Source organism: Aegilops tauschii, chromosome 1, assembly GCF_002575655.3.
Source record: "Aegilops tauschii subsp. strangulata cultivar AL8/78 chromosome 1, Aet v6.0, whole genome shotgun sequence".
Taxonomy (NCBI): domain Eukaryota; kingdom Viridiplantae; phylum Streptophyta; class Magnoliopsida; order Poales; family Poaceae; genus Aegilops; species Aegilops tauschii.
The window spans coordinates 325,191,110-325,263,198 of record NC_053035.3 but is presented as its reverse complement, the minus strand read 5'-3'; the positions used below and the strand labels follow the sequence as shown (position 1 = coordinate 325,263,198).

Sequence of the window (72,089 nt, the reverse complement as noted above, 5' to 3'; positions counted from 1 at the left end):
CCACCCGTCCTCTGGGAGGGGAGTCCTTAACGGGAGTAACCCCTTAGGTGAGTGTATGGATCCGAACTCCGATAGAGTCCGTTGTATATCCTGTCCTGTTGGTCACCTGTTTATAATAAAGAAAAGTAAAGAAAATGGATAAAAAACGTTACGGGAATGCTTGCAGGGTTGTCCGTATTGTGCTTCCGCCGATGCCCATGGTATCTTGAGCGCGTAGTGATGTACGCGTGGTGTAAATCCTACCAGCATAGTGGGTGGGTGGCGGAAGCCGAACTGCTATTTCCGCTCCGGTAGTGGTCGAACGTCGGAGGGAAACTGCTTCTGGCCCCTGGTGTTCGGCTGGCGAGCTGCGCCGTCGTCTTTATCGCTTGGTGGCCTTCTCCCCTTGTGTTCGGCGTTAAGCTTGCCTGTCTGCTTAAAGACCCAACCGTTTCTGTTGGTATGATTAGCTGGCTTATCAGGGTGGCCGTGAATCTGACAAGGTCGGTCCAATATCCTGTCAAGGGCGGATGGTCCATCCTGTTTGGCCTTAAATGGCTTCTTCCGTTGACCGCTGTGTCGCGTAATCTTTCGTTATTGCTGCGACTGTTGTGCTTGTTTAGTCATGGCTTGCTGTTGCGTCTCGGATTTCGGAAGTGCCCGGGTCGCTGGCGTTGTTGTTTTTAGAGCGAACCAATTGTCTTCTCCCGCACAAAAGCGAGTCATTAGAGCGGTAAGGGCTGTCATGGATTTAGGTCCTTCCTGGCCGAGGTGACGTGCTAGCCATTCATCCCGGATGCTATGTTTGAAGGCCGCAAGGGCTTCCGCATCCGGACAGACGACAATTTGGTTCTTTTTGACTAGGAACCTAGTCCAGAGTTCCCTGGCTGACTCGCCGGGCTGTTGGACAATATGACTTAAGTCATCGGCATCTGGTGGCTGGACGTATGTTCCTTGGAAGTTGTCACGAAAGGCGTCTTCCAAATCTTGCCAGCTGCCAATAGAATTTTCTGGCAGACTGTTTAGCCAGTACCGTGCTGGCCCCTTAAGCTTGAGCGGCAGGTATTTAGTGGCATGAAGGTCATCTCCGCGAGCCAGGTGGATATGGAGGAGGTAATCCTCAATCCATACTGCGGGATCTGTTGTTCCATTGTATGATTCGATGTTGATGGGTTTAAACCCGTCTGGAAATTCGTGCTCCATTACCTCGTCGGTGAAGCAAAGAGGGTGCGCGGCTCCTCTATGTTGGGCCACACTGTGAAGCACCTCCGTTGGATGCCATTGACGGCTTCGGGTGTGGTTGGTTCTGTTATGTCTGGCTGATTGGCTATCATCGCCGGTCGGGGCATATCCCTGCGATCTGTACGTCGACCTTGTCTGTCCTGCTCCGCCCACTAAGCTTTGGCGGATATCGCGATTGTTTTTCCGAACCGTCTTGTTCTTACAGCCGGATTGGTTGGTATTCTGTTCTGCTTGGGCTGCTACTTTATTCGGACCAAACTGTGGTCGACCTGCCGTATTGTTCGATGGTGGAACGGGCTCCAGCGTCTTGCCATCGTGTGGAGGGAGCCATCTACACTTGGGGTGGCTTTCGTCTGGGCCGCTAAGGCCGTATTCTTCGGCGGCCAGGACCTCGGTCCATCTATCATTGAGCAAATCTGTAACATCCCAAATTTTCAATTTGGAATGTTATACATTAGATCATCATGCATATCATATTTTATTGCATTTTGATTTGCGATCCTAGAAATTTCACGCAACTCAAGGACCCACGGAGAGAGTTGGGGATTTCGTTATTTTCATATTTGGGTTTTCTCAAATTTTGAAAATAGGATCATTTGTTTTAATTATTTTTCTCTCCGAAAATATTTCATATCAAAATATATGAGAGGGCATAAAATGACTTCTCCACAAATAATGAAATATTGGAGGAAAAATATTAAAAACAAATATTTGATTTTATTTGGATTTTATTTGATTTTTTCGAATTAGGAAAATATGCATTTTTCAAAATTGCATTTTAGGCCCAAATAAATGTTCATCTTGTCCGGCTTATTTTTAGAGGACGGGGAAAATTTATTTCGGGATTTTTGGAGTCCGTTTAGTATTTCTTTTCTTACTTTTTCTGCACGTCTGATTTATTTATTTATTTTTAAAGTCAACCGCCTTACGCGCCGTGTTCGACCCGGACACCTCAGCCCGGCCGGCCTTTAAAGCCGCGGCCCGAGCCCCGCCTCAGCCCAAGTCGCCGCCGCCCCGAAACCCTAGCCGCCGCCGCCGCCCGCGTCGCCCCGCCGCCCGACCCGCCACCCGCCGGAGCCCCGCCGGAGCCCCGCCGCCTCTCGCCCGACGCCGCCATCCGCCGGAGCCGCTCGCCGCCACCGTCGTCACGTGAACCGAGGTAGCCGCCGGTTTTTCTCGAAAAACCATTCGGTTTTATTTCGAAACCGACATGCGTTTTTTAATATTAGATCGGTTTATTTTTTTCCGGTTTAGTTAAATAGCGAACGCCCGTTCGTTCGTTCGTTTTAACGTACGGTTTTCGTTTTTTTACAGATAGCGAACGTTCAATCGTTAGCCTATTCGTCAGTTTTTTCTTTTTCTCGGATCTTCCGCGATTATTCGTGATCACGATTTCCGATTTGTTTTTTGGTTTAGTATAACTTTTCGCTCGTTTATCGGAATCAGGAGATTCAAGCGCCTAGAGTTTCGTCTCGAAATTCTCTTTCTGTTTAACCAACTCAAACAAGTTTTTGCTACTGTAAAATTTGACTTAGATCCAGATTAGTAAACCAAGCTTGTTTCTTTCGTCGTTTGACCTTCGTTGCTTCGTTTGAATTGATTCTTTTTGCAAACCGGAGTTCTTAAGTTGAACTTTCTGGTTAGATCTATTATTTTGAGTTTTATTTCATACACCCTTGCTTGATTGCTTATGTATGTATTGTTTGTTTGCGATAGAGTACCCGGAGTGCGAAGCGTGCTACTACGAGTCTCTAGGTTTCATGGACCATCAGCAAGGCAAGTAACACTTTGATCATACTTTTCATCACCCAGTTTTATTGCATTAGATCAATCCTCAAACAGTTGCATGATTAGTATCTGATTAATATGTGGGTTTTGGGAAGTAGATGAGGTAGTACCTATTGTCCTGTTTACTATCAAACCTTTGGGAGTTACTTCTACGTTTGCTTATATTGCTATGCTATGCTCGTAGACGTGGATTGGGTTTGAGTGAATTCTTCATGACAGATGTGAGATTATTAATTTATGGTTCAACTTAAGGTGGCTACTTTAATTTACATCTGGGTGGATTGAGGCACCTGGAGAAACCAGTGTTGCCTGTATTTTTGGATATCCCGGAGTACCCGTGTGATCATCCTATGGACCGCCACCCAGACTCAAAGGGATCATGAGATTATTCATGCTAGAAACTTCCGTGTGCAGCCACAAGCTATTATGGGCTCTAGCATAGTTGAGTAGGTTACATGACCTCTTGAAGAGGTGGGCTAGCAGATGTAGGGGAAAGTAGGTGTAACTGTCCACCCGGAGTAAAGAGTAGTGTTTCTGAAAGACTGTGTCTCGGTCATCCGTTTCTCAAACACCATGTAGTGCGAGAAATCAAGCGGAGGCGATCGAGTCTTGTGGGGAAAAGTGCACAAACCTCTGCAGAGTGTACAAACTAATCATGATTAGCCGTGTCCCCGGTTATGGACATCTTGAGTATCTAGTTCTTGGATTATCATGTGAATCTCATCATCATGTTACTTAATTTAATTTGATTGGGTTAATCACGTTCTTAATTGGGATTGAGTTGGAGGTACCTTCTCAATGTTTAACAACCACCATGATAGTTAAATAAAATTTATTCCTTTGTGGTAGGGGAAAATTGGCTTTTCGCAAAACTGTAACCATAGAGCCTTCCACCAGCCAAATATGCATGTAGTGATAGCATTATTCAGTTCATTACTCTCTATGTGTTACTTTGCCAGCATATTCCATGTGCTGGCCCGTTTTCGGGCTGCAACGTATCATGTTGCAGACTTTTCAGACGATGAGTAAGGAGCCTTAGGTCATGGTCTTATACTCAGTGATGCCGTTGGAGTTGATGGACTCACTTTATCTTCCAAGCCTTCCGCTGTTATCGTATTTTAGATGGCCTTAAGCCATATTTATTGTATTGAGTTCTCTTGAACTATTCGATGTAATAAGTGTGTGATTGCTACTCTGTTATAAATCCTTCAAAGTACTGTGTGTGTCAGCATTACCGATCCAGGGATGACACTGATGCACAAAGATTAGACTGTTTGAGGTCTGGTTGCTACAGAGATGGTATCAGAGCACACGCTGACTGTAGGACACGACCACTAAGCTAAAGCCCTAGATCACTACTCTCTTCTCATTTCTGACCCCTCTCCTTTCTTCCACTCTTTTAGGATGGCGGATGCAAGGAACAAGTTCGCGCAACCAGATGAGGATACACCTTTTGGACGACACTTGAAGGAAGTTACTAAGTTCCTGAACATCGGAATACCAAGCTTCACCGGAACCTACAACGCCACACTACCAGAAGAGGAGCGCTGGATGATTCAAGTTCAAGTTCCAGGAAGGACGTTCACGCCAATCACTGAGCCCATAGAGTTTTCCTTTGATGCACCAACCTGGAGTCTAGGAAAGAGCATGGCAGCCCACATCACCATGGGACGCATTGGAGAAGTGTACCACAATGATCTCAAGGATACTATCTATCAGATTTGTGGGCGCCGAGACGAGCAATGGGAGATGATCAGTACCAGGAAGGATAGATCTATTGCAGCTTTCATCCAGGAGTTAAACTAGCACATCCGTCGCCAGGAGAACCAGATGTGCGCAGACATGATAGAACTGAAGAAGGCAAAGACTAGGATCATGGAACTGGAGGAAGAACTCAAGGCTACACGCGAGGATTATATGGAGGAAATCGTCGCACTAGTGGAGAAGAATGACGACCTGACAAAGAAGCTAGGAGTTTTCATGGGAGACCCAGCACCAGGAGGAGATGATGACGATTCTACTTGCCCGGAGAATTACATCATCATTGACGACACCGACTCGGACCCCAGTGAGGATGATTTGGAGGATGAAGCCAGAGCAGATATCATGGAGTCTTCGACTGAGCAATTTTTCTAGTAGACCACCAAATTAGTAGTAGTATTCCACCATGTATATATTATAGTCCAAGCACTTTGTAACGATAGTTAGATCGATTGTATGCCTTATTTGAATTGATTGGAGTGATATGATTGTGTTTGTCTCATGTGCATATGGGTAGTGTTTTCCCTCTAGACCTCATTCTATTCTATTTTCTCATCTTTTCTAAACCATCAAATGCCTCCGAGACGCGACACCGGATTTGTTTTCCCACCGGAGATCACTCAGTTGATTCAGCAGCAGAATGCCCTGATGCAAGTGATAGTTCAAAACCAAGGCAACAACAACAACAACCCACCACCACCACCACATGTTGATCACTTAGCCCGATTTCTTAGGCTGAATCCGCCGGTGTTTTCCAGTAGCACCGAGCCGATTGTGGCAGATGATTGGCTCCGCAAGGTTGGAAGGGAGCTGACCACTGCAGGATGCACAGATGCGGAGAGAGTGCGTTTTGCCGCACATCAGCTTGATGGACCCGCAGCATCATGGTGGGAGAATTACACAGCCACTCACCCCATTGACACTGTCACATGGGACCAGTTTCAGCCAGCTTTCCGTACTGCCCATGTTTCAGCAGGAGCTATGGCCATGAAGAAGCGTGAGTTTCGCAACTTACGCCAAGGGGGACGTACTGTTGGCCAGTACGTGGAGGATTTTAGTAAGTTAGCACGTTATGCCCCAGATGACGTTGCTACGGATGGAGCTAAGCAGGAGAAGTTTCTGGAAGGACTGAATGATGAGCTGAGCATGCAGTTGATGGTGGCAACTTTTAACAACTACCAGGAGTTGGTAGATAGAGCTCTCATGATTGAAGGGAAGCAGCAGCAGATTGAGAATCGTAAGAGGAAGTATGGACAAGGAAAGTACAGTACAGGAGCTCACCAGAAGCCTCGTTTTACCCCGAACTCGGGAGGACACCTTCAGCATAACCATGGAGGTCACAATCACAATGGAGGAAGTTCGCACAATCATAGTGGCCCCAAGAATGGCAATGGGAACGGAGGAAGCAACGGACAGAACCGTACCAACCCATCAACCCCAGCCAAGAGGGATCTAAGCCACGTTACCTGTTTCAAGTGCCAGAAGACTGGACATTATGCCACTGATTGTCCAGAAGCAAAGAATGGAAATGGCAATGGAAGCTCGGGGAAGAAGCCGAACCCTTTCAACAGGGGACAGGTGAACCACGTTAATGTGGAGGAGGTTGAAGCACAGCCTGGTGCAGTAATAGGTAAGTTCTTGGTTAAGTCATTTACTGCAATCGTTCTTTTTGATACTGGTGCATCACATTCATACATATCAATGGGATTTGTGGATAAGTTTAAGTTGCCCACCAAAGTTCTTAGAACACCTATGTTAGTAACCTCGCCAGGAGCAGAGTATATGGCAAGCCAAGGATGTTTTCAGTTGCCATTGGCCATAGGTAGGCATGTTTTCCCCTCAGAGCTAATAGTTTTGGAGTCACAAGGTTTGGATGTGATTTTGGGAATGGATTGGCTATCGATGTATGGAGGAAACATCGATTGCGCCAGTAAGACGATTTTGCTTACTACCCCAGAAGGAAGAAGGATTAAGTATGTATCCCGACATGTGCCGAAGAGGACTCAAGTGAATTCCTTATCAGGAGTTGTACAGGAGGAAGTACCAGTGGTGAAGGAATTCCCTGACGTATTTCCAGAGGAGTTGCCAGGCATGCCACCGGATAGAGACATCGAGTTTTTGATTGAGCTTTTGCCAGGCACTGGGCCAATATCTAAGAGACCGTACAGGATGCCCGCTAAGGATTTGGAAGAAATTAAGAAGCAGATTAAGGAGTTACTGGATAAAGGATATATTCACCCAAGTTCGTCACCTTGAGGATCACCCGTACTTCTAGTGGAGAAGAAAGATGGATCTTGAGGATGGTTGTTGATTATCGTGGATTGAATGAAGTAACAATCAAGAACAAGTACCCACTGCCGATGATCAATGATCTGTTTGACCGACTACAAGGAGCTAAAGTATTTTCCAAGATTGATTTGCGATCAGGATACCACCAGTTGAAGATTCGAGAGCAAGATATACCCAAGACAGCTTTTACCACAAGGTATGGGCTATATGAGTACACCGTTATGTCATTTGGCCTGACTAACGCACCTGCCTATTTCATGAACATGATGAACAAAGTGTTTATGGAGTTTTTGGATAAGTTCGCCGTAGTGTTCATTGATGATATTCTGGTCTATTCGGAGAATGAAGAAGAGCAAAAGGAGCATTTGCGTTTGGTACTTGGAAAGCTCAGAGAACATCAGTTATATGCCAAGTTCAGCAAGTGCGAGTTTTGGTTAAAGGAAGTTGGATTCCTTGGACATGTTATATCCGAAGAAGGAATAGCAGTAGATCCCACCAAGGTTAACATTGTGACAAATTGGGAAGCACCCACGACAGTTGGAGAAATCCGGAGTTTTCTTGGACTCGCAGGATATTACCAGAGATTCATCGAGAATTTCTTGAAGATTGCAAAGCCTATGATGGAGTTTTTGAAGAAGGACACCAAATTCATTTGGACCGAGGAATGTGAGGCTAGTTTCCAGGAATTGAAGAAACGTTTGGTTACAGCGCCAGTGTTGATTCTGCCAGATCAACGCAAGGATTATGAAGTATATTGCGACGCTTCTCGTCGAGGACTTGGAGCAGTGCTAATGCAGGAGGGAAGAGTTGTTTCATATGCCTCACGACAGCTTAAACCCCATGAGTTGAATTATGCTACACATGATTTGGAGTTAGCAGCCGTAGTGCTTGCGTTGAAGACATGGAGACATTTTCTCATCGGAAACCATTGTGAGGTGTACACGGATCACCAGAGTTTGAAGTACATTTTCACGCAGAAGGAGTTGAATCTCAGGCAAAGGAGATGGTTGGAGATCATTAAGGATTATGATATGAGATTGCATTATCACCCAGGGAAGGCTAACGTAGTAGCCGATGCGTTGAGCCGCAAGAGCCATGTCAACACGCTCATGACCGGAGAGTTACCCAAGAAGTTAGCAGAGGATCTTCGTGAACTATGTTTGGAAATAGTTCCAAGAGGTTTTGTAGCAGCATTGGAGATTCAGTCTACTTTGATGGATAAGATCAGAGAAGCTCGGAAAACAGACAAGGAAATTGCTGAGATAAAGGAAAGGATGAGTAAAGGAAAAGCCAAGTGATTTCGTGAGGATGAACACGATACCTTACGGTTTGAGGACCGCGTTTATGTGCCCAATGATCCGGAGATCAGGACGTTGATTCTGCAAGAGGCCCATGATTCACCATATTCGATTCACCCAGGAAATACCAAGATGTATTTGGATTTGAAGGATACTTTCTGGTGGACCGGAATGAAGAAGGATATTGTGGAGTATGTAGCAGTTTGTGATGTATGTCAGAGAGTAAAGGCAGGGCATCAGAAGCCAGCAGGATTGCTACAACCATTGCCGATACCCGAATGGAAGTGGGATAAGCTAGGCATGGATTTTATCCCAGGATTGCCCAGGACTCGTTCAGGCTATGACTCGATATGGGTTGTAGTCGACCGTTTGACGAAAGTAGCTCATTTCATCCCAGTAAAGACCACTTATACAAGTGCTAAGTTGGCAAAGATATACATGACCAGGATCGTATGTCTGCATGGAGTTCCGAGGACCATTGTATCAGATAGAGGAACCCAGTTTACTTCAAAGTTTTGGAATCAGTTGCACGAGACTTTGGGTACCAGGCTAGAGTTCAGTACAGCCTTTCATCCACAAACAGACGGACAGACCGAGAGAGTCAATCAGATTTTGGAGGACATGCTGAGAGCTTGTGCGCTAGATTATGGATCTAGTTGGGACGACAATTTGCCATATGCAGAGTTCTCTTACAACAACAGTTATCAATCCAGTTTGAAGATGGCCCCTTTCGAAGCTCTGTACGGAAGGAGGTGCAGGACACCGTTATTGTGGGACGAAGTTGGAGACCGCCGGTTGTTTGGACCAGATTTGATTAAAGAGTCTGAACAGAAAGTGAAGTTGATTCGCGATAGGCTCAAGGTAGCCCAGTCCAGGCAGAAGAGTTATGCAAATTCTAAACGCAAGGAGACAGTTTACAAAGTCGGAGACAGAGTTTATCTTCGAGTATCACCACTTCGAGGAGTAAAGCGCTTTGGAGTTAAGGGAAAGTTAGCGCCACGTTTTGTAGGACCATACAAAGTTTTGGAGCGTATGGGGGAAGTTGCTTACAAGTTGGAATTGCCCGAAGGATTGTCGGGAGTTCACGATGTGTTCCATGTTTCTCAGCTGAAGAAGTGCCACGTAGAGATGGCTGAGATACCACTGAGAGATACAGTCCCATTGGAAGCGATTCAGCTGGATAGTGACTTGACCTATGAGGAGAAACCAATTAAGATTCTTGAGTATGCCAGCCGAGTCACCCGCAGCAAGGTTACCAAGTTTTGCAAAGTTCAGTGGAGTCACCATACCGAGGATGAAGCCACCTGGGAGCGAGAGGAAGATCTACGGAAGGACCACTCTCACCTATTTTCGAGCCAACCCGAATCTCGAGGGCGAGATTCATCTTAAGGGGGGTAGGTTTGTAACATCCCAAATTTTCAATTTGGAATGTTATACATTAGATCATCATGCATATCATATTTTATTGCATTTTGATTTGCGATCCTAGAAATTTCACGCAACTCAAGGACCCACGGAGAGAGTTGGGGATTTCGTTATTTTCATATTTGGGTTTTCTCAAATTTTGAAAATAGGATCATTTGTTTTAATTATTTTTCTCTCCAAAAATATTTCATATCAAAATATATGAGAGGGGATAAAATGACTTCTCCACAAATAATGAAATATTGCAGGAAAAATATTAAAAACTAATATTTGATTTTATTTGGATTTTATTTGATTTTTTCGAATTAGGAAAAATACGCATTTTTCAAAATTGCATTTTAGACCCAAATAAATGTTCATCTTGTCCGGCTTATTTTTAGAGGACGGGGAAAAATTATTTCGGGATTTTTGGAGTCCATTTAGTATTTCTTTTCTTACTTTTTCTGCACGTCTGATTTTTTTTAAAGTCAACCGCCTTACGGGCCGTGTCCGACCCGGACACCTCAGCCCGGCCGGCCTTTAAAGCCGCGGCCCGAGCCCCGCCTCAGCCCAAGTCGCCGCCGCCCCGAAACCCTAGCCGCCGCCGCCGCCCGCGTCGCCCCGCCGCCCGACCCGCCACCCGCCGGAGCCCCGCCGCCGCCCGCTGGAGCCGCTCGCCGCCGCCGCCGTCACGCGAACCGAGGTAGCCGCCGGTTTTTCTCGAAAAACCGTTCGGTTTTATTTCGAAACCGAGATGCGTTTTTTTATATTAGATCGTTTTATTTTTTCTGGTTTAGTTAAATAGCGAACGCCCGTTCGTTCGTTCGTTTTAACGAACGGTTTTCTTTTTTTTTTACAAACAGCGAACGTTCGATCGTTAGCCTGTTCGTCAGTTTTTTCTTTTTCTCGGATTTTCCGCGATTATTCCTGATCGCGATTTCCGATCTGTTTTTCGTTTTAGTATAACTTTTCGCTCGTTTATCGGAATCAGGCGATTCAAGCGCCTAGAGTTTCGTCTCAAAATTCTCTTTCTGTTTAACCAACTCAAACAAGTTTTTGCTACTGTAAAATTTGACTTAGATCCAGATTAGTAAACCAAGCTTGTTTCTTTCGTCGTTTGACCTTCGTTGCTTCGTTTGAATTGATTCTTTTTGCAAACCGGAGTTCTTAAGTTGAACTTTCTGGTTAGATCTATTATTTTGAGTTTTATTTCATACACCCTTGCTTGATTGCTTATGTATGTATTGTTTGTTTGCGATAGAGTACCCGGAGTGCGAAGCGTGCTACTACGAGTCTCTAGGTTTCATGGACCATCAGCAAGGCAAGTAACACTTTGATCATACTTTTCATCACCCAGTTTTATTGCATTAGATCAATCCTCAAACAGTTGCATGATTAGTATCTGATTAATATGTGGGTTTTGGGAAGTAGATGAGGTAGTACCTATTGTCCTGTTTACTATCAAACCTTTGGGAGTTACTTCTACGTTTGCTTATATTGCTATGCTATGCTCGTAGACGTGGATTGGGTTTGAGTGAATTCTTCATGACAGATGTGAGATTATTAATTTATGGTTCAACTTAAGGTGGCTACTTTAATTTACATCTGGGTGGATTGAGGCACCTGGAGAAACCAGTGTTGCCTGTATTTTTGGATATCCCGGAGTACCCGTGTGATCATCCTATGGACCGCCACCCAGACTCAAAGGGATCATGAGATTATTCATGCTAGAAACTTCCGTGTGCAGCCACAAGCTATTATGGGCTCTAGCATAGTTGAGTAGGTTACATGACCTCTTGAAGAGGTGGGCTAGCAGATGTAGGGGAAAGTAGGTGTAACTGTCCACCCGGAGTAAAGAGTAGTGTTTCTGAAAGACTGTGTCTCGGTCATCCGTTTCTCAAACACCATGTAGTGCGAGAAATCAAGCGGAGGCGATCGAGTCTTGTGGGGAAAAGTGCACAAACCTCTGCAGAGTGTACAAACTAATCATGATTAGCCGTGTCCCCGGTTATGGACATCTTGAGTATCTAGTTCTTGGATTATCATGTGAATCTCATCATCATGTTACTTAATTTAATTTGATTGGGTTAATCACGTTCTTAATTGGGATTGAGTTGGAGGTACCTTCTCAATGTTTAACAACCACCATGATAGTTAAATAAAATTTATTCCTTTGTGGTAGGGGAAAATTGGCTTTTCGCAAAACTGTAACCATAGAGCCTTCCACCAGCCAAATATGCATGTAGTGATAGCATTATTCAGTTCATTACTCTCTATGTGTTACTTTGCCAGCATATTCCATGTGCTGGCCCGTTTTCGGGCTGCAACGTATCATGTTGCAGACTTTTCAGACGATGAGTAAGGAGCCTTAGGTCATGGTCTTATACTCAGTGATGCCGTTGGAGTTGATGGACTCACTTTATCTTCCAAGCCTTCCGCTGTTATCGTATTTTAGATGGCCTTAAGCCATATTTATTGTATTGAGTTCTCTTGAACTATTCGATGTAATAAGTGTGTGATTGCTACTCAGTTATAAATCCTTCAAAGTACTGTGCGTGTCAGCATTACCGATCCAGGGATGACACTGATGCATAGAGACTAGACTGTTTGAGGTCCGGTCGCTACAAAATCCTGGCTTGCTTGAAGCTGCATCTGCTTCTTCCTTAGGCTCCTTGCAGTGGCTATAAGCCGGCGTTTAAAGCGCTCCTGCTCGATAGGTTCCTCAGGCACGATAAAATGCTCGTTGCCGAGGATCTCCTCTTCCTCGGAGAGGGGGAGATAATTGTTATCCTCCGAGTCTTCATATGTGGCCTGTTCATCAGAGCTGTCTTGCCTGCTTTCCTGTTCGGTTTCTACCCCAACAGGGTCTTCGTTGTCCAGAACGTTGTCTTTAGTAGTGTTTTCTCTTGGGCGATGTCGCCTGGGGCGGCACTGTGGGCGCCGGTGATCGGACTGTGTGCCAGAAGGCTTATTCTTGACTGGATTCTCCTTTCTATTGTTGAGATTGTCGTCAGGTGTGTCTATCGTACACACGTCATACCAGGAAGTGGCCATCCCGTGTCTGGCAGGTAGAAAGCTCCGGCCCTGCCCCTCATCGTCGTCCATACCGTCGATGTCTTTGAAGCGGGGGTCAGGCGTGTTGGTTGAGTCTTCAACGGTGGCTACGGAGTGTGTCGTGGAATTGTCACGTCAGATGTCCTGGTGTGAGGACTTAGTCGTGAGGCCAACGCATCTATGCGGTAGCTTGAAGGGGTTGAGCGGAATCGAGAGACACAACACGCAAGACAAAGATTTAGACAGCTTCGGGCCCCGGGAAACATCATCCGGTAACAACCCTACATGCTGTTTGTGGCTAGGTCTCATTATCATCATGAGAGAGTCGCCGCATAAGCCGGCTCCCCCTTTGAGTCTAGCCCTAGAGATTGTTTCTTGTTGCTTGTCCCTCTTTGGGGAGCCCTGCCCCTCCTTATATAAGTTGAAGGGGCGGGTTACATGACTAGTCCTAGTAGGATTAGGATTACTCGATTACAAGTGGAGTCCTAGTCTTGTTTCCTTTGTAAGGGAATATTCCTTACGCTTTCCTCTTAAACCGGCCCACCAGAGTATAAGCCGGCCTGCTGGGCCTTGTGCCTTGTCGCCCATCTGATCCGCCCGCCGGGTCTCCAGTGAGTCACAAGTCTAGGCGGGTTACATATAAACCGCCATGTCTGGGCGGATCGCCAGTGAGTCGCTTAGCTCCAGCCGGGTCTCTAGTGAGTCGCCAAGTCCGGCCGGGTCATAATTCCGGCCGGGTGGGGAATGAAACTCCTCATCGTCCGCCTCTAGCTCGAACCGAACATAGTTCGGCTGTGAGTTTTCCTCCAAGGACAAGTTCTTCAAAGAATTTAGTATGTCCCCTAAAGGAAGATGTCTGCGGCACTAAATTCGAAAATCGATAACCGATCTAGCTCGGTGTCCGCAGGCGCATCTGGTATGGAACGTGTGGCCGGAGACGAGTCCGGAGTTCCATTGACGCAAGCATTGCAGGATGTCGAGTCCGTGTGCGGCTCCAACGCCGCGGACTTTGTGGCCTCGGAAGGCACAATTTGCTTCGGTTCTGAAGCCGTTGCGGCAACAGGATCCATCTCCCGGACGCAATCCGATAACAGATTTGGGTCATGTTCATCGGAGCACGGGGAAGCAATTGCCGCGGTCTCGAATCCATTGAAGATCATGTCTCCACGGATATCCGCGACATAGTTCAAGCTTCCAAACCTGACTTGGTGGCCAGGGGCGTAGCTATCGATCTGCTCCAGACGGCCAAGCGGGTTGGCCCGCAGTACGAAGCCGCCGAATACGAAGATCTGACTGGGGAGGAAGGTTTCTTCCTGGACCACGTTGTTACTAACGATTGAAGGGGCCATCAAACCTTTCGTCGATGACACGGTGGAACTCTCAATGAAAGCACCAATGTCGGTGTCAAAACCGGTGGATCTCGGGTAGGGGGTCCCGAACTATGCGTCTAGGATCGATGGTAACAGGAAACGGGGGACACAATGTTTACCTAGGTTCGGGCCCTCTCTATGGAGGTAATACCCTACTTCCTGCTTGATTTATCTTGATGAATATGAGTATTACAAGAGTTGATCTACCGCGAGATCGTAATGGCTAAACCCTAGAAGTCTAGCCTATGAGTATATGGTAATGAATCTGTTGTATCCGGACTATGCTCTCCAGTTTATATAGACACCGGAGAGATCTAGGGTTACATGAGGTCGGTTACATAAGAGGGAATCTTCATAGTCGGTCACCTAGCTTGCCTTCCACGCCAAGTAGAGTCCAATCCGGACACGGGTACAGTCTTCGACCTTCATGTCTTCACAGCGCATCAGTCCGGCCCATGGATAACAGGCTGGACGCCCGAGGACCCCTTAGTCCAGGACTCCCTCAGGGCCCCCGACGTGAGCGTGTGTATGCCCAACCGCTGGCAGAGCGCGCGCGGAGGGACGCAAGTAGAGCGCTCCGCGGTCGCCTCAAGGAAAAGCTGTCCACAAGCCGAGCGCGCCGACGGACGCGAGCCGAGCGCGCCAACGGACGCGACAGAACGCGTCGTGGCGCCTAACGGCGAGCAGAGCTTGCCGAGGGACGCGAGCAGAGGATGACACAGTGATGCGTGGCAAATAAGACGAATTGTGCGAGCGATGTCGGAGACATCAAGCACGAATCAAATTAGAGTTGCGTGTGCGATACGTGGCAGACAGTTGATCCATTAGAGCTGTTTGTGATGGAATAAGCCGTGTATGTTGCGGGCAAACGCTTGCTGGTGTATAACCTTAAATTTAACCAAAAAAGTGTTAATGCATGTTACAAAAAATTTATAGCTGGAAACTATGTTCAAATACGACTCCAACGATATAATCTATGGCAACATGCATTCGTATTTTATTAGTTAAATCCTACTTATAAACCAGGACGGGGGTATAGTAGGTAATTAAATCGCAAACGTTTTTTATTAATTGTATGTGTACGTGTCCTCTCGTCCTCCTCTCGCACGTCTTGTCACCCCGCTGCCGCAGACGGCTTACAGCGCAAGCTTGCGCAGCGCGCGGGGGTGTTCTTTTGGCCAAACGGTGGCGCCAATGAATCGTCGGTGAGCCCGTTCCCACGCAACCTCGCAGGTTCCCACGCAAGCTTCCCGCCCGACTCGGTGAAATCCCCCAAAATCCCAATGCTTACCGGCCTGCTATAAAAACCCTCACGGCCGGCGAGTCCTGCGTCGCATTTTCCCCTCCCTCACTGTGGCTTATCTCGTCTGCTTCTCCCACAATCACCAATGGCACCGGTCCATCGTCGTCGCTCAGCCACTCCGCCGTCATCAGAGGACAGCTCCAGCTGGGAGGCTACACCGTGGCGGCGGCGCAGTCCCCGACGTAGTGTAGTGCGCGTGGCGTCCCTGTTGGGTGTGCGCGGAACACCCACCACACGCTCCACCGCCGCTGCCCGTCGGCAGCCGTTGCCGGCCGCCGTTGCCGCCACACCACCGTCGAAAGCCAGGGCCATCTCCCGCTCCGCCACCGCGGCCCGAAGGCGGGAGGTGGCCGTCATGGCCGCCACCCCACTGCCGGCCACTGTGGCCATCACCCGCTCCACCACCACAACCCAAAGGCGGGAGGTGGTGGTCGTGACCGCCACCCCATCGTCGGTCGCCGTGGCCGCCAGGCCACCGTCAACCGCCGGGATCATCACCCGCTCCGCCACCGCCGCCCGAAGGAGGGGCGCGGAGGTGGAGGCCCGCACGTGCGTTAGCGACCTTGCGCGCTGCATCGAGTTCCTGCGGGAGGAGGAGGAGCGCCTCGTCGAGCATGCAAAGAGCTTTACCACAGCCGTGGCCGCAGCACACGCCGATGCAGAGGCGAGGAATCAGGAGATCTATGAGCAGTCCGGCCGCTTCGAGAGGGATCGTCTGGAGCGGCGGTGGGCGTTCGAGCTGGCGAGCGTCGCTGAACGTGCAGTAGCGGCAGGCACCATATTGCATTTGTCCAGTTCATCGGTAGGCTCCTCCTTCTCCTCTGCCTCTTACTGAGCGCGCTCGGCAGAGGAGAGGCTGCCAGAAGTAGCACAAAGGCCCTCCGTGGTAGTAGTAGTATTTAGGGGCTATTTTGTTCAGTTCATCTGACTATAGATGTGTGGTCGAATTGTACAACGTACTTAAAATTAGCTAGTATATATATAGTTGAACTAGCTATTTCAGTATGTGGTTGGCAACAATTGGGGAGAAGTTTGGTCGGTTCAGCTGTCGATCGAGTTGAACTGTATGTATAAATTAAGAACGACTGCTTAATCTATGAATGAAATCTATGCTTAATTACTAGATTTTAGTTGCAAAAATTACATAGTGCTAATGATTTCTAGCTGCATATTTTGACAAATCGCAGTGTTACAAGGATTGACAAATGGCAATGTTACTAGATCAACAAATGTAAATCTTTCCAGTTTGACAAATGGCAACATACCCAATATGACATATGCAAATCTTACCAAATTGTTTGTATGTGGTTGCACACGGTTCATCCAGAACAACTGTTTGCGTTGAAGGGATGCGAAAATCCTGCGCTGCTCTCACTTTGCATACGGGTGTTCTATCTGAATCGTTTGCGATCAAGAGCTGCAGAAATCCTGCTCGGCATATTTTCTCTTGGCTTCCTGGGGAAGCTGTCGGTTTGCATACGGGTGTTCTAACTAAAACGTTTGCGATGAGTGTTTTATATTTAAAAAGTGAATTAAACTGCGGCTTGGGCGCCATTAATGGAGAGGACGCGAGCAAGGCGGACGGCCATGGAAATCAAAGGGTTCGCTTCCCAGTGAGCCTGCGCAGCATACAGCTCGCACGCTTGCCGGTGAGCCTGCGCACTCGAGGACAGCTTGCACGCCTCTCGGTCAGCCTGTGCACCAGACAGCGCTCGCACGCCTCCCGTTCAGACAAGGTCAAGCAGTTTCCGCACGGCACCTCCTACAGCCATTAAAACGAAGACACGTGGCATCACATGAATGGTTAACAGAATTTTGGATTTACTAGAATTTAAAACCAGGCATATCAATGTTTTGCCGGCAATCAACGGTGCCCTGGTGTTTGAAATGCATTCCCATTTCTTGCATGGGACCTAAGCATGCACCCAAGGCACATATTTGATTTTTCAACCAATTTATATGCACTGGAGCAAGTGCATGTAGTTCAAATTTGAATTATGCACATAAATGCATTAAAAACTCAGTTAATGCATAAAAATGTTCAAACAAACCCCGAAAAATCACAAAAAATCACACAACATTCTTGTTGTTCTATGTTGACACGAGAAAAAAAATTGAAAGCAATAAAAGGCAATGGATATCATTTCGTCCCCAAAGGTGGGACGTTCCCCTCCGAAAACCATCATGCTTTTTGTGAGAAGCTCCGGTTTGTGAGACACATATACCCAAACCTGCCCCAAATGAGACAAAATTTGTACCACGGCATGTTGATGCCACTCCATGATAGCATGCCAAGTTTCATGAATTTCAGACGAGTTTTGGATTTACTAGAATTTAGAAACCAGGCATCTCAATGTTTTGCTGGCAATCAACGGTGCCCTGGTGTTCGAAATTCATTCCCATTTCTTGCATGGGACCTAAGCATGCACCCGAGGACACAAATTTGATTTTTCAACCAATTTATATGCACTGGAGCATGTGCATGTAGTTCAAATTTGAATTATGCACATAAATGCATTGAAAACTCAGTTAATGCATAAAAATGTCCAAACGAACCCCGAAAAATCACAAAGATTCACACAACACTTCTGTTGTTCTATGTTGACACGAGAAAAAAAAATTGAAAGCAATAAGAGGCAATGGATATAGTTTCGTCCCCAAAGGTGGGACGTTCCCTACCGAAAACCATCATGCTTGTTGCGAGAAGCTCCGGTTTGTGAGAAGCATATACCCAAACCTGCCCCAAATGGGACAAAATTTGTACCACGGCATGTTGATGCCGCTCCATGATAGCATGCCAAGTTTCATGAATTTCAGACGAGTTTTTGATTTACTAGAATTTAAAAACCAGGCATCTCAATGTTTTGCCGGCAATCAACGGTGCCCTGGTGTTTCAAATTCATTCCCATTTCTTGCATGGGACCTAAGCATGCACACAAGGACACAGATTTGATTTTTCAACCAATTTATATGCACTGGAGCATGTGCATGTAGTTCAAATTTGAATTATGCACATAAATGCATTGAAAACTCAGTTAATGCATAAAAATATCCAAACGAACCCCGAAAAATCACAAAAATTCGCACAACACTCCTGTTGTTCTACGTTGACACTCGAATTTTTTTGAAAGAAATAAGAGGCAATGGATATCGTTTCGTCCCCAAAGGTGGCACGTTCCCTACCGAAAACCATCACGCTTGTTGTGAGAAGCTTATACCCAAACCTGCCCCAAATGGGACAAAATTTGTACCACGGCATGTTGATGCCGCTACATGATAGCATGCCAAGTTTCATGAATTTTAGACGAGTTTTGGATTTACTTGAATCTAAAAACCAGGCATCTCAATGTTTGCGGCCGAGTGACGGTGGCAGGGTGTTTGAAATTCATTCCCATTTCTTGCATGGGACCTAAGCATGCAACCAAGGGCAAATATTTGATTTTTCAATAAGTTTATATGCACTGGAGCATGTGCATGTAGTTCAAATTTGAATTATGCGCATAAAATGCCTGGAAAACCCCGTTAATATATAAAAATGTACAAACGAATCCTGAATCATTCCAATTTTTTGACGACACACCTATAGTTGCATGTTCACTGCAGATAAAAGTTCTAACAATTCAAACACCATCCTTTGTAGCTGTGACCCCATTACGTAATTCAAATGATCAAGACGATAAATCAAGTAGATCTCACACAGTTTATCATCACCAACCGTGTATGCAACACAAAATATTTTGGAGCACCGTCGCTGTATAGTATGCCCATGGCTTACGAGAGAAGGTGTGTCGGCTACAGTCCACAGCCGGCGTGTCAAGCACACTAGCTCACTCCCCAAATATCATTTCACTGTTCATTCGTCGCCGGTGAAAGATGGGGACGTGGACCCACGTCGTGAGGGCAACTTCGGCGGCCCACTCCGGCGAGAGCGCGGCCGCAGCCGCCAGGCGCATGCTAACAAGCTTCATGAGGGTGACCGCAGTCTGTGTCCGGACGGCCAAGGCAGCCCAAACAGCCGCTGTTGCTTCTCAGGCGGCGGCAGCAGCATCTGCCTCGGGGATAGCAACTGGCGAGAGCGGCACAGCAGCTGTCCGTTCCATAGCGGCGGGCTTAGCCCTGCTGGAGGCCATCCACTACCATGTCGAGGCCGTCCATGCCCAGCTCGTGGCGGTCACTACACAAATCGAGCGAAGCTTCTCCGACAACGGTCAGCAACCCACGGCCGAAGAGCTGGCAATCGCCGAGAGAGTTCGAGCAGCCGTCCGTTCCTGCGCGGCATACCTTGCCACAACAGAGCCCGCCAGAGCCCAGATGGCGTCCGCCCACACCCAGCTCATGGCGGCCTTTTCCAAAGAGATGGCGGACGCGGATGGCGAGATGCTTGCCGAGTATGGTGCGATGAATGCCATGGAGCCCCTTCCCCAGGAGACCGTCGGGCGCGAGCTGGACATGAAGGCGGCGGTGGAGATTGACGAGCACCAGCCGTAGTACTACTCTTTGTTTTGTTTAATTAAGAGCGTCGGTCTTTAATTTGTTAGAGTAATGTTTAGGTCAGCTAGCTCCGTTTAATTGCTGAACTTGCTCGATTAAGAAGTTAGTCTCCTTTGTGTACCCAAATTATGCAATGACGTGGATGACCACTATAACCAGGGAAATTCGAACCAAAATTTTTGACGTTCAAACTCAACACACACGGGTTAAGCTATCTGAATCGTTTGTGATGTTCACATATCGTACACAGTTCTAAATAAGGGACCGTGTCCGATGACACTTTGCGCGCCAGTTTTTTGGCTGAAGCGATTCCAAATTTTCGGCTTCCGCGGAAATGTCTACCTCCCCGCCCCTTCCCCCTTACCAAAAGCCACATTTCCCCTCTTTCCGCCTTCCTTTCCAAGTTGAAACCTTCACTCCTTGCTTACAGCGCCGCCGCCTCCTCGCCGGCGACCCTCCTTCACGCTCCTCAGCCTCGCCTATCCAGGCAGGTAATCCACACCCGACCCCCATCCTCCTCCTCCTTCCACATCCCACATTCCCCTACCGCCGGCACGAGCACGACACCTTCCACCCAAATCACTGACCCCTCCACCAAATAAGCGCCGGCCTAAGCCATGGTGCACGCAGTACAGCCAGGACCTCAAGGAGCATTTGGCAGCGGAGAAGCAAATCGCGGCCGCACGCGCGGATGAGGTCACGATGGCTGCCATTCGTGCCGACCCCCAGATCTTGAAGGAGCACCTTGCCATTTACTAGCTACGCCGGTTATGCATGCTCGGTTTACCCGTTGCGTGTGCTGCTCCTGCCTTTCCTTCACAAATTCTAGTGAATTGTGCTATCTACTTTTACCATGCAATATGTTGCTCTAGTGTATATGTTCTATATGTCATGCAGTGTGGTGCTCACTTATTAACTGTTTTGTTAATTAGTTGTCGTCTTTAGTTAACTGTTTGGTTCAATTCTGCAAATGTGATGTTCAATTCTTCAGGCTGCAATTTTGTATTGTCTTCCATGTGAGAAATAAATCAAATTTATCTTTACAAAACTGTGGGTGCATTCTGTTATTGTATACCATGTGAGGAATAAATTGAATTTGGCTGTAGTAAATACATGAGAAACAAATACAATTGCTACAATTGGCTGTAGTTAACTGTTTGGTTAACTGTCTGATCTTCTATTAGGAGTATGTTATATTGTGCAATGTGGTGCTTAGTTAATGTTTGTTCATTTGTTGTGGTGTTTAGTTAACTGCTTGGTTCAATGTTATATTGTGCAATGTGGTGCTCAGTTAATGTTTGGTTCATTTGTTGTGGTGTTTAGTTAACTGCTTGGTTCAATTCTGCAATGCGATGTCCAATTGTCGTGGGTAGAATTTTGTATTGTTGTGCATGTGAGGAATAAATTGAATTTGGCTACACTTAATACATGAGAAACATATACAAGTGCTATATTTCCTAGTGCTTAATCATGCTTGGTTTGGATAAATGGGTTTTCCCTGTGGCTTGAATTAATCTCATGAATCTGCAATGTGATTATTTTTCATCAACATATTTTACTGATAGCATGCGAACCCTTACTTAACCTGATGACTAACTACCTTATATGTGTTGCAGGGAAACAATGGGAAGCACTGAGGTTTACAATCGAGGTTAGAACGTGCATGGTCCGTTGTCTAATAGCACATTATTGTGCAATTGCAGGAACCATTATAATATTTAGGTTTTTAACAATTTGGTCTTGCACATGTAGGTCCTGCTGTCAGAGCTTTTGACCCACTGTTCGATCCTTTTTGCATATGGGGAAATGAGTTGTCCATGAATATCAATCAAGTCAAGAAACTCAGAAAGATTGTTAGGATAAAGAAATTAGTGACAAAAAACAACAAGATCTTTGTCTGCACAATGAAGAAGACATCAGTTCACTACAGGATGGTACTAACTATTATACCTTGCCTTTTTTATTCCTTTGCCCCATTTCCAATATAGAGAAGATATTTATGCACATCCTTGTTTTCAGGCCTTTCCAAAGTAGTTCACTGATGATTACCTCTGAAACTACCTGTATGGTCAGGAGGCGAGGAAGGTATTCATACAACACCCACGGTTCAATATTGAAGTGTTCCTGAAGAGGACGAAGGATGGACGGTCAGTCATCCACAGGCACTGGCCTAAAGTTACAAAGACCTTCAACATCAATGAAGGCTCAATATTCGCCTTCCGCTTCAGCAGTTTTCCAGATGAGATACATCTGTCTATGTACCGTCTATGATGCTAATTTCGAAAGGTTATAGATGTTGCATGCGAAACTTGGTCCGGGTGTAGTTGTGTAATGGGGGTAGCTGAGTGTTGAAGCTATATGATGTTGTACTCTGATGTATTTTAATTATAAAAATGAAATATATTGTGTGCTTAATATGAACTGTCAATTAGATTAATAAATGGATTATGAATAATCGGACAATTAGCCTGCTAGTGGCGAATTAGCCTGCTAATTGGGTTTTGCTATTGCAAACGGTTGTCAAAAAAATACCGTGGGCGGTGACCTCAGGCAACGCACACAGTTTCTAGGAATAAACCGTGTTGGATCAATGAACAATCACACACGACTTTCTCTTGAAAACTGTTTGCGTTAGGCCACCTTGCGCAAACATTTACCACATGAAAATTGTGTGTGATGGACAGCCTTTGCCACACAGTTTCTTCCACGGACCGTGTGTGATATATTCAATAACGCAAGCGATTTAACGGGAAAAATTGTGTGTGATGTACCTGTGAACGGAAACATTTTCCTTCGAGCGACTGTGTGGGATGTACATACGAACGGAAACGTTTAGCGGGGACTGACTGTGTGGGATGTACTTGCGACCGGAAACAATTTCGCCGTATAATTGTATTTTTTTTAGCTCTACTGTACGTATTTCTGTATTTGAGCGCTCACCGGTCGCGCACGACCTCATTTTGCCAAACGTGTGTGCCAGGAGGGCATATCCCCGACGGTTTCTGGGTCATGTGGGAAGGACCCCCCTATCGCCCACACTCACTTGGCGACGGTTCCAGATGCCGTCGCAGAAAGGGGTTTTAAACCGTTTGTTTAGGAGCTCGCTGTACTAGTGGGTCCGGATCTGAAGTTCAGCGTGGCCGCCCAGTTGGCGTCGTAGGGTTCGGTGATGTAGAACCACTCCTACTGCCATACCTTGACTGTTTCTACAAATGCCCCTTTGGGCCAGATGGCGTTGGGGAGCTTGCTTAACATAGCCCCGCCGCAATCCGCATGCTATCCGTCGACCACCTTCGGCTTCAGATTGAAGACCTTGAGCCACAGGCCGAAGTGTGGGGGGATGCGGAGAAGTGCCTCACACACGACTATGAAAGACGATATGCGGAGGAAGGAATTTGGGGCTAGATTGTGGAAATCTAGCTCGTAGTAAAACATAAGACCCCGGACGAAGGGGTGGAGGGGAAATCCTAACCCCCGAAGGAAGTGGGGGATGAACACAACCCTTTCACCAGGCCCTGGAGTAGGAATGACCTGATCTTTGTCCGGAATCCTATGCGCAATGTCTGCGGGCAGATAGCCCGCGCTCTGGAGATCCTTGACGTCCTTTTCGATGACGGAGGAGGCCTCCCACTTGCCCTTGGAGCCGGACCCGGCCATTGCTGGGGAGGGTGGCAGCGGTGGAGGAGATTGGAGTTGTGGGCGCTGGAGCTTGGAGATTGGAAAGCAGAAGCTAGAGGAATGCATGAAGAAAAAGGAGGGGTCTTTACCCTTTTATGGATGGTGAAAATACCAGGCGTCCCCCTCTTAAGCCATAAAACTCGCCTGTTCCCAACAAGATCATGCGTAAGGTGCGGTTACCCAAATCATATTGATGAGAATCCCGTAATGGGTGGGCATGATCTCTGTTTTGACGAGACATGTCAATGGAGGCTAGGCCTCGAAACGCGAAACGAGAAGCTTGAAAACGGTTCGAAATCTTAAAGAGTCAAGTGTGACGCTTTGCCGAAAAAGTTGTCAGTAAAAGACATTGCTCCTATTTTGACGTTTTGCCTTCGTGGCTAAGGGTTGTATTGATTATGCAGAGCCGAACACAGTTCCTTTATGCAGGAAGCTAACATAAAGTATTCAGGAGAAGGAACCCGCTTTGCAATGTGATGTTGGCTTGAACTACGTCGGTATTTCCCCAAAGAGGAAGGGATGGTGCAGCACATCAACGGTAGGTATTTCCCTCAGTGATGAGACTAAGGTTATCGAACCAGTAGGAGAACCATGCAACACTACGTGAACGACACCTGCACACAAATAAAAAGTACTCGCAACCCGACGTGTTAAAGGGGTTGTCAATCCCTTTCGGGCAACGGCGCCAGAAATAGGCAAACGGACATGAGAGAGTTGTAAATATGATAGATCGAATGCCAAATAAAATAAAGTGCAGCAAGGTATTTTTGTATTTTTATTTTAATAGATCTAAAAATAAAAGCAAAGGAAAATAGATCACAAAGGCAAATATAATAAAGAAGAGACCCGGGGGCCGTAGATTTCACTAGTGGCTTCTCTTGAGAAAAATAGCAAACGGTGGATGAACAAATTACTGTTGGGCAATTGATAGAACTTCAAATAATCATGACGATATCTAGGTAATGATCATTATATAGGCATCACGTCCAAGATTAGTAGACCGACTCCTGCCTGCATCTACTACTATTACTCCACACATTGACCGCTATCCAGCATGCATCAGTTGTATTAAGTTCGTGGAGAAACGGTGTAATGCAATAAGAACGATGACATGATGTAGACAAGATCTATTTATGTAGAAATAGACCCCATCGTTTTATCCTTAGTAGCAACGATACATACGTGTCTGTTCCCCTTCTATCACTGGGATCAAGCACCGTAAGATCGAACCCACTACAAAGCACCTCTTCCCATCGCAAGATAAATAGATCAAGTTGGCCAAACAAAACCCAAATATCGGAGAATAAATACGAGGCTATAAGCAATCACGCATATAAGAGATCAAAGAAGACTCAAATAACTTTCATGGATAAAAGATAGATCTGATCATAAACTCAAAGTTCATCGGATCCCAACAAACACACCGCAGAAAGTGTTACATCATATGGATCTCCAAGAGACCATTGTATTGAGAATCAAACAAGAGAGAGGAAGCCATCTAGCTACTATACGGACCCGTAGGTCTACAAAAAACTACTCACGCATCATCGGAGAGGCACCAATGGGCATGATGAACTCCTCCGTGATGGTGTCTAGATTGGATCTAGTGGTTCTGGACTCTGCAGCGGCTGGAATTGATTTTTGTCGACTCCCTGCTACCTCTTGGGCATGCGTTGGTTTTCCCTTGAAGAGGAAAGGGTGATGCAGCAAAGTAGCGTAAGTATTTCCCTCAGTTTTGAGAACCAAGGTATCAATCCAGTAGGAGACAACACACAAGTCACCTAGTGCCTGCACAAACAATCAAGAACCTTGCAACCAACGCGATAAAGGGGTTGTCAATCCCTTCACGGTCACTCGCAAAAGTGATATCTAATAGAGATAGTAAAGTAAATATTTTTGCTATTTTTTGTTGTATAGATTGGAAAGTAAAGATTGCAAAATAGTAAACGAGATGCGATGTAAATAAAAGAGATGCAATATAATAGGAAAGGGACCCGGGGGCCATAGGTTTCACTAGTGGTTTCTCTCAAGATAGCATGTATTACGGTGGGTGAACAAATTACTGCCGAGCAATTGATAGAAAAGCGCATAGTTATGAAGATATCTAAGGCAATGATCATGAATATAGGCATCACGTCCGTGTCAAGTAGACCGAAACGATTCTGCATCTACTACTATTACTCCACACATCGACCGCTATCCAGCATGCATCTAGAGTATTAAGTTCATAAGAACGGAGTAACACATTAAGCAAGATGACATGATGTAGAGGGATAAACTCAAGCAATATGATATAAACTCCATCTTTTTACCCTCGATGGCAACAATACAATACGTGCCTTGCTGCCCCTACTGTCACTAGGAAAGGTCACCGCAAGATTGAACCCAAAGCTAAGCACTTCTCCCATTGCAAGAAAGATCAATCTAGTAGGCCAAACTAAACCGATAATTCGAAGAGACTTGCAAAGATATCAAATCATGCATCTAAGAATTCAGAGAAGAACCAAATAATATTCATAGAAAATCTTGTTCATAAATCCACAATTCATTGAATCTCGGCAAACACACTGCAAAAGAGTATTACATTGAATAGATCTCCAAAAACATCAAGGAGAACTTTGTATTGAGAATCAAAGAGAGAGAAGAAGTCATCTAGCTAATAACTATGGACCCGAAGGTCTGTGGTAAACTACTCACACTTCATCGGAGAGGCAATGGTGCTGATGTAGAAGCCCTCCGTGATCGATTCCCCCTCCGGCAGATCGCCGGAAAAGGCCCCAAGATGGGATCTCACGGGTACAGAAGGTTGCGGCGGTGGAAAAGTGGTTTCGTGGCTCTCCCTGATGTTTCTAGGGTATAAGAGTATATATAGGCGAAAGAAGTACGTCGGTGGAGCTACGAGGGGCCCATGAGGGTGGGGGCGCGCCCTCCTGCCTCGTGGCCTCCTCATGGAGTTCCAGACTTCGACTCCAAGTCTTCTGGATTGCTTCCGGTCCAAGAAAGATCATCGCGAAGGTTTCATTCCGTTTGGACTCCGTTTGGTATTCCTTTTCTGCAAAACTCTAAAATAGGCAAAAAACCAGAAGCTGGCACTGGGCCTCCGGTTAATAGGTTAGTCCCAAAAATAATATAAAAGAGCATATTAAAGCCCATTAAACATCCAAAATAGATAATATAATAGCATGGAACAATCAAAAATTATAGAAACGTTGGCGACGTATCACTCCCCTAGGGTTTCTGGAATATTGGGGTATTTATAGAGCAAAGAGGTGGTCCGGGGGCACCCGAGGTGGGTTGTGCTCCCCTCGGAGCACCCCCAGGTGCTTCTCTAGCCCACTGGATGTCTTCTGGTCCAAAAAAATCCACAAAAAGTTTCGCTGCGTTTGGACTCCGTTTGGTATTGATTTCCTGCGATGTAAAAAACATGCGGAAAACAGCAACTGGCACTTGGCACTATGTCAATAAGTTGGTACCAGAAAATGATATAAAATGACCATAAATGATTGTAAAACATCCAAGAATGACAATATAACAACATGGAACAATCAAAAATTATAGATACGTTCGAGACGTATCAGCATCCCAAGCTTAATTCATGCTCGTCCTCGAGTAGGTAAATGATAAAAACAGAATTTTTGATGTGGAATGCTGCCTAACAGGTCATGTCATATTCTTTTCTTTGTAGCATGGACATTTGGACTTTTATATGGTTCAAAGCAATAGTCTAGTTTTAACATGAGACTTAAATACTCAAGCATATCAACAAGCAACCATGTCTTTCAAAATATCAACGCTAAAATAAGTTATACCTAGCCCATCATGCTCAATCATAGATCCATTCATGAAACACACTCGCATATTAGCTACACCCAATGCTCAAGTACGATCATAGTGCCCCCTAGTTGGTGCTTTATAAGAGAAGATGGAGACTCAAATTAAAAATAAAAGTTGCATAAAGTAAAAGAAAGGCCCTTCGCAGAGGGAAGTAGGGATTTGTAGAGGCGCCAGAGCTCAAAGCGAAAATTGAGAGATAAAAACATTTTGAGAGGAATACTTTTCCCACCAACGAAAATGACTTAGAGCTCCCAACACTTTCCATGCTAGATATATCATAGGCTGTTCCCAAATAGAAATTAAAGTGTATTCCTTTTTCCACCATACTTTCACTTTCCATGGCTAGCCAAATCCACGGTTGCCCTCCATACCAACACTTTCCAAGGAATTTATTATTTGACAACATAAAGTAAATTTATTTTTCATTTCGGGACTGGGCATCCCTAATACCTTTGCCTTACTCTCATGCAATGACAAGTGAATAAACACTCATCGTGAGAATAAACATCTAGCATGGAAAATATCGGCCACCCCTCACCGCCTCGCGAGTGGTACGAGCACACAAAAGAGAAATTTATTTTGAAAATTAGAGATGGCACATACAAATTTGCTTAGAACGGCAAAAGAATACCGCATATAGGTAGATATAGTGACTCATGTGGCAAAACTGGTTTAAAGGATTTTGGATGCACAAGTAGTGATCATACTTAGTACAAAATGAAGGCTAGGAAAAGATTGAGAAGCGACCAACCAAGAAACGAATAATCTCATAAGCGAGCATTAAGCATAATTAACACCGAATAATGCACCACAAGTAGGATGTACTTTCATTGCACGACTATTGACTTTCGTGCTTAAGGAATCACAGACCTTAACACCAATATTCTTACTAAAGCACAATTACTCATCAAGACGACTCACATATCACATCGTCATATCTCAAAACTATTACAAGGAATCAAGTTTATTTTGTCCAATGATCTTCATGAAAGTTTTTACTATATATTTCTTGGATATCTATCACTTTGGGACTAATTTTCATGTGTTGCTTTTGATAAGCTCAAACAAATATAAGTGAAGATCATGAGCATAATATTTCTTTCTCTCAAATTAATTTAAGTGAAGCAAGAGAGAATTCCTTAAAAAATTACTAACTCTCAAACAAATCTAAGTGAAGAAAGAGAGCATTTCTTCAAAAATACTAAAGCACACCGTGCTAAAAAATATATAAGTGAAGCACTAGAGCAATTCCATAGCTCATAAAAATTTAAGTGAAGCATAGAGAGCAATTCTAACAAGTCATGGCATAATTTTGGCTCTCTCAAATAGGACTTAAGACAAAAAGCAAAACAAGCAAAGACTCCTATCATACAAGACGCTCCAAGCAAAACGCATAGTATGTGATGAATAAAAATATAGCTTCGAGTAAAATACCGATGGTTGTTAGAAGAAAGAGGGGATGCCACTCGGGGCATCCCCAAGCTTAGTTGCTTGCTTCTCTTTGGATAATAGCTTGGGATGCCATGGGCATCCCCAAGCTTAGGCTCTTCTTACTCCTTATTCCTTCATCATCGTAACATCACCCAAAACTTGAAAACTTCAATCACACAAAACTCAACAAAACCTTTGTGAGATCCGTTAGTATAAGAAAGCAAATCACTACTATAAGTACTGTTGCAAACCAATTCATATTTTATTCTTGCATTATATCTACTGTATTCCAACTTTTCTATGGCAAAAACTCATCAAAGAAAACCATAGAATCATCAAAACAAGCATACAACGCAAAGAAAACATAATCTGTCAAAAACAGTACAGTTTGTAGCAATCTGAAAACTTCGAGTACTTCTGTAACTCCACAAATTCTGAAAAATAGGAATACCTGGGTAATTTGTATATCAATCTTGTGTAGAAAATTCAGAGCAAAAGCACGTTTCTGTGATTTATGAAAATTATTTTCGTTAGCTCATAAGTTTATATTTTTCAGCAAGATCAAACAACTATCACCCAAGAAGATCCTAAAGGCTTTACTTGGCACAAACTCTAATTAAAACAAAAAAACACAATCATAACAGTAGCATAATTGTGCAACACTGAAGAACAGAAGGCAAAAAGCAAAAGTAAATTGTATTCATTGGGTTGCCTCCCAACAAGCTCTATAGTTTTACGCCCTTAGCTAGGCATAAAGCAAAGGATCTACATTTTTTCATCCTTCTTCTGGATTTCCTTAGAGGCATTTTTATCATTAGGTTTTGTAAAAACAACATAGAATATATTATCCATGGAAACCTTAGCACTATCAAGTTGCTTATCATCATAACCTCGTTGATTTTCGGCAACAATCCAAGAATAATGTTGATTAACATTATTGAAAACTTGTTGGATTATATCTAAAATGGGGACTTCCTTTTTAAGATTCTCATCAAAGATTTGATTGTCCCCAAGCAAATGTCTTAACTCGTAATCACTATTGTAAAGAATTTCATCTATTACGGGCTTTTCACGATTCATAGCATAAAAATCAAAGATTTCCCTAGCTTCCCGTATTATGTAGTCAAACTCATTCATAAGAACGAGAGTGGCCAACTTCTTGGCCTTGGGATTTTTTATAACGGGAAGCTCAAAAAACAATCTTTGTAAAGTAGGATGAGTACAGATAAATTTACTTTCAAGTTTAAGAACCAGCGCTGAAATAGCATCCACATAAGATCTGGTAGTTCTAAGTATAGGAGCATCATCAAGACTTAGATTTCCAACACAATTGAAAAAATCTTGGATACGCTCTTTTCCCATAACATTCCCTTGCCCAAGATAAAAGTTTTAGCATCCGGATTGCCCGTACATCCAATCTTAGGAGTTAGGCCATCATCTATTGCTGCCATACCGAAATCACTCATGATTGCAAGCACGAGATAGATCTGACAAGAAAACGGCAAACAAAAAAGAGGGCGAATAAAACGACGAATTTTTGTGAAGTGGGGGAGAGGAAAATGAGAGGCAAATGACAAATAATATAAATTACGAGGAGATGAGATTTTTGATTAGGAACCTGGTAGATGTTGATGATGTCTCCCCGGCAACGGCACCAGAAATTCCTTTTGATGTTGGCTTGAACTACGTCAGTATTTCCCCAAAGAGGAAGGGATGATCCAGCACAGCAATGATAGGTATTTCCCTCGGTGATGAGACTAAGGTTATCGAACCAGTAGGAGAACCACGCAACACTACGTGAACGGCACCTGCACACAAATAACAAATACCCGCAACCCGACATGTTAAAGGGGTTGTCAATCCCTTTCGGGCAACGGCGCTAGAAATAGGCAAACGGACTTGAGAGAGTTGTAAATATTGATAGATTGACCGCCAAATAAAATAAAGTGCAGCAAGGTATTTTTGTATTTTTGGTTTAATAGATCTGAAAATAAAAGCAAAGGAAAATAGCTCGCAAAGGCAAATATAATAAAGAAGAGACCCGGAGGCCGTAGATATCACTAGTGGTTTCTCTCGAGAAAAATAGCAAACGATGGGTGAACAAATTATTGTTGGGAAATTGATAGAACTTCAAATAATCATGACGATATTCAGGCAATGATCATTATATAGGCATCACGTCCAAGATTAGTAGACTGACTCCTGCCTGCATCTACTACTATTACTCCACACATCGACCGCTATCCAGCATGCATCTAGTGTCTTAAGTTCATGGAGAAACGGAGTAATGCAATAAGAGCGATGGCATGATGTAGACAAGATCTATTTATGTAGAAATAGACCCCATCATTTTATCCTTAGTAGCAACGATACATAAGTATCGGTTCCCCTTCTGTCACTGGGATCAAGCACCGTAAGATCGAACCCACTACAAAGCACCTCTTCCCATTGCAAGATAAATAGATCAAGTTGGCCAAACAAAACCCAAATATCAGAGAAGAAATACGAGGCTATAAGCAATCATGCATATAAGAGATCAAAGAAGACTCAAATAACTTTCATGGATAAAAAGATAGATCTGATCATAAACTCAAAGTTCATCGGATCCCAACAGACACACCGCAAAAAGAGTTACATCATATGGATCTCCAAGAGACCATTATATTGAGAATCAAACGAGAGGGGGAAGCCATCTAGCTACTAACTATGGACTCGTAGGTCTACAAAGTGAAGGAAATATGCCCTAGAGGCAATAATAAAGTTGTTATTTATATTTCCTTATATCATGATAAATGTTTATTATTCATGCTAGAATTGTATTAACCGGAAACTTGATACATGTGTGAATACATAGACAAAAAAAGTGTCCCTAGTATGCCTCTACTAGACTAGCTCGTTAATAAAAGATGGTTAAGTTTCCTGACCATAAACATTCGTTGTCATTTGATGAACAGGATCACATCATTAGGAGAATGATGTGATGGAAAAGACCCATCCGTTAGCTTAGCATAATGATCGTTGAGTTTTATTGCTATTGCTTTCTTCATGACTTATACATATTCTTTGACTATGAGATTATGCAACTCCCGAATACCGCAGGAACTCCTTGTGTGCTATCAAACGTCACAACGTAACTGGGTGATTATAAAGATGCTCTACAAGTGTCTCCGAAGGTGTTTGTTGGGTTGGCATAGATCGAGATTAGGATTTGTCACTCAGAGTATCGGAGAGGTATCTCTGGGCCCTCTCGGTAATGCACATCATGATAAGCCTTGCAAGCAATGTGACTAATGAGTTAGTTGCGGATGATGCATTACAGAATGAGTAAAGAGACTTGCCGGTAACGAGATTGAACTAGGTATGATGATACCGGCGATCGAATATCGGCCAAGTAACATACCGTTGACAAAGGGAATGACGTATGTTGTCATTGCGGTTTGACCGATAAAGATCTTCGTAGAATATGTAGGAGCCAATATGAGCATCCAGGTTCCGCTATTGGTTATTGACCGAAGAGGTGTCTCGGTCATGTCTACATAGTTCTCGAACCCGTAGGATCCGCACGCTTAACGTTCGATGACAATTTGTATTATGAGTTATGTGTTTTGGTGACCGAAGATTGTTCGGAGTCCCGGATGAGATCACGGAAATGACGAGGAGTCTCGAAATGGTAGAGGTAAAGATTGATATATTGGACGATAGTATTCGGACATCGGAATAGTTCCGGAATGTTTCGGGTATTTTTCGGAGTACCGGGAGGTTACTGGAACCCCCCCCCCCCGGGGAAGTAATGGGCCTACATGGTCCATAGGGGAGAGGGGAGGCAGCCCACAAGGGGTGGCCGCGCCCCCTCCCATGGGGAGTCCGAATTGGACTAGGGGAGGGGGCGCGCCCCCCTTTCCTTCTCATCTTCTCTCTCCCTTCCCCTTTCCCCCTCTAGAAGAAAGGAAAAAGGGGGTCGAATCCCTCTCCTTGGCGCGCCCCTGATGGTCGGCCTCCTCCCCTCCTCCTTTATATACGGGGGTAGGGGGCACCCCAAAGCACATCAATTGTTCTCTTAGCCGTGTGCGGTGCCCCCTTCACAGTTTACTCCTCCGGTCATAGCGTCGTAGTGCTTAGGCGAAGCCATGCACAGATCACATCACCATCACTGTCACCACGCCATCGTGCTGACGAAACTCTCCCTCGACCCTCTGCTGGATCAAGAGTTCGAGGGACGTCATCGAGCTGAACGTGTGCAGAACTCGGAGGTGACGTACGTTCGGTACTTGATCGGTTGGATCGTGAAGATGTTCGACTGCATAAAGCGCGTTAAACTAACGCTTCCGCTTTCGGTCTACGAGGGTACGTGGACACACTCTCCCCCTCTCGTTGTGATGCATCTCCTAGATAGATCTTGCGTGATCGTAGGAATTTTTTTGAAATTGCATGCTACGTTCCCCAACACAAAGAACTACTCACGCATCATCGGAGAGGCACCAATGGGCATGATGAACCCCTCCGTGATGGTGTCTAGATTTGATCTGGTGGTTCTGGACTCTGCGGCGGCTGGAATTGATTTTCGTCGACTCCCCTAGGGTTTCTAGAATATTGGGGTATTTACAGAGCAAAGAGGCGGTCCGGGGGACACCCGAGGTGGGCACAACCCACCAGGGCGTGCCCGGGCCTCCAGGCGCGCCCTGGTGGGTTGTGATCCCCTCGGAGCACCCCCGAGGCGCTTCTCCGGCCCACTAGATGTCTTCTGGTCCCAAAAAATCCACAAAAAGTTTCGCTGCGTTTGGACTCCGTTTGGTATTGATTTCATGCGATGTAAAAAACATGCAGAAAACATCAACTGGCACTTGGCACTATGTCAATAGGTTAGTACCAGAAAATGATATAAAATGATTGTAAAACATCCAAGAATGATAATATAACAGCATGGAACAATCAAAAATTATAGATACGTTGGAGACGTATCACAATGCCAAAGATAATCCGCGTGCCGAACACATCGTCATCGAAGACTGGTTCAGGGGCTACTGAGGGAGTCCTGGATTAGGGGGTCCTCGGGTGTCCGGTCTATTCGATATGGGCCGGACTGATGGGCCGTGAAGATAAAGCAGAAGGCTATCCCCCGTGTCTGGGTAGGACTCCTATATGCATGGACGGCAAGTATGGTGTCCGGATGTACTATTTCCTTCCTCTGCAAACCGACTCTGTACAACCCTAGGCCCATCTGGTGCATATATAAACTGGAGGGTTAGTCCGTAGAAGGCATCAGAATAATCATAGGCTAGGCGGCTAGGGTTTAGCCATTACGATCTCGAGGTAGATCAACTCTTGTAACCCCTATACTCTTTGAATACAATCAAGCAAGACGTAGGGTTTTACCTCCTTTAAGAGGCCCCGAACCTGGGTAAACATCATGTCCCTATTGTCCCCTGTTACCATCGATCCTTAGACACATAGCTTGGGACCCCCTACCCGAGATCTGTCGGTTTTGACACCGACACCCACCACCGGGGGCGGCGGTGCGAAGCCAGGCTCAATCTGGATGGCACCGCGGCAGCACACGTCGTGCTCGATGGCGAGCCACATGTCCCAGTTCAGGGAGTCCTCCGCGTATGTTGGGTCATGGCGTTGCGCACTGTTGGTGCTAAAACCGGCAGATCTCGGGTATGGGGCCCCAAGCTGGTGATCTGAGTAAGATGGTAATAGGAAGGATAGGGACACGATATTTACCCAGGTTCATGCCCTCTCAAAGAGGTAAAACCCTACGTCCTGCTCTTATTATATTGATCGTGAATGGGGGTACAAAGTATAGTCCGATCTACCTCGAGATTATATGAATGAATTCTAAGCTCCAAAATCTTGAAATCGTGCCTCTACGGACCTAACCACTCGGCTTATATAGGCACCGGGGGTATCTAGGATTTACACATGGTCAGTTACAATCTAGGCATAAACATGGACTGGCTACACCATGCAGGAGAGGAGCAGAAGATGACGATGCTCATGGGCTTTTACGAGCTCTGGATAGCGAGGAACAATGCACGGGAGGGGCGCGTGCTAGAGGACCCAACAGATATCAGGGACAGAGTGTTGTATCTGTCCGATGAATGGATATCGATCCATGAGAGTGTTGAAAGAACGACAACCAACTCGGTCGATGCTCACTAAAGGCATTGCAGATGTAAATATGTTGAAAGACAATGATTATGGAGGCAGAGGAGCAATGCTTCGGGACGATGGTGGAGGTTTTTCTGGTTGGCGCTTGTCACTTTTTTGCCTCCACCAACGATCCCGGGTTAGCTGAAATCATGGCGTGCTATTCTTTTAGCTAAGGAGTTTGGGGTACATAAATTGCTACTGGAATCCGACTTATAGAATGTCGCTCGCAAGATTAACAATGTGGTGAGAGACCTCTTGTCACATGGTCCTCTTATTGAAGAGGTGAAAGGGCTACTCCGAACTTTTGTGGGGTTTAGAGTCATTTGGGCGTGTCGATCGGTGAATAAAATTTTGACTATATACTAAATAGAAAAGGTTGCAGAAATAAGCTCTGTAAAAATTGATTTGGGGTTTCACATGCTTTTGTTAGCGAGGAGGTGGCATCGGATTGTAGGCGACAATTTAATAAAGCTGCAACAATTTCCCTAAAAAAAAGGCTGCAACAAATTTCCAACAAAAAAAAAAAAGAAATCCGAATTCACGTGTGCAGAGAGATAGACTACGGCCCAAGGCCTGCTATGGTAGGCCTGAACCAGGCTCTCCCCGTCCCGAGTCCCGTATTGCCTATTGCCGCAGTCTCAGCGGCGCGCCCCTAGGTCCCCTTCCCCCCTGCTCCCTACGCGTCCCTAGTCACGGCACTCGCCCTCGCCGGCGCGGCGGCCTTCCTTGTCCTCCGGACCCCCGCCCTCCTCCCACTCCGCAGCTCCCCATCCAGACCCCTAACTCACGCGTGCCCTAGTTGGCTAGTAGCCAGTCGCGTCGGGCGGGTGCCCGACCCAGCTGAGGACGGTGGCGGCGGCGCACCATTGCCGGCCTCTACCTCTGGGCGCCCGCGGCACGAAGGTACCGGGCACAGGCCGCAGGCAATCATCTTATAGCTAACACCGACAACAGCTTTTTTGAACTCCGGAAGGCGCAAACCCACACTTCTCCCATGGATGACGTCGGCGGCGCCTCCCCGGATCACTACGGCGGAGGCGGGGGAGGAGGAAGCATCCGCCTGGTCTGCGACAACTGCGGCGCGGCGGAGGAATACAACCCCGACGACGCCGAGGACGGCTTCTTCTCGTGCCGCCAGTGCTCCGCTGTCCACACCTCCACCCAGGCGACTGCCGCGGACCCCGATGATTTCCATGTCACCGGCGCCATGTCCTTCCACCGAGTTAGCCAAGCCAACAAAACCCCCAAATCCCGCACCCCCGCACCCTACCCAACCCCTTACCCCACTCGGCAGCCCCCTGCTGCGACTGACTTCGAGGAGCCGCGCGACTTTGTGACTGGCGCCGAGGCTTGGGGCGAGCCAGAGGAGCTGGGTGCTCGGGTCCGGTGGCGCTACATGCAGGGGCTGCAGGTGATCCTGCAACAGCAGCTGGAAGTGCTGGTCAAGAGGTACCGGGTGGGCGCGCTTGTCTGCGGCCTGGCTGGAACTATCTGGGTGCGGTGGGTTGCTACCTCCAAGGTGTTCGACGAAATTTGGGCGTGGAAGGTGCTCGCAGAGGACGAGGCTGCGCAGAGACTGAAGTGCTCTGCCAGTGGAGGTGTCAGTTTAAGCTCTTGTTCAGTTAATACCATTGAAAGACCAGAGCAGAGTTAGATATATATGTGTATCTTTTGTGTGCAGGCGAACAGAAACCTCAAGAGGTGAAATGTGAATGGGGGGATGAAGCCTTGCCACGCAAAGACAGGCGAAGGGTTGAGTTCATCTTTCTGCGCTCATTGAGAATGATGCTGCCAGTGTACTCAACATTGTCCGTATGTTTCCTGGCATGTCATATTGCCCGGGAAGCCATCCTACCGACTGACATCTATAGGTGGGCAATGGAGGGTAAGCTTCCTTATATGGCAGCATTTACCGAAGTGGACAAGCTTCTTGGGAGCTCTGTAAAACACTGCCCTTTGAGTGCAAGGCAACTATTCAGACCAGTCCGAGTGATTGGAACATGGCAACTGGAAGCTGCAGCTGGGTCCATAGCACAACGAATAGGATTGCAGCTTCCTTCAGTTAATTTCTATGCTATTGCTCAACGCTACTTGAATGAGTTGTCTCTGCCGATAGAAAGAATCCTCCCTCATGCTTGCCGCATCTATGAGTGGGCATTGCCTGCAGAACTATGGTTGTCTAGTAATCCATTAAGGGTCCCCACACGGGTCTGTGTAATGGCTATACTAATAGTGGCTCTAAGAGTTCAGTATAACATCAATGGTCAAGGGATATGGGAGGTGAGTATTCCATATAGGATCACTCTCTTAAGTCATGTAAATATTAAATATAATGTACTGAACTTTCTTTTTGCCCTTCAGGAGATTTGTGAGACAGGAAGAAATGCAGATGGGTCTGATCCAGATGCAAATTTACCACCATCTAAGAGGCCTGAAGGCGGCACTAGTGAGGAATTCGGCACAAGGGAATTGCTATGCACTCTTGCAAGTGCCTATGATAAAATTGATGTTGCGCATGGTAACTTTCAATGACCATTTGCTTCAATCCACATTATTTTTTTTCTTGCAATGTACGCATGTCAAGTCTCATCCTTATACTGTCCATTAGTTGTTTATCCAATACTTACCTCCTATGTTACTAAATACATGTTATTCTAGCTTCTAGTGCAGTAGCTATGTCATAAGAGAGACTACTATGGTACTATCTACTCCCTCTGTTAAAATAAGTGTCGTGGTTTTAGTTTAAATTTGAACTAAAACCATGACACTTATTTCGAAACAGAGGGAGTATTATGGTAGCCTTGTCATATTTTGTGTTAACAGGTTATACCTTCGTATGTGTAGAGCCGCTAGTCTATCTCACCATGGTAATTTTCAGTTACTGAGGTAGGATATGTACGGATCATCACTATAGCTGTATTTCAACTTTTAGGACATTCACTTAGTATTAAAAATTGGCAAGGCTAGAGTAACATGTATATTTTGTATGGGGAGAAATAATACGTTGATGTATACATGGAGTTTGTGGCTTTGTTTTTCGCAATAAATAACTTTTGACATTTCCTGGATCTGAACTTCCACACTTAACTAGAGAGCTCCTTGATGCTTGTTGGTGTCTAATAACACTAGGCTTGAACATTTGTGGGGCATCTGCACCAGGCAGCATTACAAAAATTAACAGACAATGCACGAGTATCTTGCAGTGAGAAATACTGGATTTCTGCATTACCTCTGGATTGTCCAGTAAGCTGTTCTCATGTTTCCTTACACAGAGAGTTCTGATACAGACAGCTGTAGAGCAACTCATTACGTGTGAAATTGTCAACTAAGACAAAACTGCACTTCTATCTTTCTTTCGTACAGATGGTGATCAGTAACTTCCCTTTAGCATTGTAATAACTAGATATGTATTTAGAGTTTTAGACCAATATATTTTGTTATCTTATATGGAAAGTATAGAAGTACAATAACTCCAAAGTTTATTGGATAAAACATTTGTTCTCATAAGTTGTTCACAAATCACAGTGATATGTTTGTTCAAAGTTATAATGTTTTAACTGAATGCATTCTTGTCTGGCACTAGTTGTGACTGGACCAAATATTTGCTAGTGGTACAAAATTGACTAAGTTTCCTAATTCTACAGACTATTCAAAGGACCTTCACTCTTATCTCAAATACTGCAAAGATATTGTTTTCCCTGGAATTGCATGTTCAGTTGAAGAGGATCACTTAGTAGAGATCTTTCAGGATATGTACAAAGGACGAGAGGTAATGCACCCAGTTTGATATTGTTGTCAACTCTTGTTCCTTTTTTGCATCAAGCAGTAAAGCTGTAGTGTGTCTCTCTATGATTATCTGATTGTCTCTATCATGGAGTACTTCTCATCTTATCCGACTCCTCAAATCCTCACTGTAATCTTATTTTGTCTTGGCCCTACTTTAATGTTTTCCTTTTTGTGGGCTGGATTAGTTTGCTTTGAAGTTATTAGCCGTATCAGCATCTAGTGTAAACAAGGTTAAAAAAAGGTGTCCCTAGGTGCTCGCCTAGACATTCATAAGCAATAGGCGACGGTCAAACGAGTAGCCTTGGCATTGTTGGTGGCAATGGTTGGTGGTGTAGATGGCCAGCCAGGAATCGACCTTTTCTGGCGGGGAAGTGACATACCAGGGAGGGAGCTGCTGTTACTTGCAAGAAAATTGCTATTCATAAAATGTTCTCTATTTTTCTCACCACATATTGATTTTCAACTTCAAATTTATACGGATGCTGCCTTCCTCTTGAGTGCAAACCGTTATTAACAGCAGGGTTTTATCTATGGATGTTATTTCTAAAACAAAATCAGCATGGAAATATCTTACTCCCTCTGATCCATATTAATTGTTGCAGCTTTAGTACAACTTTGTAAACTTTAGTACAAAGTCGTACTAAAGCTGCGACAATTAATGTGGATCGAAGAGAGTAAATGATTTTAGAAATCGAACACAAATAGTCTGAAAGTTTTTTGTGTGAACTCCCAAAGTATTAAATTAAAAGATGAAGAACAAATAAGTTGCTATTCATAAAAAAAAGTCCCTATTTCATTTGCAGCACATACTGGTTTTGAACCTAAAATTAATATAGGTGTAGCCCTCCAGGATTATCCACACGTCTTTTGGGGATGATTGCTGTTGATTTGATGGCTAAACCTATTGCATTGTAGGATGGGAATCCAAAAGCTCGCATGGAGGAAAGGCGAACCACGAATGGAGTGATGAATAAACGATGTCGTGATGGAACTTCTGTTGGTGCAAGGAGCTTTTGTGCATCATCATCAGAGATGCAAAGGATTAAGTCGGAAATGGAAGATCATGGGTTTTGTTATCTGCCGCCAAGGAAGTGGCTTAGATCAAATGGCTACCTTCACTATAGAAGGAAGACGATAACCGGTAGTCTTGTTTGCATCGGACATGCTGATTATTACGTGTTGATACGCTCATTTGCAAAGCTTGCAGAAGTTGATGTTAGGGTTCTGCATACCAGTGTGCTAAAACTCGAGAGGAGACTTGCCTGGATAGAAGAGCGAATAGGCAGAAGCTTAGATGCCTTGCAGAATCCACCTATTAGCTAAGTTTTTTTTTCTATCTACCTAGTTAAGCTAATGATGCGTGAAAGACGTGTTTCTTTTTCGAGCAAAAGGAAAGGACATGTTTTCATGCTGAAGGTTTTATGGATTGTTGTACCATGCCAATGTGGCGAGTCAGTATAAGAAGTTTTACTCTTTCCTTTTCTTTTGACAATCAATAGAGCTCATTCTATGGCTCATACATGTAGTAAGCTGCGCCGGAGCAGCACCACGCCAGTCTCCGGTCAGGGAAATTTTGCACACAAATGCGCACACAACATTAGCTTCTTTACAGATAAAAGAAGACTTAAAACCCCGTCTAAGATCCTTGATTTCCTGTAGAAGCCCCATAATATCAGACATGCATTGCGGCCTATTGTTCCACATATCCACCAAAACCACCAGGTTACGCCAAATGCATACACCATAACGGAGGAGGTGTTTTCAGCTGTCAAGGGATTCAACACGTTTTCATATCTCTGAGCAGCTGCAAGAAAGAACTCACCACCTGTACCCGGGCAATAACAATTCCAGTAGTCATCTGATCGGTAGTCGATGAGTAGGCCGCATCGACATTAACCTTGATAAAACCAGGTCGTAATGAATCCCCTTCACCCTTGCAGAAAGTGTTTTTGCAAAGCAGGTCTCATGGACCACAATGGCATAGATTGAGTTTGCTGCAGTGTCACTCCTAGTATCCTCCAACTGCGCTTTCTCATCATACCGCAACCGATGAGCCGATCTTACCGAGTAAAAACCTAACTTCTCAAACGCACAAGCACTAAGATCCTCATGTAAACGACTTTTTAAGAGGAACTTCCAGAATTTCATAAGCTTCAGTCGGTTTGGTATCTGGGTCGAAGATCCTCGTTCCATCTACGCCCTCTCTAGGTGGAGCGTGTGATCTTGGAGTCGCTCTCCCAACCCCCAGCGATGATGCTGCATGTTCTGCTGCTAAGATTTGTGCCTAGCGATATGATCTTGCGCTTGCATAAATTCCATCAATTGAGCCCCATGTATGTAATAGCCCTAAAATCCAATGGAAGGTGCTTACATTTCCAAAAAAAAGAGCTAAAAAGGGTCTTCACAATCAGATTTGGTGTCCATTACAAAACTTAGTAGCAAGAAATCCTGATGCATTCTACAACCCCCATGAACTGGTTTGAAACTAAGCTCAAGGGATGTATGTAAGCCGCAGTGTGCCTGCCAACCCTGGAATGCAAAACAGAACCTCCAATCAATCTGATTAAACAGAAGACATGTACAACACAACAGTATTGTTCTGCGATTATAGGCTATCTACCCATATGGCAGGAAGATATGGACCCCAACTAATAGATGCAATGCAAGTGGCTTGAAAAATGATCACACACGTTACCATCCGCCAGGAAAATGTGCTCTTCAGAGCTGTAAACCAAACCAGGCCTCGCCTCAAGCATGCTAACTTATTTACATCTCTATGATCACAAATCAGCGCCTATCATCCTGAGATACCCATCTCCTTGCAAGATGCAGATGAAGCTTATGGGATTTCGCTCCTGTCTTCTTTCATCGTCCCAGAGGATGATGGTTCACCGCTAGAATTTGGGGAGGCAGCTGCCTGCCGTGGCTCTTCCTTCAAAGAGGTGGGCATCCCTGAAATTTCCTGGGGAAATAGGAGACAGAAGATCTGGGTTAGCATCATATCAGCCTGATGGACTCAGGCCAGAAGAAATAACCCCAGAGTTTGTTGGCTAACAGAAGCATGAATTGCCGGGTGTCAATTGTGCTTATATAGCCACTATCCTCACTGAGACATGTGTTTTGCTAGTCAAATATCATTCAAGCATAAAATAGTTAGGCTGCAGACTTAAACTTAATGAGTAGAGATGCTTAGTTTTGAAATGCTTGGAGTTCAAGGGGTAGAACGTGCAACTTGAAGATAAAACACTACTCATTCCTTACTTTGGGTGAGATGGGTAATCAGAAAGTGCACTTTTGGAACAGCTAGCCCTAACAGGCCCATAGTCATATGCCAAAGCCAGAATAGTTAGGCTTTCATTTGCACCCCTTGCTAATTTAGTTTCAAATGCAAGAATGCAGCTAACTAACATCTTAATTGCACCAGAAACATGTTATCTTGTTCGAGTGAATATCCCAAGACATAAAACACAAGGTGAACAGTTGGCTGGGGCCGACGATGGCGACACCTGCGGGCATCGTTCCCCTCCTTGGAGGGGGCATCGTGGGTGCTCTATTTTATCTCTCGAAGCCTGTGGTATTGAATCCTCTAGGCAAAAGTTTAAGTCCCCTGTTTCTGTCGGAGGAGGGGACGGCGGCGTCCTCGTCACTTCCTCCTTGGAGGCATCACCTTAGGAGGCGAGCCTAGCCAGATAAGACTATCGTGCAGAGTTGCCATGCCAGCGTCCATGGCGGACGCCGTGGTCGAGCCATCAAATCAGGCGGTGTACGGCTTCACCCGATGTGGAGGTCAGAGGGGTGGCTCCGGATCTCGATGTCTTCTTAGGGTGTTGGCTTGGGGCCAGTGTGGATGCTGGCGCGCCAGCTTCGGGTCTGGTTGTGGGGTGTCGGCTCCAGTTGCTTGGGTGACGGAGCCGGCGGCTCGCCTAGTGCTCGGCCTCGGGGTCAGCGTGTGTCTTAGGTTTGTAGTAGCTCCAAAAACTGTTGTGCTGTTGTAGGGTGTCCCCTCTGGTTGCTTGGGTGACTGATTCGTCGACTCGTCTGGTTGTGGCCTTGGGACCGGCGTGGATGCCGAAGTCAGCTCGGCGGCTTTGAATCTGGTTGTAGGTGTCGGCTCTAGTTGCTCGTGTGGTGAAGCCGGCGGCTCGCCTGGTGCGCGATCTCGGTGCTGATGTGTGTGTCACTGATGTATCGGTTCCCGGCCAATTTTCCCTATTAACTGGCCAGTTCTTATACTCTTCTTAATGAAAAGGCAAAGCTCCTGCCGGTTGCTCCACAAAAAAAGAACAGTTGCACACCCTTCAAGCAAATAGCCGAAGGGTTCAAAACTCAAGAGTGACAAAGGGAAAGGATAATAATTATGCAAGTTAAAATAAATGATCAAATGAAAAGAAGAAAAAGCATCCATGGAGTGATCAACTGATCAAGGCGAATATCCATTGTAAACCACTGTAGGCCCAGAAACCTATGATCTCACTATCTCAGAGGTCCAGAAATCCTAAACATAAAAGTGCCCTCCAGGAATAAGAAACAGTGAAAGGTACCATATTGGTATATCTGGTTCAGGGTCAAATTTGTTGCTCTAATAATTCCTTCCTTTGGCTTAAGAATAGACATGTCACTAATAAAGTATAATGTATCTACTCTTGAATATGTAAAGGCCTGGGCCTCTCTATGCTTGGGGAAATTAATCATGAGCACCTAAAAAACTGTTGTGGGTACACAAAGAAGAAATTCTGGCAGGAACAGGTACTCACATGCTTAGGGCCAACATTAAAAATGATGGTAATAAATGTGCAACATTAAGAAAAACACAACAAGTTACAGGATAGCAAATCTACCTTCATAAGATGCAACCGGAGATCAGTCGGGCGAACTCCCTCACCAATGCACACCATAACAAACTGTGAATAGTTGAAAAGAACATCTGCAGCAGCTTGCTTCTTCTGCTGAGTCTGAAAAACGTAGGCACATAGCTCACAACAACAGCAAAAACTCAAGAAGAGTAGAAAATTTTGATCCTTACAAACAATTGATTTAGAAATACAATTCTCACCAAAATCTTGTTCAAGTAAAAGCATAAAATAAGATGAACTGGTCCAACAGTTACATCATACTCCTTCAGTCCCAAAATAAGTGTCGCTGATTTAGTACAACATTAGTACAAAGTTGTACTAGATCAGCGACACTTATTTTGGGACGGAGGGAGTACTCAAATTCTTTTCAAGTATAATCTAACAATTGAAGACTATATTACTTGAAGATATCTGATGTGCATCTAGCATTGGTAAACAACGTAGCAACTCTCCCACGAGACCAAACCGGTGCAAATCAGAGAATTTCGGACATATAGCAACATGTAAAATAAGAACCCAGGCTCTTCTCTTTCTTACTCTGCTGATATTTATAGGGCATGGTTGGCCAGCTTAAGTTGAACTTTCAGCATTATTTAACCGACAATATGCGAGTAATGTTACACAAAATTGGTAAATATCAGATGCGCATTAAAAACATTTCCTGCGATTGTGATCCTGTAGCCATGAGAAAATATTGTACAAGAGATATCTTGTGGTAGTTCAATAGTAAAAGCGCCCTATAATAAATAAATAAACTAAAAGATGGGTACCTCATAGTCATCCTCGGTGATCATAGGAGTGTCTTGTGCAGCCATTCTTTATATCTTCTAATCCTGATCGAGGTAGGGTACAGATCACATCAGAAACAGATGAATGGTGCTTAAGCCAACCCTCAGCTACGCTTATCTAGATTTGGAGAGAATGAAAACAGTGGTTGACAGAATTCCAGTTCCATGTATACTATTTGGATACTGTTGCACAATTGCAGCGGTGACTATTTTGTTTATGCAAAGCATCCATAAGGCCATAATAACCCGAAAAAGCGATGTAATATCCTAGTTCTATGTATACTATCTGGATGAAAATTTCGCCAATAACCACTAGCAGCAAAAGCGGCCGGCCTCCGAAACTTCAGAAATACCAGAGGGAGCTATGGAAGCAGATGGAAGAGGCCGGCCTCTCCGGAGCGATAAATCGCGTGGCGGCGGAGCCGTGCCGGAGGCGAGGAAGACGCAAGGGGCACCGGCGATTTAGGTCACCACGGGCCGATTCCTCACTACAGGGGGGGGCGAAGCTAGAGGGCACGCTTACCAAGCAGAGCAGGTGGAATCCGGATCGAACACCCTAATCGGCAGGTAGGAGGCGGAGGAGGGCTCGACCTCAAAGAGGAATGAGGAAGACGAGCGAGCTGTGGGGAACGAGGAAGACGAGCTCGAGACGGGCTATCATTTGCGGGGAGCGGCTATGTATCGCCTGTCGTTGCGAGACAAAGGAGTTTTCGCCTCAAGGCGCCCTCCCGTCGCTATTATTGGGCCGGCCCAGCAGGTTTCTTCGTTTTTTTTCCTGCTCGTATTTTCCAAAGAAATATTCTAAATACATATATTATAAAAACTTAAAATAAATTCAAAACATTAAAAAATCGTGAACTTCAATTTTTTTAACATGGTGTAATTTTTTTGTTACTGCAGTTTTAAAATATTGATAGCATTAAAAATGTTTGTACCGTTTAAAAAATGTTCACACATTTCAAGAAAAATATGTGACATTTAAAATATATATATATATATATATGTCTGAAATAATTTTATTTAGAAAATTAATATATGTCTGAAATAATACAGGCCATCATGGCTATTGCATCATGATCTGGCATCTTTGGCCCTATATACATTACAACAGGCCATAGCATGACTTCTACATATACCTTAGACTTAGTATTGTGTCCCTTCAATTTTATTTAGAAAATTAATATATTGTTATAATGGTTTTTTGTTTGCAAGGAACAACTAAGCTTTATTAATTAACCATAAATAATGATACAGTTCATTACAACGACGTCCCTTTACACATGAGAGCATCATCGCACATAACAACATACCTACTTTATGTGCTACTAAGTTGCTCCCCCCTCCTCCGAACTTGTAAGATGACATCACATTAACATCGTCACGACTTTCTTCACCACATATGAATAGTTGGTTGATCATTCTTGTCATCTTTAAGAGATTCATACCACAGAATAACCAGACTCGAGCCACATTGGCTCCCTATTTCTATACTCTGATAGTAGCTTGATACAATGGAAAGATACCCCTTGGCCCCCCGACTAGGAGGTCCTAATCCTAGCCCATCGTCGGCCTCCCATCCCATTTCTCATCTCCCTCGACGCCACCGGAGGGGGTCACGGGACCGTCGCGCTGCTGTCAAGGAAGCTGGCGCGTGAGGACTAAGCCGAGGGGGCACCCTCGGGTGGTGGCATGACGCCGACCTCAACGAGCGGCGATTGCAGGTGTTGGCCGACCACCTTGGCTGCGCGGGCAACATGGTGGCAGCGGGTGGAAGATGTGGGGCACGGTAGCCTTGGGGGTACCCACTTAGGATATGACGCCTTCCGCGTTCAACTATCTCGGGGCCCCTGGTCAGATCTGGTCTCCGGCCGCCCCTGGTCGCCTTCGTCGTGTTTGGTGTAGGGGGGTTGGGGTGTATGTGGTGTGCGGAGAAATCCAGGCCGGCGGATACCCCTGCGGGCGCCATCCCCTACCTATAGGCATAGTCGCGGTACCCTCCCCCTCTCCATTAGCCTTCCTCCCTGCTCCTATACCAGTTGGAAGCCTAAATCCGTCTAGACTGGGTGGCAACTGCAGCGTCGTCATCTTCATGGAGGTGCCGCCTTTGGTGAGCTTGGGGTGGTGGTGTTCTCGTTCTTGTTTGTAGGCATTTTGGCTGTGGCGTGGTGGGAGTCCGCAGTGTCTCGGTGGTGTCGCCAATTCTGTTCGCCTATTTTGTGTTAGTTCATGGCCATTTCCCCGTCGACGATCAGCGTTATGAGCCCATTTGGACAAGGGATCGGGTTCCCCTCCTGTGGGAGCCATGGCCATACAAGGGTGGTGTGAGCTCAGAGTTGTTATCTGCGGACTAGGTGTCGTCTCTAAGCTCCGTCATTGTTTTCCTCCATTGTTGCTTTGTCATAGCAGTCTCACCGTGCATTTGCTTCTCCTCGCGTGTAGGTTCCCTTTTAGTGCCCAGGTTTCCCTTTGTTGAGCTCAGCGCTACATGTTGGTGGTGCTTTGGTTTGGTCTTCTAGGTGGCAGTGGCGTCGGGTGTACACCTTAGCTTTTGGGTAAGCATCAGTATCTTCCGACGAATTAGCTCCTCGTGATGGGCGAGGGGGCAGGGAGCCCCTTTCGGAGATGGAGGAGGTCGTATCTGAATCGGCCGGAGCCCGTAGAGGTGACAAAGTGTTACTCTCACCTGCTAGTTGTGTCTCCTCAAGGCCTTGCTGGTGTCTCTTCATGGTGGCCTGCTTGCTAGCTGTTTGCAGAGCATTGTCTATCTTTTAGTTGTTTCATTTTTTGTTCTTGTAAGTTTGATGGATGATGTAATCTTGGACGATTGATGGCTTTGTTAATTCAAATCAGACTTGACTTGAGCCTTCAATCTAAAAAATCATTGGCTCCCTAATCCATTCAACACCGCAGAGATCCCCCGGGCATACGAGCAATTCCGTCTTCTTCACCATGAAACATGCTTGCAAGATCCAAGAGATAATAAAACATGCATGCTTTATTTTGGTCTGAAGAAGATCATAAGTTGGATAGACAATAATTGTGCTCTCAAGTTTTCGAAAAAGAAAGAGATAAATGAACACTAGAAAAAAATAGAAGTTAAAAAAAGAACACTGCGAAAAGATCACTCAAACCAGTGGTGGTGATTCCGGCAGCCGTTTCCGCCTCCCCGTCTCCATCATGCGACGCCGCTGGTCATCCATCGACTGGCCTCTGGCCCACGCATTCATTCATCAACCACGTCTCCCCTTCTCCTCCTCTCCCCCCTCTCCCGAGCCCCCGCTCCATGCCCTCCCGCCCCTAACCACCCATGGCCCTCTCCTCGCGCGCCGCCGCTTTCCCGCACGTCTCCCTCCCCTCCCCCCGCCCGCGCCCGGCCGCCGTGTCGCTCCGGCCCCCGCCTCCCCCGCGCTCGGTGCGGCTCGACCACGTCATCCCCGCCGACGCCGCCGAGCTCGGCCTCGCCGGCGGCGGGCTCCTGGCCGCCGCCATCGAGCACCTCGAGCGGGAGCCCGCCGCCGCGGCCGACGACAAGGCCCCGCTCGCCGACCTCTCCCCGAGGGAGCTCCAGCTCGTGCTCGTCTACTTCGCGCAGGAGGGCCGCGACGCCTACTGCGCGCTCGAGGTCTTCGACTGGCTGCGCCGCGCCGACCGCGTCGATGGCGAGACCATGGAGCTCATGACAGCCATCGCCTGCGGCTGGATCGAGCGCCTCGTGGGGGCCGGGGGTGACGTCTCCGACGTCTCCGCGCTCCTGGGGGAGATGGACTGCGTCGGCCTCCGCCCCGGGTTTAGCCTCGTCGAGAAGGCCGTCGCGCTCTACTGGGACCGCAGCGAGAGGGCGCGCGCTGTTGAGTTCGTCAGGGACGTGCTCAGGAGGGGGGGCGTGGCCGCGGGAGGGGAGTATGACGGCGAGCGTGGAGGCCCCGTCGGTTACCTCGCCTGGAAGATTATGGTAATCGGCTTTATCTATTCCCCTGCAATTTTACCATGTCCTGTGCTTGCTTGTACCTATCGTTTATGCACAATTGCTTGTTGAGGCCTCTTAATTGTTCATATCTTTGCTAAACAAATTGTTCACATCCTGGCTACGGTTGGAAATAGTTTTTTTTAACTGGCATCGGAGGGGAGAGGCTCCCCACCTTAACATCTCATTTTACAAAAGAGAATTGATCCAGTTTATAAGGGAAACCGGGTCAAAAACCTACAGTTGGAAATGGCAATTTCATGATTCTCGGAACTGCCTGTTGAAAACCAACCTTCAGTTCTGGATTTTGACATGATCTGAAACCTTTTTTTTATGTTTCTAGTTTCACTTGTTCTATGTGTGATGGTACCTTTCGTGTTGGATAGGTTGTTGGGATGACAGCTGTCTTGTCTTCATTAGTTATGACACGCATGTATATTACTTTAAGATGATCATCATTGATTCTGCTTGTAGATTTATTCATATCGTGACAATCACGTTCTTATTGTATCTTGTTAGGATAACATGCCTTTGTTATTACATTATGAGCACATGGTTCAGTCAATAAACTAAGGCCTGACTCCCATGCTGATCACATGTTTGCGTATAAAGTTGTTATTTTGTTTCCTGGTTTATATTCGATCTACACTTATTATCATAATTTTTAGCATTGAAGTTTTCAGTTGCAAATCACCACCAAATCTATAAGAGGTCAACTATTATCATATGAAGAAGCACCACGGCTTGTTGCTCCAAAACATTTACCAAGGGTAGTCATGTCATTTATTTGTTCTGTAGTTGCCAATTGATTTTTATTTATTTATGGTCCTTATCCTAAACCTATGTGCTTCTGTTAGCAACATACAGTACAAGCCAAAGACTATCATAAACATTTTGATACTGGAGTAGTACATAGTTAGCATATTTTGTTATGTTTTGACTTTTATCTTGGTATATGATGAGTCTCTAGTATTTCAGAATTAGCGAGTATGTTTTGGTTTGGATAGCTTTGAACTATGGTATGGTGCGCGTAAATTAAATTGTATTGATGCAGTGATTTCTACTATAAGTCTTAGGGATCATTTTTACCCACTTACCACACATCCATTTCTTTTGTCTAGAAACTGTGTGATAACTTTAAGCACTCAACATATCCGCTGCTTATAAACTCTGTTCCATGCTCTTTCTGTCTCTGATACCAATCTCATATATCTCAGCTCCAGTTTTCTTAATGTTCTGTGTTACTTTTGTTTTGATAGATGGACGGAGACTACAGAGATGCTGTTAAATTGGTCATTGAATTCAAAGAGAGTGGACTGAAACCTGAAGTCTATAGTTATCTTATTGGGTTGACTGCCTTGGTTAAAGAGCAAAAAGAATTCTCAAAGGCATTGCGTAAATTGAATCTGTCAGTGAAGGATGGCTCAATTGCCAAACTGGATACTGAGAGCATGCACAACATCGAGAAGTATCAATCCAAATTATTAGGGGATGGTGTTCTTTTATCAAATTGGGCAGTTCAGGAAGGCAGCAGTGAGGTTCTAGGACTTGTGCACGAGAGGCTCCTTTCATTGTACACTTGCGCTGGTTGTGGCTTAGAAGCTGAGCACCAACTTTGGGAATTGAAGCTTGTTGGTAGGGAACCTGATACACAGCTCTATGATGTTGTCTTGGCCATTTGTGCTTCTCAAGGGGAAGCTCCTGCTGTTAGACGATTGCTTGCAGGAGTCGAGTCAACCAGTGCAGGAAGAAGGAAGAAGTCTATGTCATGGCTCCTGCGAGGCTACCTTAAAGGTGGTTTCTATCTGGATGCCTCGGAAACACTTTTGCGGATGCTTGATATGGGCTTATCTCCTGATTACCTGGACAGAGCGGCTGTACTGACTGCACTGCAGAGAAACATACAGGAATCTGGCAACCTAGAATCGTACATGAAACTCTGCAAGCGCCTATCTGAGACAGATCTGATCGCACCGTGCGTCCTATATCTGTATGTACGCAAATTCAAGCTGTGGATGATGCGCATGCTGTGAGGGTCTCGACAAAGCCTTGAATCATCTGTGGGTGCTTCAGACGTGTTCATGGCTTTGATTAGGTGTAGAATGCCCCGACTACGGTGAACCAACTGATGCACAATCATGGTTCCTTGTATATTTTTTACCGGAAAGGAGCTCCACATGAGCGTTCACCCCCATCAGAGCTGCTGTCTTATTGTCTGAGCAGACTACATGAGTGTAAATTTTCAGTGTACCATCCCCAGTTGTGTGGAATGGAGGGCGCTAGCTGCTGTAGGGGAGCATATACCTCTTACGAAACATTACGTGTATATAGTTGAAAAAAACAAACTTGTAAAGTTGTGATATACTCCCTCCGTTCCAAAATAGATGACCCAACTTTATACTAATTTTGTACATAAAGTTAGTATAAAGTTGGGTCATCTATTTTGGAACGGAGGGAGTACCTCAGTTGTCTTCGTAATCTTGTATGTAGCCCTTCTCTGTTTTTGTTGATCCTGCTGTACCTTTTGAACATGAAATCATTGAAACTGGGTGCCTCTTTTATGGCCTAAACAGTTGCTGGAAGTTATTTGAGATGAAGAACAAATCTCTGTTGCCTTTTCAAAGGTCCACTAGGGTAGGAATCTGACTGGCAGAGATTCTGTTGCTCAAGTTACTTCTGCTACTCTGTTTGCTACAAAACTTGCTACCGTTACTATTGTTATCACTGCTATCATATTACTGTACTACTAATAAATTATTGCAAGGAAGTGATTCTCAGGTGTGGTTGAATTGACAACTCAACTGCTAAGGCTTATAAATATTCTTTGGCTCCCTTTTGGTCGAATCAATAAATCTGGATGAAATACCCTCGAAGACTGTTCTGATCCCATATACTTGTGGGTCATCATTCGCACGCTTAAGGGTCATCGATCAGTTGAGTGCCAGATGGGTTAGGAGCTTGAGAGAAAAATCATCGAAAAAGTTTTGGAGATGTTAAAAGCATTTCGGAGAGGGAACCAAAAGTGCTTCGGAGAAAACCGGGAGACTGAAAAAAATTCAGGAGGAGATTAAATGAACCCCAAATAGCATAGTTTCAGAACCTCTCCAAAGTGCTAAGGGGTGCCACAGGTCTGCCCTATTGGGAAGGCCTGAAGGGGCGAAGGAGGGGGGGGGTCGCATGGGCCTTAGAGGCCCATTAGGTGGGCGCCCCTGCCTTGGAGCCTAAGTTATCTTGGTGCGACTAGAGTTGGGGTGGAGCCCTCCTCCAAGCCTCCCCCTCTTCCCGCGCCTATATATAGTGGAGGGGGCAACCCCTTCAATTACACAATTGTAGGCGCAAGGGTTGCCCCTCTCTCACTCTCTCCTCCACCAGAAATTGTTCCGTATGCCGTTAGGCTGCTCCACCCCTTCCAGTTCTTCGACGTCGCTAAGTTCTAGATGGAGAAGCGTTGTCAGATTGGTGGCTATGTACGCGTGGATACTGGCAGAGAGATCATGATTTTCATCTTTGTTCGAGGGAGAAATTCTCGTGGTTGGGAGGTTGTAAATCCTAGTTAGGAGAATCTGCACCAACGATCTCCACCAGTTCTTTCTTTCGCTGCAACTCTAGTTGGTAAGGATCCAATCTAATCCCATCGGCATCTTCATAGTGTTCCCGAGATTGGTTCGTAGGATGTTTTTTGTCTGCTTTGTACTATGTTTCCCAACATGATCATTACATTCTTTTGTCCATAGCTTATGGTGGTACCAAGCTGTGCCCGACAATTAGAGATAATGTTGTTGGGAAACGTAACATGCAACTTCAAAAAAATTCCTACGCTTACCCTCGTAGACCGAAAGCGGAAGCGTTTGACAACGCTGTTGATGTAGTCGAACTTCTTCTAGCTCCGACCGATCAAGCACCGAACGTACGGCACCTCCAAGTTCTGCACACGTTCAGCGCAATGACGTCCCTCGCCTTCTTGATCTAGCAAGGTGTCGAGGAAGTAGATGAGTTCCGTCAGCACGACGGCGTGGTGGCGGTGATCGTGAAGTGATTCTCGCAGGGCTTCGCCTAAGCACCACAAAACTATGACCGGGGGTGTAAACTGTGGAGGAGGGCGCCGCACACGACTAACGATTGTTGTTGTGTGTTCTAGGCGCCCCTCCTCATATATATAGGTGGGAGGGAGAGGGTAGAGGCAAAGGGGCGAGTGGGGCCGAATCCCACTTGGGGTCTGATGTTTGCTTGAACTACCTCGGTATTTCCCCAAATAGGAAGGGATGATGCAGCATAGCAACAGTAGGTATTTCCCTCAGTGATGAGACCAAGGTTATCAAACTAGCAGGAGAACCACGCAACACTACGTGAACGGCACCTGCACACAAATAACAAATACTCGCAACCTGACGTATTAAAGGGGTTGTCAATCTATTTCGGGCAACGGCGCCAGAAATTGGCAAGTAGACGGGATAAAAATATGATAGATTGGATAAATATATCTCGCGGGAACGCGAGATAAAATAAATAAGAATAAATTGCAGCAAGGTATTTTTGTATTTTTGGTTTAATAGATTTGAAAATAAAAGCAAATAAAAATAGATCGCGAAGGCAAATATAATAAAGAAGTGACCCGGGGGCCATAGATTTCACTAGTGGCCTCTCTCGAGAAAAATAGCAAACGGTGGGCAAACGAATTACTGTTGGGCAATTGATAAAACTTCAAATAATCATGACGATATCCAGGCAATGATCATTATATAGGCATCACGTCCAAGATTAGTAGACCGACTCCTGCCTGCATCTAATACTATTACTCCACACATCGACCGCTATCCAGCATGCATCTAGTGTATTAAGTTCATGGAGAAGCGGAGTAATGCGATAAGAACAATGACATGATGTAGACAAGATCTATTTATGTAGAAATAGACCCCATCTTGTTATCCTTAATAGCAACGATACATACGTGTCGGTTCCCCTTCTGTCACTGGAATCAAGCACCGTAAGATCAAACCCATCACAAAGCACCTCTTCCCATTGCAAGATAAATAGATCAAGTTTTCGAAATAAAACCCGAATATCGGAGAAGAAATACGAGGCTATAAGCAATCATGCATATAAGATATCAAAGAAGACTCAAATAACTTTCATGGATAAAAAGATAGATCTGATCATAAACTCAAAGTTCATCGGATCCCAACAAACACACCGCAAAAAGAGTTACATCATATGGATCTCCAAGAGACCATTGTATTGAGAATCAAAAGAGAGAGAGGAAACCATCTAGCTACTAACTACGGACCCGTAGGTCTACAATGAACTACTCACACATCATCGGAGAGGCACCAATGGACATGATGAACCCCTCTGTGATGGTGTCTAGATTGGATGTGGTGGTTCTGGAACTTGCGGCGGCTAGAATTGATTTTCGTCGAGTCCCCTAGGGTTTCTGGAATATTGGGGTATTTATAGAGCAAAGAGGCGGTGCGGGAGGCCACCGAGGTGGGCACAACCCACCAGGACGCGCATGGGCCTCTAGGCGTGCCCTGGTGTCTTGTGCTCACCTCGGGCTCCCTCTTCGGTACTTCTTTGGCCCACTGGATGTCTTCTGGTCCAAAAAAATCCACAAAAAGTTTCGGTGCGTTTGGACTCCATTTGGTATTGATTTCCTACGATGTAAAAAACATGCAGAAAACAACAACTGACACTGGGCACTATGTCAATAGGTTGGTGCCAAAAATGATATAAAATAATTATAAAACGATTGTAAAACATCCAAGAATGATAATATAACAACATGGAACAATAAAAAGTTATAGATACGTTGGAGACGTATCAGCATCCCCAAGCTTAATTCCTGCTCGTCCTCGAGTAGGTAAATGATAAAAACAAAATTTTTGATGTGGAATGTTGCCTAACATGCTCATCACATATTCTTTTCTTTGTAGCATGGACATTTGGACTTTTATATGGTTCAAAGCAATAGTCTAGTTTTGACATGAGAATTTCAATACTCAAGCATATCAACAAGCAACCATGTCTTTCAAAATATCAACGCTAAAATAATTAATCCCTAGCCCATTATGCTCAATCATTGATCCATTCATGAAACGCACTCGCATATTAGCTACACCCAACGCTCAAGTACGATCATAATGCCCCTTAGTTAGTGCTTTATAAGAGAAGATGGAGACTCAAATAAAAAATAAAAATTGCATAAAGTAAAGGAAAGGCCCTTCGCGGAGAGAAGTATGGATTTGTAGAGGTACCATAGCTCGAAAAAGATAGAGATAAAAACATTTTGGGAGGCACGCTTTTCCTGTCAACAAAAACGATCGAGTAGTTCCTAATATTTTCCATGCTAGATATATCATAGGCGGTTCCCGAACAGAAATTAAAGTTTATTCCTTTTTCAACCATACTTTTACTTTTCATGGCTAGCCGTATCCACGGGTGCCTTCCATACCAACACTTTCCAAGAAATTTATTATTTGACAACATAAAGTAAATTCATTTTTCATTTCGGGACTGGGCATTCCTGATACCTTTGCCATACTCTCGTGCAATGACAAGTGAATAAACACTCATCTTGAGAATAACATATCTAGCATGGAAATAAATTAGCCACCCCCTACCGTTTCATGAGCGGTACGAGCACACAAAAGAGAAATTTATTTTGAAAATTAGAGATGGCACATCCAAATTTGCTTAGAACGGCAAAAGAATACCGCATATAGGTAGGTATAGTGGACTCATGTGGCAAAAATGGTTTAAAGGATTTTGGATGCACAAGTAGTGATCATACTTAGTGCAAAATGAAGGCTAGCAAAAGATTGAGAAGCGACCAACCAAGAAACGAAAAATCTCATAAGCGAGCATTAAGCATAACTAACACCGAATAATGCACCACAAGTAGGATGTAATTTCATTGCATAACTATTGACTTTTGTGCTTGCATAGGGAATCACAAACCTTAACACCAACATTCTTACTAAAGCATAATTACTCATCAACATGACTCACATATCACATCATCATATCTCAAAACTATTACAAGGAATCAAGCTTATTTTGTCCAATGATCTTCATGAGAGTTTTTATTATATCCTCCTTGGATATCTGTCACTTTGGGACTAATTTTCATGTGTTGCTTTTGATAAGCTCAAACAAATATAAGTAAAGATCATGAGCATAATATTTCTTTCTCTCAAATTAATTTAAGTGAATCAAGAGAGAATTTCTTCAAAAATACTAAAGCACACCGTGCTAAACAAGATATAAGTGAAGCACTAGAGCAATTCCATAGCTCATAAAGATTTAAGTGAAGCATAGAGAGCAATTCTAACAAGTCATGGCATAATTTTGGCTCTCTCAAATAGGTGTGTCCAGCAAGGAGTCATGACTTAAAACAAAAATCAAAACAAGCAAAGACTCATATCATACAATATGCTCCAAGCAAAACTCATAGTATGTGACGAATAAAAATATAGTTCCGAGTAAAATACCGATGGTCGTTAGAAGAAAAAGGGGATGCCACTCGGGCATCCCCAAGATTAGTTGCCTGCTTCTCTTTGGATAATAGCTTGGGATGCCATGGGCATCCCCAATCTTAGGCTCTTCTTACTCCTTATTCGTTCATCCATCGTAATATCACCCAAAACTTGAAAACTTCAATCACACAAAACTCAACAAAACCTTCGTGAGATCCGTTAGTATAAGAAAGCAAATCACTACTATAAGTACTGTTGAAAACCCATTCATATTTTATTCTTGCATTATATCTATTGTATTCTAACTTTTCTATGGCAAAAACTCTTCAAAGAAAACCATAGAATCATCAAAACAAGCACACAACGCAAAGAAAACAGAATCTGTCAAAAACATAGCAGTCTGTAGCAATCAGGTTCGAATACTTCTGTAACTCCAAAAATTCTGAAAAATTAGGACAACGTGAGAAATTTGTATATCAATCTCCTGTAAAAATTTAGAACTTTTTGTTGCTTATGTGATTTTTAAAAAATGTTTTTCTGGACGCAAAAGTTTTTGTTTTTCAGCAAGATCAAATCAACTATCACTCAACAGGATCCTAAAGGCTTTGCTTGGCACAAACACTAATTAAAACATAAAAAACACAATCATAACAATAGCATAATTGTGCAAACACTCAAGAACAAAAAGCAAAAGACAAAAATAAATTTTATTCATTGGGTTGCCTCCCAACAAGCGCTATCGTTTTACGCCCCTAGCTAGGCATAAAGCAAGGATCTAAGTATTGTCATCTTTATTTCTAGATCCATAAGATGCCCTCATGATTGATTCATATGGTGGCCTAATTCTTGTTCTAGGGAAGTGTTCCATACCCTTCATTAGTGGAAATTGAAATTTAATATTGCCTTTTTCATATCAATCACGGCACCAATAGTACGTAAAAACGGTCTACCAAGAATAATTGGAGAAGACGGATTGCAAACAATATCAAGAACAATAAAATCTATGGGCACATAATTCCTATTTGCAAGAATAAGAACATCATTAATTCTTCACATAGGATATTTAATTGTAGAATCCGCGAAGTGCAAATTTAAAGAATATTCTTCGATATTGGTAAGACCAAGCACATCACAAAGAGATTTCGGGATTGTAGGAACACTAGCACCCAAGTCACATAAAGTAAAACACTCATAATTTTTAATCTTGACTTTGATAGTAGGTTCCCACTCATCATGTAATTTTCTAGGAATTGAAACTTCTAATTCCAATTTTTCTTCCAAAGCTTTTATCATAGCATCAACAATATGTTTAGTAAAAGCTTTATTTTGTTCATAAGCATGGGGTGAATTTATCATGGATTACAACAAATAAATACAATCAATCAAAGAGCAACTATCATAATTAAAGTCTTTGTAATCCAAAAGAGTGGGCACATCACTACTTAAAGTTTTGACCTCTTCAAACCCACTTCTATCAATTTTCTCAACAAGATTTTCACCCTCCAAATTATTGGGACGCCTTCTAGCTAAACTTGACTCTTCTTCAGTCCCTTTTTCATCAATCTTAATTTTACTAAACAAGGAATCAATAGAAGAAACACCAATCATTTTAAGATCTCCATCACTTTTATCTTCTAACGAGATTGGTATAGCGGCTATTTGGTTTACTAGGGTAGCTTGTGTATCAGATATTTTACCTAGCAAACTTTTGGCAAAAGTATACTTAGATTGGAGATTGCAAACTTCTCTACTAATATCATCAAGTTGTTTTGTTATAGCATCTCGCACAACGGAGTGCTCCTTAAGTTCTTCGGTAAAATACTTATTATGCTCAAATTGTGTAGTCATATATTCCTTAGTACTTTTATCAATTTCAAGAAAAATATTGGGGTAAGGAACATCATAATATTTTCTTTGAGACATCATGACAACACAAACAAGAACGCAAGCGAAAACATATCTGACGACAAAACGGCAAACGAAAAAGAGGGCGAATAAAACGACATTTTCTGTGAAGTGGGGGAGAGGAAAACAAGAGGCAAATGGCAAATGATGTAAATTCCAAGGAGATGAGATTTGTGATTAGGAACCTGATAGATGTTGATGATGTGTCCCCGGCAACGGCGCCAGAAATTCCTTTTGATGTTTGCTTGAACTACGTCGGTATTTCCCAAAAGAGAAAGGGATGATGCATCACAGCAACGGTAGGTATTTCCCTCAGTGATGAGACCAAAGGTTATCGAACCAGTAGGAGAACCAAGCAACACTACGTGAATGGCATCTACACACAAATAACAAATACTCGCAACCCGGCGTATTAAAGGGGTTGTCAATCCCTTTCGGGCAACGGCGCCAGAAATTGGCAAGTAGACAGGATAAAAATATAATAGATTGGATAAATAGATCTCGTGAGAACGCGAGATAAAATAAATAAGAATAAATTTCCGCAAGGTATTTTTGTATTTTTGGTTTAATAGATCTGAAAGTAAAAGAAAACAAAAATAGACCGCGAAGGCAAATATATTAATGAAGAGACCCCGAGGCCATAGATTTCACTAGTGGCTTCTCTCGAGAAAAATAGCAAACTGTGGGTAAACGAATTACTGTTTGGCAATTGATAAAAATTTAAATAATCATGATGATATCTAGGCAATGATCATTATATAGGCATCACGTCCAAGATGTAGACCGACTCCTGCCTGCATCTACTACTATTACTCCACACATCGACCGCTATCTAGCATGCATCTAGTGTATTAAGTTCATGGAGAAGCGGAGTAATGCAATAAGAACGATGACATGATGTAGACAAGATTTATTTATGTAGAAATAGACCCCATCTTGTTATCCTTAATAGCAACGATACATACGTGTCGGTTACCCTTCTGTCACTGGGATCAAGCACCGTAAGATCGAACACATCACAAAGCACCTCTTCCCATTGCAAGATAAATAGATCAAGTTGGCCAAACAAAACCCAAATATCGGAGAAGAAATACGAGGTTATAAGCAATCATGCATATAAAAGATCAAAGAAGACTCAAATAACTTTCATGGATAAAAAGATAGATCTGATCATAAACTCAAAGTTCATCAGATCCCAACAGACACACCGCAAAAAGAGTTACATCATATGGATCTCCAAGAGACCATTGTATTGAGAATCAAAAGAGAGAGAGGAAGCCATCTAGCTACTAACTATGGACCCGTAGGCCTACAATGAACTACTCACGCATCATCGAAGAGGCACCAATGGACATGATGAACCCCTCTGTGATGGTGTCTAGATTGGATCTGGTGGTTCTGGAACTTGCGGCGGCTAGAATTGGTTTTCGTCAACCCCCCTAGGGTTTCTGAAATATTGGGGTATTTATAGAGCAAAGAGGTGGCGCGGGAGGCCACCGAGGTGGGCACAACCCACCAGGGCACGCCTGGGCCTCCAGGCGCGCCCTGGTGTCTTGTACTCACCTCGGGCTCCCTCTTCGGTACTTCTTTGGCCCACTGGATGTCTTCTGGTCCAAAAAAATCCACAAAAAGTTCCGCTGCGTTTGGACTCTGTTTGGTATTGATTTCCTGCGATGTAAAAAACATGTAGAAAACAACAACTGGCACTGGCACTATGTCAATAGGTTAGTACCAAAAAATGATATAAAATGATTGTAAAACATCGAAGAATGATAATATAACAGCATGGATTAATCAAAAATTATAGATACGTTGGAGACGTATCAGGCTCCTGCCCTGATTCGGCCCCCCCTTCCTTGTATAGGCGCCAGGGGAAGGAAGGGGGAGGTTGCGCCCCACTTTACTTTCTCCCTTGAGGAGGCGAAGGAAGGAGGGACTTGCCCTCCCCCTTTCTTTTCCCAAGGGCTGGCCGGCCTGGTGGAGGGGCGCACCAACCCCTTGTGGGCTGATCTGTCCCTCCCTTGGCCCATTAAGCCCATATCTTTGCCGGGGGTGCCCGAAACCCCTTCAGGTGACCCTACATGTACCTGATACCCTCCGGAACACTTCTGGTGTTCGAATACCATCGTCATATATATCAATCTTTACCTCTCGGCCATTTAGAGACTCCTCGTCATGTCTGTGATTTCATCCGGGACCCCGAACAACATTCGGTCACCAAATCACATAACTCATATAATACTTTATCGTCATCGAACGTTAAGCGTGCGGACCCTATGGGTTCGAGAACTAAGTAGACATGACCGGGAAACCTCTCTGGTTAATAACCAACAGTGGAACCTAGATGCTCATATTGGCTCCTACAAATTCTACGAAGATCTTTATCGGTCGAACCGTAATGACAACATATGTTGTTCCCTTTGGCATCGGTATGTTACTTGCCCAAGATTCGATCGTCGGTATCTTCATACCTAGTTCAATCTCGTTACCGGCAAGTCTCTTTACTCGTTCCGTAATACATCATCCCGCAACTAACTCATTAGTCACTTTACTTGCAAGGCTTCTTATGATGTGCATTACCAAGAGGGCCCAGAGATACCTCTCCGATACTCGGAGTGAAAAATCCTAATCTCGATCTATGCCAACCCAACAAACACCTTCGGAGATACCTGTAGAGCATCTTTATAATCACCCAGTTACGTTGTGACGTTTGATAGCACACAAGGTATTCCTCCAGTATTCAGGAGTTGCATAATCTCATAGTCGAAGGAATATGTATTTGACATGAAGAGAGCAATAGCAATAAAACTGAATTAATATGCTAAGCTAATGGATGGGTCTTATTCATCACATCATTATCCTAATGATGTGATCCCATTATCAAGTGACAACTCATTTCCATGGTTAGGAAACCTTAACCATATTTGATCAACGAGCTAGTCAAGTAGAGGCTCACTAGGGACACAGTGTTTGTCTATGTATTCACACATGTATTTGGGTTTCCGATCAATACAATTCTAGCATGAATAATAAACATTTATCATGATATAAGGAAATATAAAATAACAACTTTATTATTGCCTCTAGGGCATATTTCCTTCAGTCTCCCACTTGCACTAGAGTCAATAATCTAGCTCACATCGCCATGTGATTTAACACCAATAGTTCACATCTTTATGTGATTAATACCCATAGTTCACATCGGCATGTGACTAACACCCAAAGGGTTTACTAGAGTCAATAATCTAGTTCACATCGCTATGTGATTAACACCCAAAGAGTACTAAGGTGTGATCATGTTTTGCTTGTGAGAGAGGTTTAGTCAACGGGTCTTCCACATTCAGCTCCGTATGTATTTGCAAATTTCTATAATGCTCTGTACGGAGCTACCCTAGCTAATTGCTCCCACTTTGTATCTAGATTGAGACTCAGAGTCATCTGGATCGGTGTAAAAGCTTGCATCGACGTAACTCTTTACGACGAACTCTTTTATCACCTCCATAACCGAGAAATATTTCCTTAGTCCTCTACGGTAACTAAGGATAACTCTGATCGTTGTCTAGTGATCCACTCCTGGATCACTATCATACCCCCTTGCCAAACTCATGGCAAGGTATACAACAGGTTTGTTACACAGCATGTCATACTTTATAGAACCTATGGTGGCATAGGGAACGACTTTCATTCTCTCTCTATCTTATGCCGTGGTCGGGCTTTGAGTCTTACTCAACTTCACACCTTACAATACAGGCTAGAATTCCTTCTTTGACTGATCCATTTTGAACTCTTTCAAAATCTTGTCAAGGTATGTACTCATTGAAAATCTTATCAAGCGTCTTGATCTATCTCTATAGATCTTGATGCCCAATATGTAAGCAGCTTCACTGTGGTCTTTCATTGAAAATTCTTATTCAAGTATCCTTTTATGCTATCCAGAAATTCTATATCATTTCCAATCAGCAATATGTCATCCACATATAATATCAGAAATGCTAGAGAGCTCCCACTCACTTTCTTGTAAATACAGGCTTCACCGTAAGTCTGTATAAAATCATATGCTTTGATCACCTCATCAAAGCGTATATTCCAACTCCGAGATGCTTGCACCAGTCCATAGATGGATCACTGAAGCTTGCACACTTTGTTAGCACCTTTAGGATTGAGAAAGCCTTCTAGTTGCATTATATACAACTCTTCTTTGAGATATCCATTAATTAAGGAATGTAGTTTTGACATCCATTTGCCAGCTTTCATAATCATAAAATGTGGCAATTGCTAACATGATTTGGACAGACTTAAGCATCGCTATGGGTGAGAAAGTCTCATCGTAGTCAACTCCTTGAACTTGTCGAAAACCTTTTGCGTTAAGTCGAGCTTTGTAGACAGTAACATTACCATCAACGTCAGTCTTCTTCTTGAAGATCCATTTATTCTCTATGGCTTGCTGATCATCGAGCAAGTCCACCAAAGTCCACACTTTGTTCTCATACATGGATCCTATCTCAGATTTCATGGCCTCAAGCCTTTATCGGAATCTGGGCTCATCATAGATTCTTCATAGTTTGTAGGTTTGTCATGGTCTAGTACATGACTTCCAGAACAGGATTACCATACCACTCTAGTGTGGAACGTGCTCTGTTCGACCTACGAGGTCCAGTAGTAACTTGATCTGAAGTTTCATGATCATCGTCATTAGCTTCCCCTCTAGTTGGTGTAGGCATCACGTGAACGGATTTCTCTGATGAGCTACTTTCCAATTTCGAGAGAAGGTACAATTACCTCATCAAGTTCTTTCCTCCCACTCACTTCTTTCGAGAGAAACTCCTTTAGAAAGGATCCATTCTTAGCAACAAAGGTCTTGACTTTCGGATCTGTGGTAGAAGGTGTACCCAATGGTTTCCTTAGGGTACCCTATGAAGACGTACTTCTCCGCTTTGGGTTCGAGCTTATCAGGCTGAAGCCTTTTGACATAAGCGTCACATCCCCGAACTTTTAAGAAATGACAGTTTAGGTTTCTTGCCAAACCATAGTTCATATGGTGTCATCTCAACGGATTTAGACGGTGCCCTATTTAACGTGAATGCGGCTGCCTCTAATGCATAACCCCAAAAGATAGTGGCAAATCGGTAACAGACATCATAGACTGCACCATATCTAATAAAGTACGATTACGACGTTCGGACACACCATTACGCTGTGGTGTTCCAGGTGGCATGAGTTGTGAAACTATTTCACATTGTTTTATATGAAGGCCAAACTCATAACTCAAATATTTGCCTCCGCGATCACATCGTAGAAACTTTATTTTCTCGTTACGATGATTCTCCACTTTACTCTGAAATTCTTTGAACTTTTCAAATGTTTCAGACTTGTGTTTCATTAAGTAGATATACCCATATCTACTTAAATCATCTGTGAAGGTCAGAAAATAATGATACCCGCCGCGTGCTTCAATACTCATCGGACCGCATACATCGGTATGTATTATTTCCAATAAGTCATTAGCTTGCTCCATTGTTCTGGGGAACGGAGTTTTAGTTATCTTGCCCATGAGGCATGGTTCGCAAGTATCAAATGATTCATAATCAAGTGATTCCAAAAGTCCATCTGCATGGAGTTTCTTCATGCGCTTTACACCAATATGACCTAAACGGCAGTGCCACAAGTATGTTGCACTATCATTATCAACTTTGCATCTTTTGGCATCAATAATATGAATATGTGTATTACTACGATCGAGATTCAATAAACCATTCACCTTGGGTGTATGACCATAGAAGGTTTTATTCATGTAAACAGAACAAAAATTATTCTGTGACTTAAATGAATAACCATATTGCAATAAACATGATCTAATCATATTCATGCTTAACGCAAACACCAAATAACATTTATTTTAGGTTCAACACCAATCCCGAAGGCAGAGGGAGTGTGCGATGGTGATCGTATCAACCTTGGAATCACTTCCAGCACACATCGTCACCTCGCCCTCAACTAGTCTCTGTTCATTTTGTAACTCATGTTTCGAGTTACTAATCTTAGCAACTGAACCGGTATCAAATACCCAGGGGCTACTATGAACACTAGTAAAGTACACATCAATAACATGTATATCAAATATACCTTTGTTCACTTTGCCATCCTTCTTATCCGCCAATTATTTGGGGCAGTTCCTCTTCCAGTGACCATTTCCACATGTATATCAAATATACCTTTGTTCACTTTGCCATCCTTCTTATCCGCCAAGTATTTGGGGCAGTTCCTCTTCCAGTGACCATTTCCTTTGCAGTAGAAGCACTCAAGTTAGGCTTGGGTCTAGCTTTGGGCTTCTTCATGGGAGCGGCAACTTGTTTGTTGTTCTTCTTGAAGTTCCCTTTCTGTCCCTTGCCCTTTTTCTTGAAACTAGTGGTCTTGTTTACCATCAACACTTGATGCTCTTTCTTGATTTCTACCTTCGCTGATTTCAGCATTGCGAAGAGCTTGGGAATCATTTTCGTAATCACTTGCATATTATAGTTCAGCACGAAGTTCTAGTAGCTTGGTGATAGTGACTAGAGAACTCTGTCAATCACTATCTTATCTGGAAGATTAACTCTCACTTGATTCAAGTGATTGTAGTACCTAGACATTCTGAGCACATGCTCACTGGTTGTGCTATTCTCCTCTATCTTGTAGGCAAAGTACTTGTCAGAGGTTGATGACCCACAAGTATAGGGGATTAATTGTAGCTCTTTTCGATAAGTAAGAGTGTCGAACCCAACGAGGAGCAGAAGGAAATGACAAGTAGTTTTCACTAAGGTAATGTCTGCAAGTGCTGAAATTGTAAGTAGCGTAGTAGTTTGATAGCAAGATAATTTGTAACGAGCAAGTAACAATAGTAGTAACAAAAGTGCATCAAGGTAGCCCAATCCTTTTGAGGCAAAGGACAGGCCAAAACGGTCTCTTATGATAAGCAAAGCGTTCTCGAGGGTACACAGGATTTTCATCTAGTCACTTTCATCATATTGGTTCGATTTGTGTTCGCTACTTTGATAATTTGATATGTGGGTGGACCGGTGCTTAGGTGTTGTTCTTACTTGAACAAACCTCCTACTTATGATTAACCCTCCTGCAAGCATCCGCAACTACGAGAAAATTATTAAGAATAAATTCTAACCATAGCATTAAACTTTTGGATCCAATCGGTCCCTCACGGAATAGCGCATAAACTGGGGTTTAAGCTTCTGTCACTCTTGCAACCCGTCATCTAATTGCCACTCCACAATGCATTCCCTTAGGTCCAAATATGGTGAAGTGTCATGTAGTCGACGTTCACATGACACCACTAAGGGAATCATACATACTATCAAAATATCGAACACATATCAAGTTCACATGATTACTTGCAACATGATTTCTCCCGTGACCTCAAGAACAAAAGTAACTACTCACAAATGATAAATATGCTCATGATCAGAGGAGTATTAAATAACATAATGGATCTGAACATATAATCTTCCACCAAATAAACCACGTAGTAATCAAGTACAAGATGTAATCAACACTACTAGTCACCCACAAGCACCAATCTATAGTTCCGGTAACAAGATTGAACACAAGATGAACTGGGGTTTGAGATGAGATGGTGCTGTTGAAGATGTTGATGGAGATTTCCCTCCCTAAGATGGGAGAGTTGTTGGTGATTATGAGGACGATGATTTCCCCCTTCGGGAGGGAAGTTCCCCCGGCGGAATCGCTCTGCCGGAGGGCAAAAGTGCTCCTGCCCAAGTTCCGCCTCGAGGCAGCGGCGCTTCTCCCGAAAGCCCTCCCCTTATTTTTTTTCTAGGTCAAAATGACTTAAATACCAGAAGATGGGCACCGGAGGTGGGCCTGGGTGAGCACAACCCACCAGGGCGCGCCTGGGCTGCTTGGCGCGCCCATGTGGGTTGTGCCCACATGGTGGGCCCCCTCTGGTAGTTATTTTCTCCAATAATTCTTATATATTCCATAAAAAATCTCCATGAAGTTTTAGCCTGTTTGGAGTTGTGCAGAATAGGTAGCCTGGCGTAGCTTTTCCAGGTCCAGATTTCTAGCTGCCGGAATTCTCCCTCTTGGTGTGTGCCTTGCAAATTATGAGAGAAAAGGCATTAGAATTACTCCAAAAAGCATTATTATGGATAAAAAACATCATAAATAAAAGTAAGAAAACATGATGCAAAATGGACGTGTCAGAGGTCTCATACCTCTCGACACGGGCATGAGTCTGAAATACCAATTTCAGCTCTTGGAACATCTCATATGTTCCACGGTGTTCAAAACGTCTTTGAAGCCCCGATTCTAAGCCGTAAAGCATGGCGCACTAAACTATCAAGTAGTCATCATATTGAGCTTGTCAAACGTTCATAATGTCCACATTAGCTCCTGCAACAGGTCTGTCACCTAGCGGTGCATCAAGGACATAATTCTTCTGTGCAGCAATGAGGATAAACCTTAGATCATGGACCCAGTCCGCATCATTGCTACTATCATCTTTCAACTTATTTCTCTAGGAGCATATAAAAATAAAATAAACGGGGAGTAAGATTGCGAGCTATTGATCTACAACATAATTTGCAAATACTATCAGGACTAAGTTCGTGATAAATTAAGTTCAATTAATCAAATTACTTAAGAACTCCCACTTAGATAGACATCCCTCAAGTCATCTAAATGATACGTGATCCAAATCAACTAAACCATGTTCGATCATCATGTGAGATGGAGTAGTCATCAATGGTGAACATCTTTATGTTGATCATATCTACTATATGATTCACGTTCGACCTTTCGGTCTCCAGTGTTCCGAGGCCATGTCTGTACATGCCAGGCTCTCAAGTTTAACCCGAGTATTCCGCATGTGCAAAACTGTCCTGCACCCATTGTATTTGTACATAGAGTCTATCACACCCGATCATCACGTGGTGTCTCAACATGACGAACTGTCGCAATGGTGCATACTTAGGGAGAACAATTATACCTTGAAATTTAGTGAAGGGATGATCTTATAATGTTACCGCCGTACTAAGCAAAACAAGATGCATAAAAGATAAACATCACATGCAATCAAAATATGTGACATGATATGGCCATCATCATCTTGTGCTTTTGATCTCCATCTCCAAAGCATCGTCATGATCTCCATTGTCACCTGCTCGACACCTTGATTTCCATCGTTGTGTTGTGGTCGTCTCGCCAACTATTGCTTCTACAACTATCGCTAACGCATAGTGATAAAGTAAAGCAATTACATGGCGTTTGCATTTCATACAATAAAGAGACAACCATAAGGCTCCTGCTGGTTGCTGATAACTTTTACAAAACATGATCATCTCATACAACAACGTATATCACATCATGTCTTGACCATATCACATCACAACATGCCCTGCAAAAACAAGTTAGACGTCCTCTACTTTGTTGTTGCAAGTTCTACGTGGCTTCTATGGGATTCTAGCAAGAACCGTTCTTACCTACGCATCAAAACCACAACGGTGTTTCATCAAGTTTGTTGTTTTAACCTTCTTCAAGGACCGGCCGTAGTCAAATTCGATTCAACTAAAGTAGGAGAAATAGACACCCACCAGCCACCTTTATGCAAAATTAGTTGCATGTCTGTCGGTGGAACCGGTCTCATGTGAGTGGACATGTAAGGTTGGTCCGGGCCGCTTCATCCCACAATACCGCCGAATCAAAATAAGACGTTGGTGGTAAGCAGTATGACTATTGTTGGGGATATAAATACTAGGTATGACCCACTAGGAGGGGCCGGGTTATACCACTAACGGCTTATACAATGAAGATGGTAGATCATGGCAAGTCTATTGATGGCCCAAGACCCAGAGGCGACTTGAGGCCCAAGAGGATGAACCGCCATATGTATGAATTGTATTATAAGGCAAGTTTAGTTAAGTCACCGAGCCAGACACGTGTATATGAGCCGACCGGGACTCTGTAAGCCGCGGGGCATCAATCTGTGTATATAAAGGGGTGACCCGGCGGAGGTTTGACTCAAGAAACAAGAGATCGACAACTAGGTCAAGCGTATTCGCTCCCTGGTAATCGAAACCCAAGCAATACAATCTCAAACTGGAGTAGGCCTTTACCTCCACCGCGAGGGGCTGAACCAGTATAAACTCTCTGTGTCCTTTGTCCCAATTAATCCCTTTAAGCTAACCTAGTTGCGATGGCTCCACGACTAAGTCCTTTCGCTAGGACATCTGTCGTGTTAAGTCCATGAAAGTTGGCGCCCACCATGGGGCCAGCGCATCAACCCGGCAATTCGACCCATGGGTATGGCCGCCCATGGGCACCCGACCCGAATGGGTAGGGTATGGGTCATGCTCTACGCCCATGGGTTACGCCCATGGGTAACCCGATTAGTAATGGGTAGGGTATGGGTACGAGTCTATGCCCGCCGGTACCCATGGGTCGCCCGATTAATATTAATAATTGACTATAATATTATTTTGCATGACCTTGGCCATAATCTTGCTTGCTGCGAATATTGCCATGGTATATAGTACGGACTATAAATAACAGAATGTTACTGGAGTACCATGCATGCACAACATTGGCTTTTTTTCTGAGACAACATGCACAACATTGGCTGCTAGCGTAGCAGGCAAGAAGCCCAATGTCAACCTAAGATGGGCCTCCAAAGCTAGCGTATGCAAGGCCGACAAACAAGCCAGCCCATGCAGCTCGTATCATGTCTTGCATGTACGACACAAATGCCACAGCTTGCCAGCGTTTTAGTACCACCTCGCCTAGCCGAGCATGTGCAAGGTGCATCTCTACCTATATAAGTGTACAGAGGCCTAAGGAGAAGGTTCGTGCATTGCCAACGCGCCCCTCAGAACTGTCGGGAGCAACCTGTTGGGCGCAAAGTAACAATAAAAATTAAAGGAAATGCTAAGCCGGTGGCTGAAAATGCCCTCTGTCGTGCAGTGTACAGCCGCCCGATGGGTAACCCATTGGGTCAAGTTACCCGTCGGGTTCGGGCGTGGGTCTCATCCTGTGCCCATGGGTAGGGTCATGGGTCGCATCTACGCCCATTAGCTATTTGGGCATGGGTATGGTAGAGCTCGACCCGGTCAAACCCGACCCGACTGCCACCTTGACCAGCGCACGGTGGTTTCGAGTTCTTGAAGGGCAGCTTCGAAGGGATCAAGGGATACGCTGTGGGCTGGATGACCAAGAGTCGTCACGGCAAGCTCTACATCGACGACGCAGGCTGGGGCCCCGAGGCCGGCTCAATTGAGTACGGGTACCGGGTCCCCTTCAGCGGAATCCACGTCTTCATCGGCAAGATTGGTGAACCAGGCCCTGAGCCGGACACCTGCACCGACATCATCGAGACGGCTCAGCGTGCACGACCCGCCCAGGTTCAACCCGCCGTAAAGCATGCCTTTGTTGGTTTCATCCATGGGGCAGAATTTGAGGAAGGATCTATGTCTGGTGGTGCCAGGGCCATCTACTCTGACGGTGAATCGTCCACAGGCGAGACTAATTCAATGTATCAAGTGCAAGACGGCCTGCTTGGGGCTGTTCCGATGGCGACAGTATTCCGGACCACTATGAGCCGTTGAACAGGGTTGCGATTTTCATGGTCGGCACACAACCGACACTCGGCTCAACGACCGCCGCGGCTATGACCTCCAGCTCAACGGCTGCGGTGACGGCTGGTGCTAGCGGCACTGCACGCCCGCCGGCTCAAGTTCTGATAGAGTTATTGGAGGCTTTGGCGATTTGATGGGGGTGGAGGTGACCCCGGACAACCAGGAACAACATAAGGTGGATGTGGCGAAGCTACGAGATGAGATAGCTCAAGCCAAGGAAGAGCTGGCAGCTGAGAACGCCAGGATGGCCATGGAGCGAGCTGTTATGGACGCTCAGGCACAATGGATTCAGGCAGAGTCATTCTGGCTCACCTTGGATCAAAACGCTTCAAATGCCATCATGAGAAGGAGGCACCAGAGTCATTTACCTCCGGTTTACGATGCGAGAAACCTCTTCAACACACCTAGGACAGGGACCAGTGATCCGCCTGTGGTGAACCGGGCAGTTGAGGCACCCGTGACCGGAGCGCCGGTTCAGCCGCGTACTATGGATCCGCCTCGTTTGGACATGACTCCGCCTCAGCATGTTCTGACACCGCCGGGTCATTATTCTAACCCTTTGGATAACATGATCGCTGCGGCGACACGATTGGCGGCTCTCCCAGTTGAAGGTGAGTCTCCAGCTGCGATAGAGACGCGGAGGGCCAGAGAACTTCTTCAGACAGCCGTGGCTCAACAGGCAGCCTATTCGTATAGCCGTGAACGGATTCACTCAACCCCTCGTCCAAGCCGGAGTTATAGTAGGATCATTGAGTTGCCAACAGTTTCAAGAAGTGAGCAGCACCGTAACCAGCCTCGTAGGCATGACCCGGCGCACGGTGGTGTCGATGCTCAGACTTTGGTGGATCAAGGTAGGGCGCGTCGGGAGGCTGAGCTGGCGGCTCAGCAGCAATCTCCGGTTTATCCATCAGCATCGGTGGAGGCAGGAGTGACCTCTAGAACCTTGGGTGTGCCATGTTTAGTGTCGGCTCTGCGTAACGAGCGTTTGCCTAAGGATTTCAAGGGCCCTTGTAAGGTGCCTAATTACACGGAAGATGAGCCCCCTGAAGCTTGGATTGAGAGTTATGAGATGGCCATGGAGATGCTGGATGTTAGTGATGCTACATGTGCAAAGTATTTCACCATGATGTTGGATGGACCGGCTCGTACTTGGTTGAAAGGGTTGCCCGCTAACTCCATTAGATCATGGGCAGAGTTGAAAGCTCGTTTTATCCAAAAATTTAAAGACACGTGCAAGCAACATATGTCGATCCTGGATTTGGATTCTTGTGTCCAAGGTGAGGGCGAGTCAACAACCAATTGGGTGCACCGAATCTCAGTTGTTATACACTCATCGGATAGTATCAATGCCAGTTCAACAGTCCTGATGTTGGAGAAGAATTGCCGTTTTCTCCCCCTTAAGCAGAAGCTGGGGCGGCTTAAACGCCACTGCAATGACATGGGGGAACTCATGGCGGCGCTCGTCAAATATGCCGACTCTAATAGTACCAAAGACCCCGACTCTGATGAGGAGAAGGCAGGTAAAGGGAAGAAGAGTGGTAGTGCAAAGGGACAGCAGCATAACACAGCGGGTCATGGTGGCAACGGTAAGCGCAAGGCAGAGAGCGGTTTAGACTTTGTGGCCAATACCAATACGCAGGACAATAATCAGCGTAAGAAGGGAAAGCCACCCCAGCTTGGCGGGCCAAAGTTCAACCTTGAGGCGATGATGAACTAGCCTTGCCCAAAGCATGGTACGTAGGAGAAGCCGGCCAATCATCTATGGAAGGATTGCTTCATCATGAGGGAGTATAGAAATTCCAATTTTTTCCAGAATAATCATGGGCCCAATGGTGGTTCAGGATCCGGCTTTCACGGGCCTGGCTTTGGTGGTGGCGGTTCAAACTCTGGTTTCCAAGGCGAAGGCAATTAAGGCGGTTTTAATCATCAGTCTGGTCAAGGGAATTAGCAGCAGCAATCTGGTTATCAGAGTAATCCGAAGCAGTTGAATAGTGAACAGTATCATGTATTCACCATGAGTTTATGCAAACGAGACAAGAAGATTCATAAAAGGGCGGTGAACGCAGTTGAGCCGGCGATTACCCGTTACTTATGGCGGTCTGAACATCCTATTCCGTGGAGCCGTGAGGATCACCCGCCCCGGGTTGACAACCCGGGTCACTTGGCTTTAGTGGTTGCACCTTAGGCTGGAGGTTACAAATTCACTAAGGTGCTCATGGATGGAGGCAACAGTATCAATATCCTTTACTACGAAACTTTTCATTGTATGAGTTTGACTGGCAAGGATCTTAAGCCATCTAGCACTATTTTTCATGGTGTGGTGCCTGGTAAATTGGCATACCCAGTGGGCAAGATAGCTTTGGAAGTGGCTTTTGGTGATGATCATGATTCCAGAGTTGAGACTTTGACCTTTGAGGTGGTTAGGATTAAGAGCCCTTGTTAAGCTTTGTTCGGGCGGCCGGCTTATGCTAAGTTCATGGCAAGGCCTTGTTATGTTTATCTGCAGCTTAAGATGACGGGTCATAAGGGTACTATCACTGTACATGGGAATAGAAAGATAGCCTTGGAGTGTGAAGAGGGCGATGCTGCTTATGGTGAGTCTATTTGTGC

The 72,089-nt window shown here is 44.7% G+C and overlaps 3 protein-coding genes across 3 annotated transcripts; 2 read left to right on the top strand and 1 right to left on the bottom strand.

Moving 5' to 3' along the window:
* Nucleotides 1-35,680: 35,680 nt before the first annotated feature.
* Nucleotides 35,681-40,339, top strand: LOC109734382 (TATA box-binding protein-associated factor RNA polymerase I subunit B). Its single transcript, XM_020293585.4, has 5 exons — nt 35,681-36,673; nt 36,757-37,355; nt 37,437-37,593; nt 38,720-38,844; nt 39,777-40,339. The coding sequence occupies exons 1-5, from the start codon at nt 36,070-36,072 to the stop codon at nt 40,182-40,184; spliced, it is 1,893 nt and encodes a 630-aa protein (XP_020149174.1). The 5' UTR covers nt 35,681-36,069; the 3' UTR covers nt 40,185-40,339.
* Nucleotides 40,340-41,405: 1,066 nt separating this feature from the next.
* Nucleotides 41,406-45,200, bottom strand: LOC109734380 (uncharacterized). The gene is made up of 4 exons (XM_020293584.3): nt 45,026-45,200; nt 44,485-44,547; nt 43,700-43,813; nt 41,406-41,823 (listed from the first exon to the last, which is right to left on the bottom strand). The coding sequence occupies exons 2-4, from the start codon at nt 44,527-44,529 to the stop codon at nt 41,701-41,703; spliced, it is 282 nt and encodes a 93-aa protein (XP_020149173.1). The 5' UTR covers nt 44,530-44,547; nt 45,026-45,200; the 3' UTR covers nt 41,406-41,700.
* Nucleotides 45,201-47,703: 2,503 nt separating this feature from the next.
* On the top strand, nt 47,704-50,811 carry LOC109734379 (pentatricopeptide repeat-containing protein At2g30100, chloroplastic). The gene is made up of 2 exons (XM_020293583.4): nt 47,704-48,454; nt 49,726-50,811. The coding sequence occupies exons 1-2, from the start codon at nt 47,810-47,812 to the stop codon at nt 50,497-50,499; spliced, it is 1,419 nt and encodes a 472-aa protein (XP_020149172.1). The 5' UTR covers nt 47,704-47,809; the 3' UTR covers nt 50,500-50,811.
* The last annotated feature ends 21,278 nt before the right edge of the window (nt 50,812-72,089 follow it).

What these genes read in the sequence shown, in the direction of transcription:
- LOC109734382 (XM_020293585.4), top strand. Translation starts at nt 36,070, where the DNA reads ATGGATGACGTCGGCGGCGCCTCCCCGGATCACTACGGCGGAGGCGGG. An exon ending in GAAGTGCTCTGCCAGTGGAG is followed by an intron (nt 36,674 to 36,756) that starts GTGTCAGTTTAA and finishes TTTTGTGTGCAG; the next exon opens with GCGAACAGAAACCTCAAGAG. An exon ending in ATATGTACAAAGGACGAGAG is followed by an intron (nt 38,845 to 39,776) that starts GTAATGCACCCA and finishes ATTGCATTGTAG; the next exon opens with GATGGGAATCCAAAAGCTCG.
- LOC109734380 (XM_020293584.3), bottom strand. Translation starts at nt 44,529, where the DNA reads ATGGCTGCACAAGACACTCCTATGATCACCGAGGATGACTATGAG. An exon ending in TCACCGAGGATGACTATGAG is followed by an intron (nt 43,814 to 44,484) that starts GTACCCATCTTT and finishes TACGTTTTTCAG; the next exon opens with ACTCAGCAGAAGAAGCAAGC. An exon ending in TCCGGTTGCATCTTATGAAG is followed by an intron (nt 41,824 to 43,699) that starts GTAGATTTGCTA and finishes CTATTTCCCCAG; the next exon opens with GAAATTTCAGGGATGCCCAC.
- LOC109734379 (XM_020293583.4), top strand. Translation starts at nt 47,810, where the DNA reads ATGGCCCTCTCCTCGCGCGCCGCCGCTTTCCCGCACGTCTCCCTCCCC. An exon ending in ACCTCGCCTGGAAGATTATG is followed by an intron (nt 48,455 to 49,725) that starts GTAATCGGCTTT and finishes TTGTTTTGATAG; the next exon opens with ATGGACGGAGACTACAGAGA.